Raw genomic sequence first — 65,676 nt, forward strand, 5'->3', positions numbered from 1 at the left:
TCACAAAACCAAATTTCAAGTTGTATTTCAAAGCTGTAATAATCCTCAAGACAGTATGGCAACTGGCACAAAAACAGACACATAGATCACTGGAACGTAATAGAGAACCCAGAAATGGACCCGCAACTCTATGGTCAACTTAATCTTTGACAAAGCAGGAAAGAATATCCAATGGAAAAAAGACAGTCTCTTCAATAAATGGTGCTGGGTAAACTAGACAGCCACATGCAGAACAATGAAACTGGATCACTTTCTTACACCATACACAAAAATAAAGTCAAAATGGATGAAAGATCTAAATATGAGACAAGAATCCATCAAAGTCCTAGTGGAAAACACAGGCAGCAACCTCTTTGACCTCAGCCATAGCAACTTCTTGCTAGACACATCTCCAGAGGCAAAGGAAACAAAAGCAAAAATGAACAATTAGGACTTCATCAAGATAAAAAGCTTCTGCACAGCAAAGGAAAGAATAAACAAAACTAAAAGGCAACCTACAGAATGGGAAAAGATATTTGCAAATGACATACCAGATAAAAGGGTAGTATCCAAGATCTATAAAGAACTTAGCAAATTCAACACCCAAACAACAAAAAAATTCCTTCAAGAAATGGGCAGAAGACATGAACAGACATTTCTCCAAAGAAGACATACAAATGGCTAACAGACACATGAAAAAATGCTCCACATCACTTGGCATCATGGAAATACAAATCAAAAGCACAATGAGATACCACTTCACAGCAGTCAGAATGGCTAAAATTAGCAAGTCAGTAAACAGCAGATGTTGGTGAAGATATGGAAAAGGGAAACCCCCTTGCGTTGCTGGAGGGAATGCAAGCTGGTACAGCCACTCTGGAAAACAGTATGGAGATTCCTCAAAAAGTTGAAAATAGAGCTACCCTATGACCCAGCAATTACACCACTAGGTATTTATCCAAATATAGTGACTCAAAGGGGCACATGCACCCCAATGCTTATAGCAGCAATGTCTACAATTGCTAAAATATGTTAAGAGCCTAGAAGTCCATTGACAAACAAATGGATAAAGAAGAGGTGGTATATATATATAAATACACACACACACACACACACACACACACACACACACACACACTGGAATATTATTCAGCCATCAAAAAGAATGAAATCTTGCCATTTGCAACTACAGGGTATTATGCTAAGCAAAATAAGTCAGTTAGAGAAAGCCAAATACTATACGATTTCACTCATTTTGAAATTTAAGAAACAAAACATTTGAACATAGGAGAAGGGAAGGAAAAATAAAATAAGATAAAAATGGAAAGGGAGGCAAGCCATAAGAGACTTAACTATAGGGAACAAACTGAGGGTTGCTGTTGGGGAGGTGAGCTGGGGAGTGGGGTTGTTGGGTGAGGAGCCTTAGGGAGGGCACTTGATGTGGTGAGCTCTGGGTGTTATAAGCAACTGATGAATTACTGAATCCTACTTGAAGCTAGTAATGTGATATATATTAACTAACTGGAATTTAAATTAAAAAATTATCAGGGGCTAACACTTGAACCAAATAAATCTGACATCTTACCACAGTCTTCCTATTAAAATGAATCGATTCTTAATGATTCCTAAGGAGTCAACGATTTAAAGGTAAAAAGAAATCAAAGAATTGGAGAGTTAATTTATTTAGAATCTTAAAATACAGCTCTTGCAAAGCAGAGCACAAAACTCAGAAGCCATAAAGGAAAATATTGACAAATTTAAATATGTATTTATTTATATATATTAACCTCAGGATAGATATGTCACAAAGCAAAAGACAAATGACAAACTGCGGAAACAATACTGAAATATATGTGAAAGATGTTTGCTTTCTTAGAAGTAAATGGTTTCTATTAAAACAAGGTATGTTTGTCCTCAGAGACTGATAAATATCACAAAGTTGGAGAACACCAAGTGCCTGAAGAGGTATGAGGAAACAGTCACATGCTCATCCTGTAGTGGGAGTGTACTCCTTTTTTTGGAGGAAATTTGGCCGTATCTATCAAAATTTTAAATGTACATTTCCCTGCCCTACAATTTGCAGTGCAGACCTGATCATGAAACTCTTCAAAACACATATCAAAAAAAAATCCTCTACAGCCTATGGGAATGCTCAAATAAACTATGGGTGCATCTTTCTAATGGAATCAAGAATATTTGTGCAAAAGAGTGGATGAGAAGGAACACCTGTAAGCACTCATATCAAAAGATATATGAACTATAGTAAGTTTTTAAAAAGCAACATACAGGGACGCCTGGGGGGCTCAGTCACTTAAGTGTCTGACTCTTGATTTCAGCTCAGGTCATGATCTCAGGGTTGTGAGATTGAGCCCCAAGTCGGGCTCTGTGCTAGGAGGGAAGTCTGCCGGAGATTCTTTCTCCCCCTCCCTCTGCCCCGCCCCCTCCCAATAAATAAATTTTTTTTTTTTAAAAAAAAGCAAGGTACAGAGCAGTGTTTTTAAGATGATCTCTTTTGGATAAACAAAATAAAATAGAGGGGAGAGAGAGACAGATAGAAGTGATTGATAGATGATAGATAGTAGATAGTAGACCTACAGACATACATGCATAACCTCTTAATGGAAAGATACACTAGAAAACATTGACAATTGTTTACCTTTGGAGAGAAGAGCTGAGAGTAGAAACAGAAGGGAGAAAGATTATTTTCCATCCTATATTGCCTTTGTGTTTTTAAATTTTTTCTTACTCTCAGTTTTCAATTAATGTTAAGTTTATAGACCGTGGAATTATGTCAACTTTCATTTTCTTTCTGCCCTTTGGAGATTTTTTTAACTGAATAAATATTATTACTGTTTTAAGACTATCAAGCCATCAAGTTTGTACATAAATGTATTCATTCATTCAATAAACTTGTATTGAGTGGCTACAATGTGCCTGTCACTATTCCAGTTACTTGGGACAGAGTCAGCAAGGCACAACCCAGCTCTTGAGAAGCTTATTGGTGGGGGAGAGATGTTCAGTAAGAGATTTACTAACAACATGCTAAGTGACATCACAGATGACATCACAAAGTGTCATGGAGGCACAGAGGAGGAAGGGATGACCCTACATCCACCGTTTGCCCAGGAAATAGCAAGTTTAAATCCACTGTCTTGTGAAAATTGCTGAAAGTAGCCCCTTTCACTCCACTAAGTGATAAATTATACGGTCATCTGAGGGGAGGGGCACAAAACAGCCTAGATCAGGGTAAACAGGTCAAGGAAGACTACCAAAGAAAGGGAAGCTTCAGCTGAGTCTTGAAGAATGTCTATAGTGGTTTGCTAGGGCTAATACACAAAATACTGTACACTGAGTGATTCAAACAACATAATTCATTTTCTCACAGTTCTAGAGGTTAGAAATCCACGATCAAGGTGTTACCAGATTTCTTTTCGCCCCTGGCCTCTCTCCTTGGCTTGCAGATGGCCGCCATCTTGTTATGTCCTCACATGTTCTTCCCTCTGTGTGCTCTCTGCCCTAATCAACTCCCTTATAAGGACACCAGTCAGATTGGATTACAGTCCACCCTAATGACTTCATTTTAACTAATTAAAGGCCTCATCTCCAAATATACATTTTGAAGTAATGAGGGTTAGCATTTCAACATGTGAATTTGGGAAGACACAATTCAACCCATAATAAGATCCTGGCCAGAAACTAAGTTGGTGGTGGTCCAAGTAGAGGCAAGAGTATCTTGCTAAAGATTGCAATGGAAGTACCATTTTCTCTTGACCTTAGCAAATGTGTCTGAATTTATTTCTAGACTCTCTTTCAAGCTGACTAGTGCCCAGGTACACATGCCAAGAGCAGTTACAAGCTGAGGGCCAGGCACTTCCAAGCCATCCAGGAGAGACTCGTTGTGCTTTTCCTGCTTTGTTAGGAGAGAGAGTCCTACCTATAGCATTGCTGGAGAAAGTCTCCATGTCATCATCAGGAGCATCCAACCAGCCAAGGCTGATTTGGTTCCAGTTCAACTCTGGAGCCAGATCCAGGTTCTTTTGCCCTACCCAGCCTCCCAACTTGGCAATCATGAGTCTCCCCTTGAAGGCACATGAACCCTTCTAAAATCCCAAGGTACCTTAGAACATCTCCAGGACCCAGCACCACTGACTCCCTCTCTTATCCACTGTCCTAAACCTCCCCTCCAAGCTAGGACAAATAACGGGCATTAGAGACATGCAGATAGGACAGGGCCCCTATCTCAGGAAGTTCAGTAATTACAGAAGAATCTATTAAGGAAACATACATTGGGGTAATGAGTTTCCTGGGAATGGGACTCCATCTCTAAGAAAAGTTTACTTTTCTCCCCTAAAAAGTCTTTTGTTTTGTTTCATTTTGGTTTCAAATACAAACTTACCTAAAATTATAGTCCTGTCCCTTTCTGAGAGACGAGTTTCTCTCAACTGCCTTTTTCCTCTTCACCTGTAAAGAAGGGGGAAGTCAGTGGGCAGCCCCAGCAGCCCACTCCCCACAGCCCATATATGTGTTCACAAGCTCCCACATGCTTTCTATTTCCTCAGGATTCTTTAATCCTTCTGTTGTTGCATAGGATTGAGCTTACTTCCACCAATGACGAAATCATGTGAAGTCCCTCAAGTAATGAGTAGTGAGTCTGAATTTCTATGAAAACACTTCTATTGTGGAGAGAAATTAATGATCCCTGCTGGTGTCCAAATGGTAAGTCAATACACCCCAACAGGTGTATTCACTGAAAAGGAGCCAACAGGTAAGGCAGCTGGGATCAGTTACTGGTTCTTTCCCCATGAACACCACAGGTCTGTAATACCATTAGCCAGAGTACATGTTCCCATAACTGTTGCCAAAACTTGTCCTCCAGAATGAGTCTATATAGTGAATGCCTTTATAGCATTACTCCAAGGCTGAACAAATTCCAATGAATAAAATTATTTGACTGCAGAAGAGGTTCTGAGATGCTCTTGCTGTTGGCATTCTTGTCTTCTACCAACCATTTTCCAACAGCTGCCAGCATGTTCCCTGTCTGGCATAAATCACAGTCCTGATTTTAAGCAAGGGACTCAAACTCTTCAAAGGGGTCCTCTCAATTTAGAATAAAACCCACACTTGCTTTCAGTCCCAAAGTCTACTTTACCTGATCCCCATCTACATCTACCTTTCTGATCTTGCTCCTGGTCAGTGCCCTGGAGACTCAGGCCTTCTATTGGCTCAGGATCAGTTAAGCCCTAAGTCTTAGGACTTGCAGTTCTATCGACCTGGTATTGTCTTATCAAGGCTGTTTGCCAGCCTGGCCTCCTTCAGGCCTGAATTCCACCACCTCCGAGAGCACTTCCATGACTCTTATCTTCTTGGCCGTGACCCCATTGCTCTCCAACACTAGCTTTCCTTATTTCTTCATAGCATAGCACCTGCTACAATCTTGTTTATCATTTTGTTATCTGTCTCCCTGTACCAGATATGAAGCTTCATCCCATCACACCAACAGTCAGGAAGTGCCTGGCACATGGGAAGTACCCAGTACCCATCTGTTGGACAATGGATGGACAAATAGGATCACTTATCTGCCTATAGGGTTCAAACAAAAAAATTCCATAGTTATCTAGCTCTGAACTGTCTAAGTGCCTATATTCTCTATTTTCTCCATGGTACCCACAAACCCACTTACCATTTTTTAAAAGATTTTATTTATTTGATAGAGAGAGACAGAGTGAGAGAGGGAACACAAGCAGTGGGAGTGGGAGAGGGAGAAGCAGGCTTCCCACCGAGCAGGGAGCCCGATGCGGGGCTTGATCCCAGGACCCTGGGATCATGACCTGAGCCAAAGGCAGATGCTTAACAACTGAGCCACCCAGGCACCCCAAACCCACTTATCATTTAAATTATCATGGTCCAGATGGGAACAGCAGTCCAGCCTTCTTTGGTCACTTCCCCCTTAGGATTCGGCCATCCTCCCCATTGGTTAGTTCAGTTAGAAGTCCTGAGGCATTTCTACATGGGTAACAGAAGCAATTATTAAAAATTTTATTTGTGATTCACAATTAAACACATCATTCAAATAACTGTGATGTAAATTCTGGGTGTGGGCCTAAAGAGTTGATGAATATTAACAATGTCATTTAAAGTCCAGAACATAAAATTATCAGAAATTGCCAATCCTTGTAAAGAGAAATATACTGTTTTTCCCATCTCACTCTTTTCCTCCCAGAACAAACAGAAACAAACAGATCTCATAAACTGAAATCAAACACTTAGTATTATAGAATTTTGTTTTGTAGTTCAGGGCAAGTGTCTTCAGTAAACACTTGGCTTAATGTTTTTTAAAGGTAGTAATGCGCATTTTTATATTTTGTATATATAACTTGGTAGGTAAGATGATTAGTTTAACATATAGAATGTTAAAGTATGGTTTATTTAGACTTAAACAAATGTTTATGCTCTAATTTCATAATCTAATCTAATTTACTACTACTTTAATTTCATAATCTAATTTAATTTCATAATCTAAAGTCATTGCTTCAAAATATGGAGAATCCAATAGATCTAATAGTTCTGATTCTGTCTGTTCAAAGTGAGCATCCTGGCATTGAACTGCACTAATCACCTTTGCACTTGCAACCTCTCTTTCCACTGTGGGAAAAACAGTATGGTGGTTAAGAGGCTTCAAACCTCAGCTGACAGGGGCCAATCCCTGACCAAAGGTGGGACTCTGGGGGTGGGGGGTTATTTAAGCTTTCTTGGACTTAGATTCCTTATCTGTAAAATAGGAAAAAAATGATAGTATCTCTCTGACATGACTATGGTCAGAACTTTAAAATTATAGTAATACAAGTAAAGCACTTAGATATTGAGCCCAATATATATCAGCCTTTAATAAATGTTAGCTGCTTGTTGTTTGATTTAATTCATTTGGGGGCTCACAGTTTCCTTGCATGGTAATTTCCATAAGTGGGCAAATATTAACATGTAAGTTTTGAAAATATCAGAAAAAATCAGGAAAAAATGCAATTAAACTGTGAGTGGAATAAAATCATAAGCAAATGTAGCTATCACTTTGTGAAATAAATAAAAGCAAACAGATTTTAGAAAATGTGCAAGATAACCACACAGTGTGTCCACAAGGACATTTTACAATGGTAGAATTATGTGAGGTACCCAGGTAGTTCAATTAAATAAGCAAAACAAAATAAAAATGCTTAGTTTGCAATTATCAATAAATGGAATTCTAAACAAAGAAAATCCATTGCATTTTTAATCTTTGACTTATATTCTTTCAGAGCATTATGTACTCTATAAACCAGGATGGCAAACAGGCTTCCTCTTTTAGCCAACTATTATCAACTGGAAGTGACTCTCTGGAAAATTGTTAAAGGAGGAGTCTGAGGACACATCTGGGTTCATTGGAAAGAATTCCCCGATCAATTATCAAAGTACATTACAGGTACAGGAGGGAAAGTGACACTGTGCATGCCACATAATTACTCCTTGTAATTCCAAATTTGCAATTCCAAAATAGTTTGCCAGCACCAGAAAATAAGCAAAACCAGTTTGGAACCAAAAGTCTGTCTGTGTTCTGTTGAATCACAGATTTGTACCTCTGAAACAAATAATACAATATATGTTAAGAAAAAGAAAAAGAAAAAGAAGAAGATAGCAGTAGGGGAAGAATGAAGAGGAGTAAGTCGGAGGGGGGACGAACCATGAGAGATGATGGACTCTGAAAAACAAACTGAGGGTTCTAGAGGGGAGGAGGGTAGGGGGATGGGTTAGCCTGGTGATGGGTATTAAAGAGGGCACCTTCTGCAAGGAGCACTGGGTGTTCTGCACAAACAATGAATCATGGAACACTACATCCAAAACTAATGATGTAATCTATGGTGATTAACATAACAGTAAAAAAATTTTAAAAAAATCTGTCTGTGTTGTCCGTGAGATCTGCTGGAGATAATCACCTGGGATTTCATCAGTTATTTCCTTCCCCTCCTCTTTTCCATTGTCAGCACTTAAATGTAGGCTGATCCTTGACCTGCTAAGCAGTTCCTATATCGAGGGAACGAAGGGACAGTGTCGTTGATAAGTCCTGCTCCACCAGCTCTCCTAATCTGTGGCACTCGTCTGAGGCTTTAGAATCACAAAACATCGTGGAGGAAAAGCCTAAAAAAGACAGTCACAGAGTGTCAACAAATAGAAAGCAAAGATCAAGATCTCATAAAACCACTCACCTGGAATCTTGTAAGTACTGCCTGACAGTCCTTACATGGAATCATCAGATTAGTTTTCCTTCTAAGAGAATAGAGAGCAAGGTCAGAAAGATGGGAGAAAAGTCGATCATTTTCTCCAGCTCATAAAGGAAAAATGTGCTTTTCAAATATCTGAAGGGGGAAGAAAAAGGCTTTTCTGCCCCCAGTCCCAAATTTCTCAAGGCCTCTGTCCATTGGTCCTATGGTGGCCTTATGGGATTAAACTATAACTCTTTCCAGATGTGGTATATATACACAATGGGATATCATGCAGCCATCAAAAGGAATGAGATCTCGCCATTTGCAACGATGTGGGTGGAACTGGAGGGTGTTATGCTGAGTGAAATAAGTCAATCAGAGAAAGACATATATCATATGACCTCACTGATATGAGGAATTCTTAATCTCAGGAAACAAACTGAGAGTTGCTGGAGTGGTGGGGGTGGGAGGGATGGGGTGGCTGGGTGATAGACGTTGGGGAGGGTATGTGCTATGGTGAGCGCTGTGAATTGTGCAAGACTTGTTGAATCACAGATCTGTACCTCTGAAACAAATAATACATTATATGTTAAAAAAAGAAGAAGAAGAAGATAGCAGGAGGGGAAGAATGAAGGGGGGGAAACTGGAGGGGGAGACGAACCATGAGAGACACTGGACTCTGAAAAACAAACTGAGGGTTCTAGAGGGGAGGGGGGTGGGGGGAATGGGTTAGCCTGGTGATGGGTATTAAAGAGGGCACGTTCTGCGTGGAGCACTGGGTGTTCTGCACAAACAATGAATCATGGAACACTACATCCAAAACTAATGATGTAATCTATGGTGATTAACATAACAATAAAAAATTTAAAGGGAAAAAGAAAACAAAACTATAACTCTTTCCTCAGAGTTAAGTTAAATTCCCCCTGAGCACACTATTGCCAAGTCCTTCCCCTCCCTGCAGGTGGGAGACACTGCTGGTCCACCTCCATGGAGTAAGGCTCCCAACCTGTGTCTGTAGATAACTGCAGCCATCCTAAAACAGGGGTCAGACCAACCAAGGACAGTTGGATCCTGGGTTCTCTGCCAAGGGTATCACCACTGAGCCAGATTTCCCTGCCTATTCACTGAAAGTTGTTTTGAAAAAATCAAAGGGCAAAGTGACAGCAGATTCAGGAACCCAAGTAAGCAGCCTGCAGGGCTGACCACAGGCCTTCTTTGCTTTTCTATGGCTGCAGAAAGGATTCCCTCCTCCTAACTTACCATCTTCAGAAAAGATTCAGGACAGGCAACCACAGACACTTAGCTCTGACCTTCTGGAATCACAGAAGTTCTGGCAAAGTTCTTTATCAGGGGAGTGGAAGGGCAATAGGCAGGAAGAGGGTCCCAGGCATCTTGAAGCCTCAGCCCAGGTAGTCGTGACATTCCAAAGCTACAGGAGAAACAGGAGTCTGAGGCTGAGGAGTCTGAGGTAGTGCATAACATATATCTTGCATAAACCAGGCTCCGATGTTCTTGAAATATTCACCCTTTGTCACAGTTGACCTGTTACTAAAGCCTCCCACACCCACCCCAAGATGCCAGAATGTGGGTGGTAGAGATAATCCCTGTGTGGCCAGCATGATCAAGTCAGCAAACTGCCCTGTCACCTTCCAGAGCTGAATCCTTCCCCTCAAGTGTGCACTGGTAGTGTCCTGGAGGGACCTTTCCCCCAGTAACCTCCTAAAGGCTGCTCTACAGGGCAGTGTGGGCTCCTGAGCCCTTCACCTTACCTTGGAGCCCAACAAAGTTGCATGGAAATGCAGTAAATAGATGGATGGGGAAGCAAGATACATCTCTGGCCCAAAGGGACACATTCACATTCCACCAGGATGGGGAACCAGAACTAGGGGTCTGTGGGCAGCATCCATGGGCTAGTGTCCTGGGCCAGTCCTGTCTTACACATGCCTCCATTGGCTTACCTGTGATCGAGGTTGTACCCAGAAGACCTGAAATTCCCCTGGGAACCAGGATGCAACTCCCACCTTCACAGGGTACAGGAGAGCTGGCCACATGCCTATTCCATTTTCCCACAAGGAAATCCACAGGCTGGAGCTTTGTCTGTAAGTAGCAGCAATGATGATGTACAGTTGGCGTTAGGATTGGGCAGAAGGCAAGCAGTGATTCAAGAAGAAAAAGATGCATCTTCCAATTTGGTGGGTGGCTAAACTTGTTCAAAGTCATTTAATGACAGTAACAAAAATCAGGCTCCCACCCTGTGCCAGTTATCAGACCAACACTGGACGCACCTAGATGAATAGAATGTTTCCTGAGACTGGAAAGCTGAAATGAGTTTGTTAATAGATTTCCAGGGCAAAGTTTGCTTAAGTGTCACTGTTTTCCTATGTCATGGAAATTTTCACCAAACTTACTATGTTTAGGTGATCTTTTAATTTATGAAAAACCAAAAAATTTGGTTTTTAAATAAATGTTATTTATTTTTTGACTCAATGTAAGAAGCTTAAAAAGTTTCACATGTGCTGGTTTACAGAATAATAGTTTTTTTTTACTTAAGCCAAAAATAATAAATTAAGGAACTTCATGTTCCAATAACAAAATAGACAAGATTACTTGGAAATCCTGCCAATGCAAACACCAGGAAATTCTGTTACATACAACAAACATTCTTTTAAATGTGGAACTGAGCTTGGAGGAAGAAAAGAACATTTGAACATACCCAGAAAAAAAGTTTGGCATAGCAGGGCACGGGCTCTGGGTGTGGTGGGTAAAATGCCCATCTCCATGTTAATGCCTATGGAGGTCAGGAGTGGAGACCTCAGGGAGCCTGAAATACAGCTCTATTGTGAACTTGGATTCTTCAAAGTGCTCTGGAGAAAACTGGTCTCTGTACCAGGAGATAGTGAGGAAACTTAACTATGTCATTCTGCATTGTGGATGAAAAAGAAGTATCCCCTTAGAATTTGTAAGCATGGGTCTGTGCTACAGATCAAATTCTACAACCCACTTGGCCCAGGAACCCCCAACACAATAACTTAATATAAAAATAAATCACAAATTAGTAATACCCCTGGGCCACCTGGCCGGGGCACATCCAAAACCTGGACCAGACCACAGAAGACTTTGACATGTGTCCCCACAGAAAATGAACTCACAACCCAAAACTAAAAACTCATTTAGAAAGAACCAGCAGAAAGGGCAAACAGCATATGAAGACTTCTTAGAACTTCAGGTAAAATAGAAACATAGAAATAGAAAGCCATCAATACTTTAAAGTATACATTAGGCATAGCCTAAGATAGAATTGTATGTTTAGAGAAGTAAATACCTGGAACAAGGCTATAATGGCAGAATATCTTTTTAAAAAGAGAGACAAAATACTTTTTTAAATATATATTTTAAAATGTATTATTGAACCAGCAAAACTGTAAGGAAAATCCATAACTGTGAAAGCTCCCCGGGAAGATAGGGGTGGGTTGGGGGGAAGGCATCTGATGTTGAGCTCTGATTCTGACAGGCAAGGGGGTGGTGGGGAGCTAGGAAAGAAAGCCCAGCCCCACACAAGGTGGGGAGTCTGACAAGAGGCAGAACTCCAGGAAAAGCCTACCCTGAGAAGAGGTACAGCAAGAGAACTCCATGGTCTTGGCTTAGGGATTGGGAAGGAGGAGGAGAAATCTCCCTGCTCATGAAAAACCACAAGTCACCTGTGTTAGAAGCCCACACTCATACTATCTAGGTGTCAGAAAAACAAATGAGACTTGTTTTTCTCTCATATTTCTTTTAATTTTAAAACTACATAGAAATTTTTAAAATAATGCAAAGAATATCTGTAAATATTCACCTAGATTCACCAACTAATGAGATTTTGCTGCACCTGTTCCCCGCCCCTTGCCCTCTACATATATGTATACGTATAGAGGTACACATACCCATATATACAAATAAATGTATACTATTTTAAAGAAACATCAGAATGTAAGTTGAGGTCACGGTGACACTTCACCCCCTACATAGTGCAGCTGATATTTCCTAAAAGTAAGGACATTCTCCTCTCTTATCATAACACTACTAAACATGCAGTCTGTGCAAATTTCCCCAACTGTCCCAATAATGTCCTCTCACGCTGCTATTTTCTATTCAGAATTCAGTTAAGTTCCTTGCATTGCATTTTGTTATGTCTCCTTCGTCTCTTGTAGTCTGGAACAGTACCCCTGGCCCAAACCCTTTTGGTTTCTTTTGTTGTCTATTTCCCTAATGTTGATTCTTTTGAAAAATTCAGGACAGTTGTCTCACAGAACCTCTCACATTGTGGTTGTATCCAATATTTCTTCATGATTAAAAGCAGGTTAAACACTATTACCAGAAAATGCCCCAAGCCATGCTCCTGATACCCCGCTGCATCATAGTTGGCATATAACACAGGTCATTCTGCTAGCGGGGATGCTAATTTACACTTGGGGGAGGTGATCCCCTCCAGAGCTCATCATTAGAAGGCACATTTTCCCCTCTGTAATTTGCTGAGTGGATATTATGAAACTGTGTGAATATCCCATTTCTCTCAACATTGTATCCAAGGGTGTTTAGCATCTACTAATGCTAAACCTATATACCTACCATTCCTTTTACATTTATTAGCTGCATTATTCCATAAAGAAGATCAGCTGAAATCCTTAAAAAGCAGCCACACAGCCCAGCAGAGCAAACAAAACTGTTTTCTGAAAGAGCCTACCTTCAAAACAGAGCTAAAGAAGTCCCACATATAAAGTGTTACTGATCCTGAATTGTGCTAAAAAGCCAGAGCAAGTGTATTGAAATATGACCTGCTGAATGAGGAGGCGCAAGCCACCCACATAGAGGCAACAGGTATCTTTCTCAGCATCTAAGCTCCCACTTTGGAGAAGTGAAAACCCTGGAGTCATTTTGAGTAAAGATGCAGTTTCAGTTACACCCACACAAAGGAAGTAAAGCCACAAGATTTATTATTTAGAGATCCCAGAAGGGAGGTGATGCAATGAGCTGGGGGAAGGGCAGTCTTCTGGTCCCAGGTCACCAGCAAGCAGTAGATCAAGAGCAGGGTAGCAAGCGCGTCTTACTTACAAGGCGTTCGGGATGGAGGTAATTGACTTTTTGTGGGCTTAACTCTAAGCAGTTATTTTAGAAGATGTCCTGGGGGAAAACGAAGCAGGAACTTATGGTAGGCATCCTAAACTCAGGTCCTTATCTGAATTACAGACCCTGGGAGTGAGCAGGGTTGTTACACTATAAAATGCCTGCAGAGCAACTCAAAATACCTGTTTTCTCATCACAGCTGACCCTGCGATGCCTAGTCTTTAGGGAAAACCATGGGCACTGTCCGGGCAGCAGAGATATTAAAAACTGCTAACAGGGATTGGTCACCCAGCATATGAAACATGTGAGCAAAGCATAAATGTCAATCAATAATCTCATTAAACAAACGACAGTTTGAAATCCTGACAAACCCATTCCTTTCATTTATTGGAGTCCAGCCAAGAAAATAAATCAAAGCCCTTGGATAAGGTTAAGATAGGTATTTGATAATTAGGATGAGATTGCAGAATACTTGTACCAGTTGGGTTGTCTGAATTTGTCCAGAATCACTAATATATATGTAGCAGGTGGTGACCTTTATAGCACATACACCTCCTTGCATGGCCAATTAAGTAATCTAAAGCTAAATGGTTATCTAAAACCATCTGTACTAAGAAATCACTAAGGAATGCCCTGACAAGTCTATTAGAGGGATTAACAGGGAGATTATGGAGCCCAGAATGGTGACTGTGGGGAAGGGTCCCCTTGGGGTTGTGTAGGAGGGTGACCCTGCAGCTTTGTTCCCGAAAGAGGTGCTGTGGTGGTGGTAGCATCTGCAACCAGGGAAGGGTCCTCTCAACAGTAATTAAATTCATTAACTCCTAGTAGGATGCATGATGTGGACCAAACTAACAGATGTGGTGAGGGCAAGCAATTGAGTGAAGTGTTTAAAGGGCCCCCAGAAGTTTGTAAGACTGGACACATACCTTGGCTATCCAAAGCTTAAAGTCACAGCAGAGAGCGGCCTGCCTCACAGTCAAGCAGTAAGCAAGGGGGGCCTGGGGTAAACATAGCTACGTGCAACATGCCACTCAAGGGGGTTATCAGCAGGGAATTCCGATAGGTAAGCGTTCAGTCCACAACCATGTCTGGGGAGTGTTCACCATCATCAGCCGCCACGTATTCCTGGGTGTCATCTGTGCTCCAGGGGAAGGTTGCAGAGGCAACATTCAGGATGAGGGTGGCGAGGGCACTGCTATGTCTTGCATCCTCATGTCCACGCTGCCAATGTGGCATGTCTCAGATTGTCATGCCGTTGTGGGCCTGAGCATTGTCATGTCCAGTATTGCCACAGGTGGGTAAGGTGACCTTCCCAGGGAGCCACTCAGGAAGGGAACCAAGGGGCCAAGAGGTCTTAACAGGGTCTCATGGATTTAAGATGCCCTGATCAGTTTTGCTTGCACTACCAGGAGCATTTATTGGTATCACAAATTCTCAGTAAATCTTGGGGGTCCCCGCAGATGCACCTCACAAACGATTGGACAGTGCTTCCCTCCAAGGCATGAGCTCCCATCATTGAACAGAACCATTGGAAGCACATGTAGAGCCTTGGTTTAAAGAAAATTTAGTGATATGCTCCCAGCAGTTTAATTGTGTGGCTCAGTAGTACCAGAGATGGGCCTCAACTGCATAAACCCATCAGCCAGTTAGGATTAAAATTAGGGCAGTGTAATAGCCTGTTCCTGGAGGTCAGGATGCTGGTGACTGTTTGGGCAGGGCTGGTGGTCTTTAAGCATTTGTGCCATTCATCCCATTTAAGAGAGAGAGCTTGAATCACCAGCTAGTATCCACATCTGGTGTCATCTCAGGCTTAGCCCCTGGAGGGCTGACTTCCAACACTAGCTGCCCCCCACCCTCAGCGCAATTGTGGGCGAGTGGCTATGCAGTTTCAGCAACTTTCTAGTGTTGCCTCTCTGGGGTCCAGGAGAATCCCCACAACCTAAATGACGTGGCACATGAGGCAGAGAATAAGGCCAGCAGCAGCGAATATCTGCATTTTATAGCTTTGCGCCTGCACACTGACTGCCCCATGTGGAGATTTACTATGGGGCCATTGTGTGTCAGCAGCCGGCTGGTGGTCTCCTCCAAAGTGGGGTAGGGCCAACTGCTGTGACTGTTGCACCATGCCATCATCTTCTAATGTTGCTGGTGTCGACCAACCTGAGGGCCTCTTTCCCCGTTTTAGGGATCCACACTATTTCCTTAGTGGGTCCAGGTGCAGTTGCCTCCACTTCCTGTGGGGAGGTGTGGCTAGGAGAAACGAGCCATCCACTAAGTCTACTAAACTTTGGAATTTCAGCTGGAATTTGCATATCAAGTGGGTAGGTGTGGTCCAACAGCAGAGTGGTCTTACTTTTTCTAATGGGCTAGGACTTTCTACACCCAGGGGGTCATCACTAACCATGCATCCCCCACTGGGTCACCAATGAGTATTGGAAGGAGAGATAATGGATATTTTATTTTATTTTATTATTATTTATTTATTTTGAGAGGGAGTATGCACAAGAAGGGGGAGGGGGAGAGGGAGAAAGAATTTCAAGTAGACTCCATGCTGAGCTTGGAGCCTGATACAGGGCTCAATCTCACAACCCTGAGATCATGACCTGAGCCTAAACCAAGAGTCAAATGCTTAACCAACTGAGCCATGCAGGCGCCCCATGATTGACATTTTAAGTTGGTAAGGGGAATCAAAATTGTTGGGAAGCTTGTAAATAATGTCCTCCCATAAGATGAAGACAAGATTCCCTTCTGATAATAATCAGGCAGCACAGCCAGGCAAGCCCAGTTCGTGTAAAGAGAGTGGTGGCCATATGGCCAAGAGTTTAAAGTGTCACTGCAGGAAGGAAGTCCATTTAGGAGTCCATGTACTGCCCTGTAACTTAAGGAGCAAAGATTTTAAAAGACCACTGAGGCATTCAGTAATGCCAGAGCTCTGTGGTGGTATGGGAGGTAAAAGTTCCATTGGTTGTCCTATAGGAGAGCCCAGGGCTGTGTTATTTGGGCAATAAGATGAGATCCTTGATCTGAGTGGTGTCAGGAGGGCTGAATGGGGGCACGACATACTTAGAAAAGCAAGATTATCTGCTCTGCAGTGATGTGCCTGGTGGGTATAGCAAGCAGTAGACTGGTAAAAGCATCCATATACATAATATTGAAGCAGGTAGTGCTTCAATATTATGACAGAGGCAATGGTCCTATGAAATCAGATTACCAGTGGCTGAAAGGGTGGTCCCCTCCCTGAATGGAAGCATGACCAGACCATTTCCAGTGTTTGGTTTAGGAGTGTAATTTGCAATTCAAAACAATGCATTTTGTAAGGGCTGCCATAAGTATAGTGCCCTGCAGTGGGCCCAAACCACTGTGGCTGCAGCTGCCCATGACCTGCAGAGACATGGGAGCAATAAGGAATGTGGGAATGGAAACTATGACAGGCTGGCATGGTGGAGCTAAGGAGCCCCCCCGGATTGATGGGGGGACGCTGGTAAGCTATAGTTTTGTGGTGGAGGGTGGAGCCTGCAGAGTTGTTGGTAGAGTCAGAAGTTGAGAGCCCCAAAAGGCTGGTGACCTGGATTAGGCATCTGCCTTGTGGTTAAGTACAGCCTCTGGTGTGGTCATTTGTATGTGCTGAAACATGGGTAATCTTCACTGTGACTGGTCCCTGAGCAATGTCCCTCCAAATTAAGGCACCCTAAATAGGACAGCCTTGAATGTGAAAAACGTGCAGCTGCCACTGGCCTGACCAAACCAGAGACCGTTAGCAACTGCCCATGAGTCACAAAAACACTAGAGAAGAGGCCTGTCATGGGCAACCCACTCTGCATGGCCATTTGTACCACCAGAGCTCAGCAAGCCATCCTTGGTAACCAGTGCTACCAGCCAGATGGCACACTGCTGCTCTCCAACTGAAAAGGAAATTCATAAAATAAAAGGTAGGGCTGGGGAAATCACATAGACTGGAGCCAGAGAAGCAAAGCAAAGGAAAAGGTGAAGGAGAGGCTAAGAGATGTGAAGACAGAATCAGAAGGTCAGACATAAAGGCATGTTAGTTCCACACGGTAAGAACAAAAACAGTGGGAGAAAGACAATATGTGAAGAGCTGAAAATGTTCCAAAATCTATGAAACTTACAAATCCTTGATATCAAATGTACAAGTTCCAGGAAAGATAAATAAGAATAAATATAAGTTTATATATTGTCCCAGAAATTTGAGAACACCAGATAAAACAATATTCTACAAAGTAGGGAAGAAAGACATATTAGGAGGGGGAAAAAAGAATTATTTAAAATACCAAGATTTCTTGGTAGCAGAAAGAAACCAGAAAACAATAAAATGAGTAAAGTTGAAAATAAAAGGTTAGGAAAATGTATATCAGGAAAATACTATCTAAAAAGTGGCTACTATTGTGATCATTGGTATCAGACACACAAAACTTTAAGAAAAAAGCAATATCAGAGATAAAGGTGGCATTTCATAATAATAAGAGGAAAAATTTACTCAGAAGGTTAAACTTTTGAACTAGAATGCACTCATTAGCAGATTCAAAGTATAAAGAGTAAAAATTGAGAGAAATACAAGAAGAAATTGGCAAATTTTATAATCTTAGTGGCTATCTATTCCATAAATGTTGAATCAGACAAAGTAGAGTAAAGCTATTGAAGATTATTAATAATACAGATATCACACATGAGCAGATAAATGAATAAATGAGCAGACCTCATTGAATATTGACCCACAATACAGTGATGAGAATAAGTCAGCAAGAGCTACTCAAATGCTCTTCTGCATAAGCATAACATCATTAAATAGTCCATAGTCAAAGTTCCCCAACTGTCCCAAGAATACCTTCTTTTACAGTTTTTTTTAATTGAGATAAAATAAACAAGACCCATTGATATGCTGTCTGCAAGAGACTCATTTTAGACCCAAAGACACCCCTAGATTGAAAGTGAGGGGGTGGAAAACAATTTACCATGCTAATGGGCACCAAAAGAAAGCTGGGGTGGCTATCCTTATATCAGACAAATTAAACACCCTCCAGTTCCATCCACGTCGTTGCAAATGGCAAGATCTCATTCCTTTTGATGGCTGCATAATATTCTTTTGTGTATATATACCACTTCTTCTTTATCCATTCATCAGTCGATGGACATCTGGGCTCTTTCCACAGTTTGGCTATTGTGGACATTGCTGCTATAAATATTGGGGTGCACGTACCCCTTCGGATCCCTACATTTGTATCTTTGGGGTAAATACCCAGTAGTGCAATTGCCGGGTCATAGGGTAGCTCTAGTTTCAACTTTTTGAGGAACCTCCATACTGTTTTCCAGAGTGCCTACACCAGCTTGCATTCCCACCAACAGTGTAGGAGGGTTCCCCTTTCTCTGCATCCCTGCCAAAATCTGTTGTTTCCTGATTTGTTAATTTTAGCCATTCTGACTGGTGTGAGGTGGTATCTCATTGAGGTTTTGATTTGGATTTTCCTGATGCCAAGCAATGTTGAGCACTTTTTCATGTGTCTGTTGGCCATTTGGATGTCTTCTTTGGAAAAATATCTATTCATGTCTTCTGCCCATTTCTTGATTGGATTATTTGTTCTTTGGGTGTTGAGTTTGATAATTTCTTTATAGATTTTGGATACTAGCTATGAGCCTAGTTTTTAAAATACATATTTTTTTCTAGATTCAACATATAAGAGAGATCATATAGTATTTGTCTTTCTCTGTCCAATTTATTTCAGTTAGCATAATGCCCTTGAAGTCCATCCATGTTGTTGTAAATGGCAAGATTTCATTCTTTTATTCCCCCCCCCTTTTTTTAAGTAATCCCTACACCCAATGTGGGGCTAGAACTCACAAGCCTGAGATCAAAAGTCACATGCTTTACAGACTGAGCTAACCAGGTGACCCTCATTCTTATTTTATGGCTGCCTAATATTCCATTGTGTGTGTATCTGTGTGGGGGTGTGTGGGGGGGTATATAACATCTCCTTTATCCATTCATCTGTTGATGGACATCTTGGCTTTTTCCACAGTTTGGCTATTATGGACATTGCATCTATAAACACCTGGGTGCACGTACACCTTCGGATTCCTACATTTGTATCTTTGGGTAAATACCCAGTAGTGCAATTGCTGGGTCATAGGGTAGCTCTATTTTCAATTTTTTGAGGAACCTCCATACTGTTTTCCAGAGTGGCTGCACCAGCTTGTATTCCCACCAACAGTGTAGGAGGGTTCCCCTTTCTCTGCATCCCTGCCAACATCTGTCATTTTCTGACTTGTTAAATTTAGCCATTCTGACTGGTGTGAGGTGGTATCTCATTGAGGTTTTGATTTGGATTTCCCTGATGCCAAGCGATGTTGAGCACTTTTTCATGTGTCTATTGGCCATTTGGATGTCTTCCTTGGAAAGATGTCTGTTCATGTCTTCTGCCCATTTCTTGGTTGGGTCATTTGTTCTTTGGGTGTTGAGTTTAAGAAGTACTTTATAGATTTTGGATACTAGCCCTTTATCTGATATGTCATTTGCAAATATCTTCTCCCATTCTGTCATTTGCCTTTTGGTTTTGTGGACTGTTTCTTTTGCTGTGCAAAAGGTTTTTGTCTTGATGAAATCCCAATAGTTCATTTTTGCCCTGGCTTCCCTTGCCTTTGGCCATGTTTCTAGGAAGAAGTTGCTGTGGCTGAGGTCGTAGAGGTTGCTGCCTGTGTTCTCCTTTAGGATTTTAATGGACTCCTGTCTCACATCTAGGTCTTTCAACCATTTTGAGTCGATTTTTGTGTGTGGTGTAAGGAAATGGTCCAGTTTCATTCTTCTGCATGTGGCCGTCCAATTTTCCCAACACCATTTGTTGAAGAGACTGACTTTTTTCCATTGGATATTCTTTCCTGCTTTGTCGAGATCAGTTGACCATAGAGTTGAGGGTCCAATTCTGGGCTCTCTATTCTATTCCATTGTCTGTTTTTGTGCCAGTACCATACTGTCTTGATGATGACAGCTTTGTAATAGAGCTTGAAGTCAGAATTGTGATGCCGCCAGCTTTGCTTTTTTTTTTTTCAACATTCCTCTGGCTATTCGGGGTCTCTTCTGGTTCCATACAAATTTTAGGATGATTTGTTCCATTTCTTTGAAAAAAGTTTGTTGTATTTTGATAGGGATTGCATGGAATGTGTAGATTGCTCTAGGTAGCATTGACATCTTCACAATATTTGTTCTTCCAATGCATGAGCATGGAACGTTTTTCCATTTCTTTGTGTCTTCCTCAATAACTTTCATGAGTACTTTATAGTTTTCTGAGTACAGATTCTTTGCCTCGTTGGTTATATTTATTGCAAGGTACCTTATGGTTTTGGGTGCAATTGTAAATGGGATTGATTCCTATATTTCTCTTTCTTCTGTCTTGCTGGTGGATAGGAATGCCACTGATTTCTGTGCATTGATTTTATATCCTGCCACTTGACTGAATTCCTGTTATGAGTTCTAGCAGTTCTGGGGTGGAGTCCTTTGGGTTTTCCACATACAGTGTCATGTCATCTGCAAACAGTGAGAGTTTGACTTCTTCTTTGCCGATTCAGATGCCTTTGATTTCTTTTTGTTGTCTGATTGCTGTGGCTAGGACTTCTAATACTATGTTGAATAGCAGTGGTGATAGTGGACATTCCTGCCATGTTCCTGACCTTAGGGATAAAGCTCTCAGTATTTCCCCATTGAGAATGATATTTGCTGTAGGCTTTCATAGATGGCTTTTATGATATTGAGGTATGTACCCTCTATGCCTATACTCTGAAGAGTTTTGATCAAGGTAGGATGCTGTACTTTGTCAAATGCTTTTTCTGTATCTATTGAGAGGATCATATGGTTCATGTTCTTTCTTTTTTTAATGTATTGTATCACATTGATTGATTTGCAGATGTTGAACCAACCTTGTGGCCCAGGGAAAAATCCCACTTGATCATGGTGAATAATCCTTTTAATGTACTGTTGTATCCTACTGGCTAGTATTTTGGTGAGAATTTTTGCATCCATGTTCATCAAGGATATTGGTCTGTAATTCTCCTTTTTGATGGGATCTTTGTCTGGTTTGGGGATCGAGGTAATGGTGGCCTCATAAAACGAGTTTTTCTTCCATTTCCATTTTTTGGAAAGTTTCAGAAGAATAGGTATTAATTCTTCCTTCAGTGTTTGGTAGAATTCCCCTGGGAAGCCATCTGGCCCTGGGCTTTTGTTTGTTGGGAGATTTTTGATGACTGCTTCAATTTCCTTAGTGGTTATAGGTCTGTTCAGGTTTTCTATTTCTTCCTGGTTCAGTTTTGGTAGTTGAAACATGTCTAGAAATGTATCCATTTCTTCCAGATTATCTAATTTGCTGCCACAGAGTCGCTCCTAATATGTCTTATACTTGTTTGTATTTCTTTGGTGTTGGTTGTGATCTCTCCTCTTTCATTCATGATTTTATTTATTTGGGTCATTTCTCTTTTCTTTTTGATAAATCTGGCCAGGGGTTTATCAATCTGATTAATTCTTTCAAAGAACCAGTTCCGAGTTTCGTTGATCTGTTCTACTGTTCTTTTGCTTTCTATTTCATTGATTTCAGCTCTGATCTTTATTATTTCTCTTCTCCTCCTGGGTTTAGGCTTTATATGCTGTTCTTTCTCCAGCTCCTTTAGGTGTACAGTTAGGTTGTATATTTGAGACCTTTCTTGTTTCTTGAGAAAGGCTTGTATTGCTATATACTTTCCTCTTAGGACTGCCTTTGCTGCCTCCCAAAGATTTTGAACAGTTGTGTTTTCATTTTCATTGGTTTCCATGAATTTTTAAAATTCTTCTTTAGTTTCCTGGTTGACCCATTCACTCTTTAGTAGGATGCTCTTTAGCCTCCATGTATTTGAGTTCTTCCCGACTTTCCTCTTGTGATTGAGTTCTAGTTTCAAAGCATTGTGGTCTGAAAATGTGCAAGGAATGATCACAATCTTTTGGTACCGGTTGAGATCTGATTTGTGACCTAGGATGTGATCTATTCTGGAGAATGTTCCATGGGCACTAGAGAAGAATGTGTATTCCTTTGCTTTGGGATGGAATATTCTGAATATTTCTGTGAACTCCATTTTGTCCAGTGTGTCATTTAAAATCTTTATTTCCTTGTTGATCTTTTGCTTAGATGATCTGTCCATTTCAGTGAGGTGGGTGTTAAAGTCCCCCACTATTATTGTGTTGTTGTTGATGTGTTTCTTTGCTTTTGTTATTAATTGCCTTATATAAGTGGCTGCTCCCATAGTAGGGGCATAGGTATTTACAATTGTTAGATCTTCTTGTTGGATAGACCCTTTAGGTAGGATAGAGTGTCCTTCCTCATCCCTATTACAGTCTTTGTTTTAAAATCTAATTTGTCTGATATAAGGATTGCCACCCCAGCTTTCTCTTGATGTCCATTAGCATGGTAAATGGTTTTCCACCTCCTCACTTTCAATCTTGGGGTGTCTTTGGGTCTAAAATGAGTCTCTTGTCGGCATCATATCAATGGGTCTTGTTTTTCTATCCAATCTAATGCCTTGTGTCTTTTAGCCCATTTACATTCAGGGTAACTATTGAAAAATATGAATTTAGTGCCATTGTATTGCCTGTAAGGTGACTGTTACTGTATATTGTTTCTATTCCTTTCTGGTCTATATTACTTTTAGGCTCTCTCTTTGCTTAGAGGACCCCTTTCAACATTTCTTTTCGGGCTGGTTTGGTGTTTGCAAATTCTTTTAGTTTTTGTTTTTCCTGGAAGCTTTTATCTCTTCTATTTTCAATGACAGCTTAGCTGCATATAGTTTTCTTGGCTGCATATTTTTCTCATTTAGTGCTTTGAATATATCGTGCCAGTCCTTTCTGGCCTGCCAGGTCTCTGTGGATAGGTCTGCTCCCAGTCTAATGTTTCTACTTTTGTAGGTTACAGACTTCTTGTCGGAGCTGCTTTCAGGATTTTCTTTTTCTCTGAGACTTGTAGGTTTTACTATTAGATGTCGGAGTGTTGACCTATTTTTATTGATTTTGAGAGGGGTTCTCTGTGCCTCCTGGAATTTGATGTCCGTTTCTTTCCCCAAATTCAGGAAGTTCTCAGCTATAATTTGCTGCCATATACCTTCTGGCCCTCTCTCTCTCTTTCTTCTTCTTCTGGGATCCCAATTATTCTAATATTGTTTCATCTTATGGTATCACTTATCTCTCAAATTCTGCCCTTGTGATCCAGTAGTTGTTAATCTCTCTTTTTCTCAGCTTCTTTATTCTCCATCATTTGGCCTTCTATATCACTAATTCTTTCTTCTGTCTCATTTATCCTAGTAGTTAGAGTCTCCATTTTTTATTGCACCTCACTAATAGCCTTTTTAATTTCAACTTAGATTTTAGTTCTTTTATTTCTCCAGAAAGGGATACTCTAGTATCTTCCATGCTTTTTTCAAGTCCAGTTAGTATGTTTATAATCGTCATTCTGAACTCTAAGTCTGACATCCTACTAATGTCCGTACTGATTAGGTCCCTTACAGTTCGTATTGCTGTTTGTTCTTTTTTTTTTTTTTTTTGAGGTGAGTTTTTTCCATCTTGTCATTTTGTCCCGAGGAGAATAGATGAATGAGAGAAAAAAATGCTAACAGGGTAAAAATGACCCCAGAAAAGTATTCACTAAACAAATCAGAAGAGACCAAAAACCAGGGGAAAAAGAAAAGGAAAGAAAAAAAGAAAAGGAATATGATCAGGCTGGTAATAGATCAGAGCCACACACTAGAGTTTGGGTGTATTTTTGTCTGTTAGAAGAAACTGTCTCCCAAAATTTTAAAGAAAGAAGAACTTATATATGTACAAAAATAAAGGTAAATATAATGAAGGGATGGAGTATGATTTTAAAGATGAAAATTATAAAAGATTTTATAAAAGGAATTGATAAGAAGTTGGTTGAAAAAAGAAAGAAGAAAAAAGGGGGGGAGAATATGATCAGGCAGGAGACTATAATAAAGCCATACACTAGAGATTTAAGGTATATTTTGTTCTGCTAGAAGAAACTGTATCCCAAATTTTAAAGAAAGAAAAAATTATATATATACAAAAAATAAGGTTAACTACAAAGGAGGGATAGAATATGACTGGAAAAGTGAAAATTAAAAAAGATTTTAAAAATTGAATTGATAAAATACTATGTTGGTTGAAAAAGGAAAGAAGAACAATTTTAAAAAATAGTAAAAAAAATAAAGAAAATTTAAAAAATTAACTTTGAAAGACTATTGAGTCATGGGGGAAAAAGCCATGAATTCTATGTGTAATATTCCCCTAGTGCTGGAGTTCTGCTGTTCTCATTGATTGGTAAATTTGGTCTTGGCTGGTTGATCTTGCTGATCTTCTGGGGGAAGGGGCCTGTTGCCATGGTTCCCAAATGTCTTTGCCGGAGGCAGAATTGCCCTGCCCTTGCCGGGTTGGGCTAAGCAATCCGCTTGGGTTTGCTCTCGGCAGCTTTTGTTCCCTGCAAGCTTTCCGTACAGCTTTGGAGGAGGAGACTGAAAATGCCAGCCTCCCAATCTCTGCCCCGGAGGAGCCGAGAACTTGGGGCCCCGCTCCTCAGTGAGCCCCCAGAGAAAAGCAGTCAATCACTCCCATCTCCCTGGTCTCCTGCCACACTCCGTGCTCACCCGGCCTGTGACTGAGCGTTTCTATCTCTGGGCACCCGACCCCGTGTGGAGACTCCAAACCCAGCAGAGTCCTGTGGTGTGCTCCCATGTTGCAACTCCCGGGGGAGGAGGGGAGTCTCCCCGGATCTGCCACTTGTTGGGTCCCTGCCGGAAGAGCACTGGCCCGACTGCCTAGCAGATCTCGGTTTATGGCAACCCTGAGCTCAGAGCCCACTCCTCTGCTCTGTCTCTGCAGCTGGTTTCCCCGTTCTGATACCTGGGAGCTCTGCCGCACTCAGGCACCCCTGCTCTTTCTGTGACCCCGAGGGTCCTGAGACCACACTGTCCCAGCGAGGGTTCCACTCCCTGCTCAGCCACTGGAGCAGCACCCCTCAGTGGAGCCGACTTCTAAAAGTTCCGATTTTGTGCTCCGTGGCTCTATCATTTGCCAGTAGTGGCTGAGAGAGGCCCCCTCCCCTGTCATCTATCTTCCTGAATATCGCCTCAGATTCACTTTGCACATCCTACCTTCCAGAATGTGGTCGCTTTTCTGTTCATAGAGTTGCTGCTGTTCTTTTCTTTGATCTCCTGTTGAGTTTGTCAGTGTTCAGAGTGGTTTGATAACTATCTGGCTGAATTCCTGGGACCAGATGAAATTAAGGTCTCCTACTCCTCTGCCGTCTTGCTCCTCCCCCCCAGGATTACTCTTAAAACTAGTAATGCAGTGGTTGGATTTAGTGTGCTATGTTTCTATAATAAATGTAAGATTTCAAGAAACTGAAACACAATTATCTACAAAGGGAACAGCTATGGTATCCCAAGCCAGTGAGGGTTACTCCCCCAAGCAAATTGGTGTTACCTCCTCAGCTAGCATATGTTGCTCTCCAGCCAGGGATTTGGAGCAGGGAGTGAGACCTGGAGCTATGGATGCACAGAGAGACTTTCATGTAATCTAGATCTGCCACACTGAAACGTTTTGATGTCATTGTGTGGAAAGGGAACCCTAATATGTCTTGACTTCTGCCCCCATCAGTGACTTGTGTTAGCTCTAGAGTTGTCTAGGTCACATGTGATTTCGCCAACCCACCTGCAGCCTGCTTCAATGCTGCTTTGTAGATGGCCAGCCTAAGTGCTGATTCCATTCTTGTCCTCTCTCACTGCTCAGACTTGACAAGGACCTGTGAGCTTAGTCGTTTGACCTGGTCCCCTCCTGTCACTCAGTCCTCAGGCCATCTCTAAAAGTCCCATCAAAACCCATCTCGTCTAGCACATCTCCCAGTGTGCCTTCCTCTGAAATACGTTCCTGTCTTTACCATCCTGACACCCTGAAATGAAGCTATTGAAAATGCTTCTGGCTCTCCCTGTTTTGACTCTCTCACTTAAATTAACATTGAGCACAGTAATGAATGGCCACTACACCTCTCCTAACTTTCTCAGAGAATATTTTTCTTGACAGGAATGACTGTTTTGAGCATTGACACAAGCATACTTTTCTTTTAAGGATCTGTCTGGTGAGCCTATGGCAAAGATGCCCCGTGAAGAAATAAATGATCTCCAGCTGGTGGGAAAGTACATACAACCAGAAACCAAGGAAGTGAATGGAGTCCTTATGACCAAGATAATGAGTAATAATTGGGACAAAATCTGGAATTTTCAAGCAAAACCTGATGATCTCCTCATTGCAACCTATGCAAAGGCAGGTAGGTTTGGGAAACTGGCAGTGGAGAAGCCAGCTGTAGAGGAGTGGTGATGTCTGGAAGGGCACCCCTATTTTAAAAATGCAGATTTTCGGGGGGCGGAGCAAGATGGTGGAGGAGTAGGAGACCTGGATTTCATCTGGTCTCGGGAATTCAGCTGAATAGGGAATCAAACCATCCTGAACACCTACAAACTCAACAGGAGATCGAAGAAAAGAATAGCAACAACTCTCTGAACAGAAAAGCGACCACTTACTGGAAGGTAGGACGTGCGGAGAAGTGAATCTGAGGCGATATTCGGGAGGATAGGCGGTGGGGGAGGGGCCTCCCTTGGCCGCTTCTGGCAAGTGATAGAGCCGTGGAGCACAAAATCAGAACTTTTAGAAGTCGGCTCCGCTGAGAGACATCGCTCCAGTAGCTAAGCTGGGGGTGGAACCCTCGTGGGACAGTGTGGTCTCAGGACCCTTGGGGTCACAGAAAGACCGGGGGTGCCTGAGTGCAACAGAGCTCCCAGGTATCGGAGTGGGTAAGCCAGAGCCGAGGCGCGGGCTTTCAGCTCAGGGTTGCCATAACCTGTGATCCGCGGCCCAGTCAGGCCACTGCTCCCCCAGCAGGGACACAACAAGCGGCAGAGCCGAGGAGACTCCCCTTCTTGCCCTGGGAGGAGCGGCGCGGAAGCGCACCGCAGGGATCTCTGGGTTTGGAGACTCCACACGGGGTCAGGTGCCAGAGATAGAAACACTGGCTCACAGGCCAGGTGAGCATGGAATGCAGCCGAGACCAGGGAGATGGGAGTGACTGACTGCTTTTCTCTAGGGGCACACTGAGAATCAGGGCCCTGAGTTCTTGGCTCCTCTGGGCAGAGATTGGGAGGCCACCATTTTCACTCTCATTCTCCAAAGCTGTACCGAAAGCTTGCAGGGAACAAAAGCGCCTGAGAGCAAACCCGAGCAGATTTCTTAGCCCGGACTGACAAGGGCAGGGCAATTCCGCCTCCAGCAAAGACATTTGGGAACCATGGCAACAGGCCCCTTCCCCAGAAGATCCGCATGAACGGCCAGCCAAGACCAAATTTACCGATCAAGGAGAATGGGAGAACTCCAGTGCTAAGCGAATACTGCACACAGAATACATGGCTTTTTTACCATGATTCATTAGTCTTTCAAAGTTAATTTTTTAACTGTTTTTTTTTTAATTTTTCTCTTTCCCTTTTTCAACCAACATCTTATCAATCCCTTTTTGAAAAAAAAAATTTTATTTTTCATTTTTAGAGTCATATTCTATCCCTTCATAGTAGTTACCCTTATTTTTGGCATATATATATAAGTTGGTCTCTTTAAAATTTTGAGATACAGTTTCTTCTAACAGATCAAAATATACCCTAAATCAGGAGTGTATGGCTTGGTTCTAATCTCCTGCCTGATCACATTCTCTCCCTTTGTTTTTTTAAATCTTCTTTCTTTTTTCAAACAACTTCTTATCTTATCAATTCCTTTTATAAAATCTTTTATAATTTTCATCTTTACAGTCATCTTCCATCTCTTCATTGTATCAACCCTTATTTTGTACATATATAGTCTTTCTTTCCTTAAAATTTTAGGAGACACTTTCTTCTAACAGACCAAAATACACCCAAAATCTAGTATATGGCATGATCTATGCACTAGCCTGATCATAATTAATCATATTCTGGTTTTTTTTTTGTTCTGTTTTTGTTCTTTTTTATCTTTTTCTGATTCTTTTTTTTCTCTTTCTTTTTTCTTTCTTTCCAATTCTTTTCCCCTGGTTTCAGATCTTTTCTGATTTGTTGAGAGTATATTTTCTGGGGACGTTGTTAACCTGTTAGCATTTTGTTCTCTCATTGATCTATTCTCCTCTGGACAAAATGACAAAATGAAAAAAATCACCTCAGCAAAAAGGACAAGAGGTAGTATCATCTGCCAGGGACCATTCAATACGGACATTAGTACGATGTCGGACCTAGAGTTCAGAATCATGATTTTAAAGATACTAGCTGGGCTTGAAAAAAGCATGGAAGTTATTAGAGAAACACTTCCTGGAGAAATAAAAGAACTAAAATCTAACCAAATCAAAATCAAAAAGGCTATTAATGAGATGCAATCAAAAATGAGGTCACTAACTGCTAGGATAAATGAGGCAGAAGAGAGAATCAGCGATAAAGAAGACCAAATGATGGAAAATAAAGAAGCTGAGAAAAAGAGAGATAAACAACTACTGGATCACAAGAGCAGAATTCGAGAGATAAGTGATACCATAAGACGAAACAATATTGGAATAATTGGGATCCCAGAAGAAAAAGAAAGAGAGAGAGGGGCAGAAGGTATATTGGAGCAAATTATAACAGAGAACTTCCCTAATGTGGGGAAGGAAACAGGCATCAAAATCCAGGAGGCACAGAGAACCCCCATCAAAATCAATAAAAATAGGTCAACACCCCGACATCTAATAGTAAAACTTACGAGCCTCGGAGACAAAGAGAAAATCTTGAAAGCAGCTCAGGAGAAGAGATATGTAACCTATAATGGTAGAAATATTAGATTGGCAACAGACCTATCCACAGAGACCTGGCAGGGCAGAAAGGACTGGCATGATATTTTCAGAGCACTAAACGAGAAAAATATGCAGCCAAGAATACTATATCCAGCTACTCTGTCATTGAAATTAGGAGAGATAAAAAGCTTCCAGGACAAACAAAAACTAAAGGATTTGCAAACACGAAACCAGCCCTCCAAGAAATATTGAAAGGGGTCCTCTAAGCAAAGAGAAAGCCTAAAAGCAGCATAGACCAGAAAGGAACACAGACAATATACAGTAACAGTCACCTTACAGGCAATACAATGGCACTAAAATCATATCTTTCAATAGTTACCCTGAATGTAAATGGGCTAAATGCCCCAATCAAAAGACACAGGCTATCAGATTGGATTAAAAAACAAGACCCATCAATATGCTGTCTGCTAGAGACTCATTTTACACCCAAAGACACCCCCACATTGAAAGTGAGGGGGTGGAAAACCATTTACCATGCTAATGGACATCAAAAGAAAGCTGCGGTGGCAATCCTTATATCAGACAAATTAGATTTTATTTTTTTCAAGATTTTATTTATTTATTTGAGAAAGAAAGAATGAGAGAGAGAGAGCACATGAGAGGGGGGAGGGTCAGAGGGAGAAGGAGCCCAATGCGGGACTCGATCCGGGGACTCCAGGATCATGACCTGAGCCGAAGGCAATTGCTTAACCAACCGCGCCACCCAGGCGCCCCTGACAAATTAGATTTTAAAACAAAGACTGTAATAAGAGATGAGGAAGGACACTATATCCTACTTAAAGGTTCTATCCAACAACAGTATCTAACAATTGTAAATATGCCCCTAAATGGGAGCAGCCAATTATATAAGCCAATTAATAACAAAAGCAAAGAAACACATCAACAAAAATACAATAATAATGGACAGATCATCTAAGCAAAAGATCAACAAGGAAATAAAGACTTTACATTTAAAGTAAAGTCGACCAAAAAGACTTCACAGACATATTCAGAACATTCCATCCCAAAGCAACGGAATACACATTCTTCTCTAGTGCCCATGGAACATTCTCCAGAATAGAACACATCCTAGGTCACAAATCAGGTCTCAACCAGTACCAAAAGATTGAGATCATCCCCTGCATATTTTCAGACCACAATGCTTTGAAACTAAACTCACTCCCAAGAGGAAACTGGGAAAGAACACAAATACATAGAGGCTAAAGAGCATTCTACAAAGGAATGAATGGTTCAACCAGGAAATTAAACAAGAATTAAAAAAAATTCATGGAAACCAATGAAAATGAAAACACAACTGTTCAAAATCTTTGGGATGCAGCAAAGGCAGTCCTGAGAGGAAAGTATATAGCAATACAAGCCTTTCTCAAGAAACAAGAAAGGTCTCAAATACACAACCTAACCCTACACCTAAAGGAGCTAGAGAAAGAACAGCAAATAAAGCCTAAACCCAGCAGGAGAAGAGAAATAATAAAGACCAGAGCAGAAATCAATGAAATAGAAACCAAAAGAACAGTGGAACAGATCAACGAAACTAGGAGTTGGATCTTGGAAGAATTAACAAGATTGATAAACCCCTGGCCAGACTTATCAAAAAGAAAAGAGAAATGACTCAAATCAACAAAATCATGAATGAAAGAGGAGAGATCACAACCAACACCAAAGAAATACAAACAATTATAAGAACATATTATGAACAACTCTATGCCAGCAAATTAGATAACCTGGAAGAAATGGGTGCATTCCTAGAGATGTATCAACTACCAAAATTGAACCAGGAAGAAATAGAAAACCTGAAAATACCTATAACCACTAAGGAAATTGAAGCAGTCATCAAAAATCTCCAAACAAAAAAAGCCCAGGGCCAGATGTCTTCCCAGAGGAGTTCTACTAAACATTTAAAGACGAATTAATACCTATTCTCGTGAAGCTGTTCCAAAAAATAGAAATGGAAGGAAAACTTCCAAACTCATTTTATGAGGCCACCATTACCTTGATCCCAAAACCAGACAAAGACCCCATCAAAAAGGAGAATTACAGACCAATATCCTTGATGAACATGGATGCAAAAATTCTCACCAAAATACTAGCCAGTAGGATCCAAAAGTACATTAAAAGGATTATTCACCGGGGCACCTGGGTGGCTCAGTTGGTTAAGCGACTCCCTTCGGCTCAGGTCATGATCCTGGAGTCCAAGGATCGAGTCCCACATCGGGCTCCCTGCTCAGCGGGGAGTCTGCCTCTCCCTCTGACCCTCCCCCCCTCATGCTCTCTCTCTCTCTCTCATTCTCTCTCTCAAATAAATAAATAAATAAACTTTAAAAAAAGGGATTATTCACCAAGACCAAGTGGGATTTATCCCAAGGCTGCAAGGTTGTTACAACAACCACAAATCAATCAACGTGAGACAATACATTAACAAAAGAAAGAACAACAATCATACGATCCTCTCAATAGATGCAGAAAAAGCATTTGACAAAGTACAGCATTCTTTCTTGATCAAAACTCTTCAAAGTATAGGCATAGAGGGTACATACTTCATTATCATAAAAGCCATCTTTGAAAAACCTACAGAGAATATCATTCTCAATGGGGAAATACTGAGAGCTTTCCCCCTAAGGTCAGGAACACAGCAGGGATGTCCACTATCACCACTGCTATTCAACATAGTATTAGAAATTCTAGCCGCAGCAATCAGACAACAAAAAGAAAGCAAAGGCATCCAAATCGGCAAAGAGGAAGTCAAACTCTCACTCTTTGCAGATGATATGATACTATATGTGGAAAACCCAAAAGACTCCACCCCAAAACTGCTAGAACTCATACAGGAATTCAGTCAAGTGGCAGGATATAAAAATCAATGCACAGAAATCAGTGGCATTCCTATACACCAACAACAAGACAGAAGAGAGACAAATTAAGGAGTCAATCCCATTTACAATTGCACCCAAAACAATAAGATATCTAGGAATAAATCTTACCAAAGAGGCAAAGGATCTGTACACAGAAAACTCTAAAATACTCATGAAAGAAATTTAGGAAGACACAAAGAAATGGAAAAACGTTCCATGCTCATGGTTTGGAAGAACAAACATTGTGAAGATGTCAATGCTACCTAGAGCAATCTACACATTCACTGCAATCCCCATCAAAATACCATCCACTTTGTTCAAAGAAATGGAACAAATCATCCTAAAATTTGTATGGAACCAGAAGAGACCCTGAATAGCCAGAGGAATGTTGGAAAAGAAAAGCAAAGCTGGCGGCATCACAATTCCGGACTTCCAGCACTATTACAAAGCTGTCATCATCAGGACAGTATGGTATTGGCACAAAAACAGACACATAGATCAATGGAACAAAATAGAGATCCCAGAAATGGACCCTCAACTCTATGGTCAACTAATCTTTGACAAAGCAGGAAAGAATGTCCAATGGAAAAAAGACAGTCTCTTCAACAAATGGTGTTGGGAAAATTGGACAGCCACATGCAGAAGAATGAAACTGGACCATTTCCTTACACCACACACAAAAATAGACTCTAAATTGTTGAAAGACCTCAATGTGAGACAGGAGTCCATCAAAATCCTAAAGGAGAACAGCAGGTTCTCCTAAAGGAGGCAGCAACCTCTTCGACCTCAGCGCAGCAACTTCTTCCTAGAAACATCACCAAAGGCAAGGGAAGCAAGGGCAAAAATGAACTATTGGGATTTCATCAAGATAAAAACCTTTTGCACAGCAAAAGAAACAGTCCACACAACCAAAAGACAACCGACAGAATGGGAGAAAATATTTGCAAATGACATATCAGATAAAGGGCTAGTATCCAAAATCTATAAAGAACTTATCAAACTCAACACCCACAGAACAAATGATCCAATCAAGAAATGGGCAGAATATATGAACAGACATTTTTCCAAAGAAGACATCCAAATGGCCAACAGACACATGAAAATGTCCTCAACATTGCTCGGCATCAGGGAAATCCAAATCAAAACCTCAATGAGATACCACTTCACACCAGTCAGAGTGGCTAAAATTAACAATCAGGAAATGACAGATGTTGGCGGGGATGCGGAGAAAGGGGAACCCTCCTACACTGTTGGTGGGAATGCAAGCTGGTGCAACCACTCTAGAAAACAGTATGGAGTTTCCTCAAACAGTCGAAAATAGAGCTACCATACGATCCAGCAATTGCACTACTGGATATTTCCCCCAAATATACAAATGTAGGGATCTGAAGGGGTACGTGCACCCCAATGTTTATAGCAGCAATGTCCACAATAGCCAAACTGTGGAAAGAACCAAGATGTCCATCAACAGATGAATGGATAAAGAAGATGTGGTATATACACACAAAGGAATATTATGCAGCCATCAAAGGAATGAGATCTTGTCATTTGCAATGACGTGGGTGGAACTGGAGGGTGTTATGCTGAGTGAAATAAGTCAATCAGAGAAAGACATGTATCATATGACCTCCCTGATATGAGGAATTCTTAATCTCAGGAAACAAACTGAGGGTTGCTGGAGTGGTGGGGGGTGGGATGGAGGGGGTGGCTGGGTGATAGACATTGGGGAGGCTATGTGCTATGGTGATAGCTGTGAATTGTGCAAGACTGTTGAATCACAGATCTGTACCTCTGAATCAAATAATGCAATATATGTTAAGTAAAAAAAAAAAAAAGAAGAAGATAGCAGGAGGGGAAGAATGAAGGGGAGTAAATCGGAGGGGGAGAAGAACCATGAGAGACGATGTACTCTGAAAAACAAACTGAGGGTTCTAGAGGGGAGGGGGGTGGGGGGATGGGTTAGCCTGGTGATGGGTATTAAGGAGGGCACGTTCTGCGTGGAGCACTGGGTGTTATGCACAAACAATGAATCATGGAACACTACATCCAAAACTAATGATGTCATGTGTGTTGATTAACATAACAATAAAAAATTAAAAAAATAAAAATATAAAAATGCAGATTTTCACCAGGCCTGACCCTGGGAGAAATGAAACCAGACTTGCTTCTGAGCTCCAATCCCTCAGGATCCAAGGTCCTCCTGTTTACTTAGGTAGAATCCCAGATCCTCAAAGGACTTAATGAATTACAAGATTATTTAAATGCAGAGTCTAAAAAATTATACAGAGGTTCTCACAGTAATCTTGCCAACCCAGCCACTCCTGGTTCCCATCAGCCAAGCAATCTAGGAAGTGAGCACAACCCTTGCCCATAAGAAGCATCTCTTAGTGGGGGGACACCAATGTGGAAAAAAGGCTTTCACCCCAATATGAAATGTTCTAATAGCTTTGGGTCCAACACCCACACAAGTACAGTCGGAAGGATCTGGGAAAGGGGAGGTGACACTTACCAGGATCTTATAAAATGAAGAGGAGGCTGTGACAAAAGTGAGGGTCTGCAAGTGCAAGGGGTTTCGAGGCTTGTGCAGGGGTGGAGGAACAAAGAATATCCTAACCGGGGAGGCCAATAGAATGACAATCTCCCTGCAATACCTGCATTTGTAACATCAAGCCATGTGACCAAGTGAGGTGATAAACTTGAAGCTGTAACCAGCTTGGGAAGGTCTCTCACCGGCCATTTAACTCCGTAAGAGGAACTCTCGGTATTCATAACCAGAAAGATTTCAGAAAAGAATCAGTTCACCACATTCTCCCAACCTTCCTTGGACTGTTTCTGTCCTCTGTGTCTGGGAAGTCGCTCCTTAGCCTCACTCTCTTCTCAGGACTTAGCATTACTTAAAACTAGGGCAGGCACTTCCTGTCAGCAGGGTTCAATTCTTCAAGTATCTCCTTTTCTGTCTGGTTTGTACTGGACACTTCTGGTTAGAACTGAACTTGAATTTGCATTGCACCTCAGAGAAGGAATTTTTCAGCTCACCTTTGAAATTATGCAGTCAATCTCAAGGCCGCTCAGGATGGTCCCCAAGTTTCCAGCCTTATTCCCTCACCTCTCCCACCACCTCTTACCTGCTGTGAGCCCACTTACACTTACCAATTCAGAAATGTGACTTGTCTTTATCCTGGTTCCTGAGGCACCCCCCCCCACCTGGGAGCCTGGGATGCCCTGGCTTCTTAATGCAGATGAATATTCCGGTACTGTTTCAACTCTTCACTCCAAAACCACCATCTGAACTCAGCCTTACTGACCCCTTCTGCACCAAGATGGCCCTCCTCCTCTGAACTCCTGTAGCCCTTTGCACATCCTTTTTGTCTCTAACTGTACACTGTTCATCTTCTAGTTATCTGTGTATATGTCATATTTATCAGTGAGCAGCAGGTTTGACTATGAGCCAGAGAAACACCAAATACTTTTGGTGGAAAAAGGAAAATGGATATCTGGTGGACAGTGAGCAGAATCTAGCTCTTTACTGACCTATATGCCTATTTGCACTTCTCTTCTGTATCCATTAGGATTTAATTTGGCTACAAGTGTCAGAAAACCCAAAAGAAAAAGCAGTCTGGAGATTAGCAGTCAGGGCTGAAGTGGTGGCTACGTTGATCATCAAAGACCCTGGCTCTTTCTAACTTTCTGCACACATTCCAAAAAGCAGAAAGAAGGTAGGAAGGGAGGAATAGGTTGTGTTCCTTCTCTTGAAAGACAACTTCCCAAAATGGCATGGCCCCATCATGTAAGAAAGACTGGTAAACATTACCTTTGAGGCAAGTAGCTGTATGTTCAGCTAAAAATTTATTAATTTGAGAAAGAAGGGAAGAATGGATATAAGCTAGGCAAGAGGTAGTCTCTGTCCTAACTTATCTCCTCCAAAAAGATTGTAAACTGGTTAGGACAGGGACAGTGGTTAATTCATCTTTGTATCTCCCTACATTCATTTCACTCAATACGCATTTGCTGAAACTACATTTACTAGGTGCAAAGCCCTTATGTGAGGCACTGGGGATTAAAGAGGAGGTGATAAGTGAGCTGATTCCGCTTAACACTCAGCATATGTGAATTTTACTGAATACATAAATAATCAAGGAAATGAATTAAATTGTGCAGTGAGTGGATGAAATTGATAATAACTAATGCTCTAGGCACAACCTGGACACAAGAGATTGTGGACATGATCCAAAATGACGGAGATGTGCAGAAGTGCCAGAGGGCCAACACCTTTGACCGGCATCCTTTCATCGAGTGGGCTCTACCCCCACCCCTCAACTCAGGTAAGTTGGCCCAAAAAAAACCCATGAGGCTGTAACTAAGACCCATGACCACTGTGCTCAGTCAGTTTGCACCTGAAAAGAGAATTGTTTCTATAGTTAGCCTTCTGGAAAATATTTCCAAAGGACACTGGGAAAGAGGTAAAAGTCAATGTACTCACTTCAACTGGGAAACAAGGCTTTTAAATCTATCTTCTAAAATATATATTTGGTGAGCATGAGAGAGCACATTCCCACTAGTGATTGGGAATTCAAAAGTGATGATGACTGTGTAACACAGAGAAGGCAAGGAGAGGACTCCTAGCACCCAGTGGTTAAGAACCATATTCCTCTGTCATTGTGCTCCTTCTCACAGAGGATTGTCTTTGTATATATTTTATCTATAACCTGTCTACCACAAAATCAAACTAACATATATAATAGCATTACCATCAACAATTACACTTCACAACAAAGATACTAAGAAATACAAGATACAGAACGCTTGAAGAGCTTGAAATCAATTAGGAATAAAGGGCATGTTTTTATAAAGTAAATAGTGGCAAACAGTAGCTTTTGTAATAAGAGACAACCCAGTGGTGAAAAGCCGCAGATTTTGGAATCAAACAATTCAGCTTCAAATATTTTATCCGGGTGACATTGAGCAAATGATTAACTCTCAAAACCTAATGTTATATTCATTTATAAAGTAATACCTATTGAAAACCCATTATTGATTGAGTCATCTATTCTAGCACCTTTAGTTGAAAAAAAAATCTTTTTTTTTCCCCATTGAATAACCTTGGCTCCTTTTCCAAAATTGACTAACTACATATACATGGGTATATTCTGTACTTTCTATTCTGTTCCTTTCCATTGTGTGTCTATCTTTATGCCAACACCACACCTTTGGATTACTGTAGATTTATAAGTTTTGAAGTTAGGAAATTAGGTAGCATAAATTCTCCAATTTTTTTCTTCTTTTTAAAACTTGCTTTATCTATTTTAGGATCTTTGTAAATTCTAGAATCAGGCTGTAACTTTCTACAGAAAAAAAAATCTGGTATTTGCTGGGATTGCATTGAATCTATTGATCTATTTGGGGAGGACTATTACCCTAACAAAATCAGGTTTTCTGATCTGTGAGTGTGGTTTATTTCTTCAATTATTTAGGCCTTGTTTAATTTCCCTCAACAGTGTTTTATACCTTCCAACACTTAAGTCTGGCACATCTTCAATCAAATTTAACCATAAATAGTTTTATTTTATGCTATTATAAATGGTATTTTTGTATTTTAATTTTTAATTATTTGTGGCTGGTATACTGAAATATGATTGATATTTGATTTTGACTTTGTACCCTGCAGCCTAGCTTATTGGTTCTAGTAACTTTTTTGTACTTTCTATTGGGTTTTCTACATGAACCATCATGTGTTCTGTGAATAAAGTTTTAATTCTTCCTCTCTAGTCTGGTTATCTGTTATTTGTTTTTCTTACTTTGTTGCACTCCCTGGAACTTCCAGTGCAATGTCAAACAGAAATCATGAGTGCAGACATCCTTGTCTTGTTCCTGAACCTAAGGGAAAAGCATTCAGGTCTTACCATCAAGTATGATGCTAGCTGCAGTTTTTTTGTAGATGTTCTTATCAGGGCAAAGAAGTTCCCTTCGGTTCCTTATTTTCTCAGAGTTTTTAATCGTAAATCATTGTTGAATTTTGTCAATGTTATTTGAGCTGGGGATTCATTTTCATTCATTTCATTCATTTTCAGCCATTTTCTCTTTATGGCTATACATTTTTCTCTGAAAGCTATTTTAAGTGTTCTTGGTTTTGATATGTAGTGTTTTCTTTACATTTCATTTTACCACATTTTTCAGAATTTCTGTAATTTTACACCAGAGATATTTAGTAGATATTTTTAATTTCCAGATGGGAGGATTTATTTTATTTTATTTTTTTATTTGTCAGAGAGACAGAGAGAGAGAGAGAGAGGACAAGCAGGAGGAGCGGCAAGCAGAGGGAGAAGTAGGCTCCCCGCTGAGCAAGGAGCCCAATGTGGGGCTCGATCCCAGGACCCTGGATCATGACCTGAGCCAAAGGCAGACATGTAAACAACTGAGCCACCCAAGCATCCCTTTTTCTTTTTTACTTTGTGTTGAACTTGTGATCAAAGAGTATTGTTTGTAGTGTTCCACATTTTTTAAAACTACTCGTTTATTTTTGCCCTATTATCAACTTTTATGAATTTTCCATGTGCACTTGAGAAGATATATTTTCTATTATCTGAAAGATCTAATATATTCTTTATTTTGTTTAAATCTTTTATATCTTTTTTTTCTTTTTGTCCTCTTAGCTTATACAGAAAATTAAGTGTACAGTTTTTAGTGTGTTTCTAGTTCTCCTTACATCTACTGTTGTTTCTGTCTTATATAAGCAGTTATTCTGTTATTTGGTACATACATATTTATGATTTTTATATTTCATTGATAGAATGGAGTCTTTAGCAATATAAAGTTCCTTCTTTGTCGTCCATAATGCTTTTGGGGTTGAATCCTACTTTGCCTGATAGCATCACAATCCATACTTTTTTATAGTTACCAAATGCATTTTATATCTCTATCCACCCTTTTACTTTTACTCTTTCTGTGTTTTAGGTGTATCTTCCATGCTGCATATGGTTGCCTTTTCCCTTATGAGCCAATTTGAACAATTTTTTTTATTCATTTAAGTCATCTCTATACCCAAATTAGGGCTCAAACTCACAACCCTGAGATCAAGAGTCACATGCTTTTCTGACTGAGCCAGCCAGTTGCCCCTTAAACATTTTTAATAGGTGATTCAATCCCACTCACGTTTGTTGATATGACTGATACATTTGGTCACAATTATATCATATTGAAACCAAACTAACATGAGTTTACTCCTTAGTGAGTTGCAGATAGAAATTACACCAGGTAGAGTTGTCACACAAAAGAAACTTTATTTGCAGCAAATAAGGAAGTCATGGGGAATAATTTTCAAAGCCATGACTCTCAGAACAAGGATAAATGGGTTTATTTTACTTAGGGTTAGGATAAATATTCAGAAAGAGAGTTTTGTCATGTATGTAAAGGAGGAGACGTAAGGTCACACATGCGCCTTAAGGAAGCATGCCTATACATACATTGCATATTATGTTAATGAGGCCTGTGCTTCTCCTTGGGTCGAGGTTTTAATATTATAATGAGGTAAAGGTAACTGTTGGTCACTCCATGGGTCACTGCATCGTCCATCTGCACAGATGTCAGTTGGGGGTTTAGCTCACGCTGGTCCGGGTGGTTTGGGCCAGTTGGAGCTCATCAACCGGGCAGTCATTATTGCTTGAGGGGTAGTTTTGTTTTCCATCACCAGGATGCTATGTTCATTAGATCTTTTGCCTGAGTTAAGATATAAGCTGAAAAGAAGAGTTTAAAGAGAAATGTGGGACAAAGGTTGGTGGGTACAAGCAAGTGGGCAGTAAAGGTCAGGTCCTTGAGTCTAGCTGGTGAAAATAATATCATGTGCAATAAGTAATATTTACTGTTTCCCTATTTGGTATTTCCTTTTCGTTTCTCATTTTTAAAAAAATGTGTGGGAGTTTTGTTCTTTTTTTAAGTTTTTAAATGCTAATATAGTTAACATACAGAGTCATATTAGTTTCAGGTATACAATATAGTAATTCAACAATTCTGTATGTTACTCCGTACTCACCATGATAAGTGTGCTCTTAATCCCCTTCACCTATTTAACCCAGCCCCTCATCCACCTCCCCTCCGGTAACCATCAGTTTCTTCTCTATAGCTGAGTCTATTTCCCAATTTGTCTCTCTCTTTTTTATTTTTCCTTTGTTCATTTTGTTTCTTAAGTTCCACATATTAGTGAGATCATATAGTATTTGTCTTTCTCTAACTGACTTATTTCACTTAGCATAATACTCTCTAGTTCCATCCATGTCATTACAAATGGCAAGATTTCATTCTTTTCTATGGCTGAGTAATATTCCATCGTGTATATATACCACAAGTTCTTTATCCATTCATCTCTTGATGGACACTTGGGCTGCTCCCATAATTTGGCTTTGTAAATACTGCTTCAATAAATATAGGAGTGCATATATCCTTTTGAATTAGTGTTTTTGTATTCTTTGGGTAAATACTCAGTAGTGTAATTACAGGATTGTAGAGTAGTTCTGTTCTTAATTTTTTGAGGAACTTCCATACTGTTTTTCACATTGGCTACACCAGTTTGCATTCCCACCAGCAGTGCAAGAGGGTTCCTTTCTCTCCACATCCCTGCCAACTCCTGTTGTTTCTTGGGCTGTTGATTTTAGCCGTTCTGACAGGTATGAGGTGATATCTCATGTCTTATTGTAGTTTTTGCATTTCCCTGATGATCAGTGATATTGAGCATCTTTTTATGTGTCTGTTGGCCATCTGGATGTCTTCTCTGGAGAAATGTCTGTTCATGTCTTCTGCCCATTTTAGTCAGTTTGTTGGTTGGGGTGTTCAGTTTCATATCTTCTTTACATATTTTGGATACTAACCTTTTATTGGATATGTCATTTGCAAATATCTTCTCCTATTTGGTAGGATGTCTTTTAGTTTTGCTGATTGTTTCCTAGGCTGTGCAGAAGCTTTTTGTTTTGATGTAGTCCCAATAGTTTATTTTTGCTTTTGTTTCCCTTGCCTCACAAGACATATCTAGAAAAATGTTGATATAGCTGATATCAGAGAGAATACTGCCTGTGCTCTATTCTAGGATTTTTATTGTTTCAGGTCTCACATTTGGGTTCCTAATCCATTTTGAATTTATTTTTGTGTGTGGTGTAAGAAAGTGGCCCAATTTCATTCTTTTGCATATAACTGTCTAGTTTTCCCAACACCATTTGTTGAAAAGACAGTCCTTTTCCCACTGGATATTCTTTCCTGCTTTATTGAAGATTAATTGACCATATATTTGTGGGTTTGTTCCTGGGCTTTCCATCCTGTTTCATTAATCTATGTGTCTATTTTTGTGCCAGTACCATACTGTATTGATCACTACAGCTTTGTAGTGTAACTTGAAATCTAGAATTGTGATACCTCCAGGTTTGTTCTTCTTTTTCCCAAAATTGCTTTGGCTATTCACGGTCTTTTGTGGTTCCATACAAATTTTAGGATTATTTGTTTTGTTTCTGAGAAAAATGCAGTTGGTATTTTGATAAGGCTTGCATTAAATCTGTAGATTTGGGGGATAGTTTGGACATTTTAACAATATTTGTTCTTCTAACCCATGAGCATGGAATAGCTTTCTGGTTTCTCTTTGTTGTCTTCAATTTCTTTCATCAATGTTTTGTAGTTTTCAGAGTACAGATCTTTCACCTCCTTAGTTGTTTATTCCTAGATATTTTATTTTTTTGGTGCAGTTGCAAACCAGATTGCTTTCTTAATTTCTCTTTCTGTTGCTTCATTATTAGTATATAGAAATGCAACAGATTTCTGTATATGGATTTTGTATCCTGTGACCTTACTGAATTCATTTATCAGTTCAAGTATTTTCTTGATGGAGTCCTTAGGGTTTTCTATATACAGTATCATGTCATCTGCAAATAGTGAAAGTTTTATTTCTTCCTTACCAATCTGGATGCCTTTGTGTAGGACTTTTCTATTTTGTTTTATTTTGAGGGGTTTTTTTGTTGTTGTTTTTAAGAATTTTTTTATTTTTTTCCTAGTGTTTGGTTGCCTGTGTATTATTATCACTTTTTATAAGTACTTAATCCTCTTTTCTCTTACTTACACTTTTACTACCTGATCTGCCAGTTTCAAAGGAATTTTTTTACTCTCCCTGTTACATATAAAACTACCAATAATCTTACTCTAAATTTTAAGTTGCATTCTTTCTACTTTGTTGGAAAGAAAGACTGGAGTGATCTACCAACAACCCTATTATCCAGGCTGGCCACAATAAAGGAGAGCATTTGCATTTGGCTAGCTTGTGGGCTTTCTTCAAGGCAAGCAATCTGGATACCGACTAAAGGAGGCACGCAGTTGCTTTGAAGCAAGAGCTCATAAACCTCTTCATCTATGCTGGGGTAGGGATTTGGCCTGCGTCCACAGAGAGTGACCACTGGGTTCTGGGATTCCTTTGTGGATTTCATTTCCTAATGTCACTGGCATCCACTAGGCAGAACACCTCTTTTCCTCTCTCTCAGATCCACAGTTCCACTAGTTGACCCTGGAGGTATAATATCAATCTCCTACTAAACTTTTTATGAATTTAATTTAATGAAATAGCCTTTATAACCAGAATAGCGAGCAAAGCCAGTGGCCTTAGCTTTGTGGCTGATACTGGACAGTCCTCTGAGCCAATGAGATTTCTATAATCATGATCTCCTAAGTAATTTGGTAAGGTTTGTCCCACTGGACTATTAGGAGAGGTTTATATTGCACAACCGACCCTTGATCAGGTTGCCAACATGTGGAAGACAAGTGCTGTCACTCCCCTGTGGCCTGATGCAAGATGGGCCAGTGGCATGGCATCTCTGGGGGAATAGCTACCTGGGGGCTGTGTCTGGTATTCTGGGAGATGGTTCATGCAAGCCTTCATAACAAGAGTGTAATTTGGTTAAGGAGTCTACAATGTTATTGTAATGTGCTTCTGATGTTTGTTGGCATGTGTCTACAGACATGAGTGGCCATAATTGGCATATCCTCAACAAAGCCAAAAAAACCGGTTCCCACTGAGCCCATCTCCCACCACAGGGGACATGGGCAACTCTGCCCAAACAGGGTTCCTTGAGTAACAGTGCTACAAGCACCTCCCCCAGAAGTCAAGCTGGGGGAACAAGAAGCCAGAAACCCTAAGTTCCCTAGAAAATAGGTGCATCTTGCTTTGGTTGTGGTCAATAATTTGGACTCTATACATTCCCTCAACCACCCATCAACAGAATAACTAGGAGGAGGAACCCCCAAAATAGGAAAGACTCAGAGATTATGATTTATGCTGGAGATTTACAAATGGATGCAGATATAACCAAGATGTCGGAGATGGAATTCAGGCTAGCAATTGTGAAGACAATAGCTAGAATGGAGAAATCAATTAATGGCAACATAGAGTCTCTAAGGGCAGAAATGAAAACTGAATTAGCAGAACTTAAAAATGCTATCAGTGAGATCCAATCTAATCTAGATAATCTAACAGCTAGGGTAAGTGAGGCAGAAGAACGAATCAGTGACCTAGAAGACAATTTAAAAGATAAAAAAGCAAAAGAGGAGGCCAGGGAAAAACAACTCAGAATCCATGAAAATAGAATCAGAGAAATAAGTGACACCATGAAGCATTCCAATGTCAGAATGATTAGAATCGTGGAGGGGGTGGAGAGAGAGAGAGAAGACTAAAAGATATATTTGAGCAAATCGTAGCTGAGAACTTCCCTAATCTGGGGAATGAAACAAACATTCACATCCTAGAGGCAGAGAGGACCCCTCCCAAGATCAAGGAAAACAGTCCAACACCTTGGCATGTAATAATAAAACTGGCAAATCTTAGAACCAAGGAAACCATCTTAAGGGCAGTTAGGGGGAAGAGATTCCTTACGTACAGAGGGAGGAACATCAGAATAACGTCAGACCTATCCACAGAGACCTGGCAAGCCAGAAAGGCCTGGCAAGACATATTCAGGGTACTAAACGAGAAAACATGCAGCCAAGAATACTTTATCTGGCAAGGCTATCATTTAGAATGGATGGAGAGATGCAGAGTTTCCAAGACCAGCAGAAACTGAAGGAATATGTGACCACTAAGCCGGCCCTGCAAGAAATATTAAGGGGGGTTCTATAAAAGGAGAAAACCCCAAGAGTGATATACAACAGAAATTTACAGGGACAATGTATAAAACAACATCTTCACAGGCAACATGATGACAATTAATTCATATCTTTCAATAATCACTCTCAATGTGAATGGCCTAAATGCTCCCATAAAATGGCACAGGGTTGCAGATTGGATAAAGAGACAGGACCCATCCATATGCTGTCTACAAGAGACTCATTTTGAACCTAAAGATACATCCAGACTGAGGTGAAGGGATGGAGATCCATCTTCCATGCCAGCGGGCCTCAAAAGAAAGCTGGGGTAGCAATTCTGATATCAGACAAATTAGATTTTAAACTACAGTCTGTAGTTAGAGAAACAGAAGGACACTATATCATTCTTAAAGGGTCTATCCAACAAGAGGATCTAGCAGTTGTAAATATCTATGCCCCCAATATGGAAGCAGCCATCCAAATAAGCCGTTAACCAAAATAAAGGGTCATATTGATAACAATACGTTAATTGTAGGAGACCTCAATACTCCACTCTCAGCAATAGACAGATCATCTAAGCCGAAAATCAACAAGGAAACAAGAGCTTTGATGATACACTGGACCAGAAGGACCTCATAGAAATATACAGAATAGGAGGCGGAGCAAGATGGCGGAGGAGTAGGAGACCTAGATTTCGTCTGGTCTGACATTTCAAGAAGAAATAATACCTATTCTCCTGAAACTGTTTCAAAAAATAGAAATGGAAGGGAAACTTCCAAACTCATTTTATGAGGCCAGCATTACCTTGATCCCAAAACCAGACAAAGACCCCATCAAAAAAGAGAATTACAGACCAATATCCTTGATGAACATGGATGCAAAAATTCTCACCAAAATACTAGCCAATAGGATCCAACAGTACATTAAAAGGATTATTCACCACGACCAAGTGGGATTTATCCCTGGGCTGCAAGACTGGTTCAACATCCGCAAATCAATCAACGTGATACAATACATTAACAAAAGAAAGAACAAGAATCATATGATCCTCTCAATAGATGCAGAAAAAGCATTTGACAAAGTACAGCATCCTTTCTTGATCAAAACTCTTCAGAGTATAGGGGTAGAGGGTACATACCTCAAGATCATAAAAGCCATCTATGAAAAACCTACAGCGAATATCATTCTCAATGGGGAAAGGCTGAGAGCTTTTCCCCTAAGGTCAGGAACGCGGCAGGGATGTCCACTCTCACCACTGCTATTCAACATAGTATTAGAAGTCCTAGCCACAGCAATCAGACAACAAAAAGAAATCAAAGGCATCCAAATCGGCAAAGAGGAAGTCAAACTCTCACTCTTTGCAGATGATATGATACTTTATGTGGAAAACCCAAAAGACTCCACCCCAAAACTGCTAGAACTCATACAGGAATTCAGTCAAGTAGCAGGATATAAAATCAATGCACAGAAATCAGTGGCATTCCTATACACCAACAACAAGACAGAAGAGAGACAAATCAAGGAGTCGATCCCATTTACTATTGCACCCAAAACCATTAGATACCTAGGAATAAATCTAACCAAAGAGGCAAAGGATCTGTACTCAGAAAACTATAAAATACTCATGAAAGAAATTGAAGAAGACACAAAGAAATGGAAAAACGTTCCATGCTCATGGATTGGGAGAATCAACATTGTGAAGATGTCAATGCTACCTAGAGCAATCTACACATTCAATGCAATCCCCATCAAAATACCATCCACTTTTTTCAAAGAAATGGAACAAATAATCCTAAAATTTGTATGGAACCAGAAGAGACCCTTAATAGCCAGAGTGTTGAAAAAGAAAAGCAAAGCTGGCGGCATCACCATTCCGGACTTCCAGCTCTATTACAAAGCTGTCATCATCAAGACAGTATGGTACTGGCACAAAAACAGACACATCGATCAATGGAACAGAATCGAGAGCCCAGAAATGGACCCTCAACTCTATGGTCAACTCATCTTCGACAAAGCAGGAAAGAATGCCCAATGGAGAAAAGACAGTCTCTTCAACAAATGGTGTTGGGAAAATTGGACAGCCACATGCAGAAGAATGAAACTGGACCATTTCCTTACACCACACACAAAAATAGACTCCAAATGGTTGAAAGACCTAAACGTGAGACAGGAGTCCATCCAAATCCTAAAGGAGAACACAGGTAGCAACCTTTTCGACCTTAGCCGCAGCAACTTCTTCCTAGAAACATCGCCAAAGGCACGGGAAGCCAGGGCAAAAATGAACTATTGGGATTTCATCAAGATAAAAAGCTTTTGCACAGCAAAAGAAACAGTCCACAAAACCAAAAGACAACTGACAGAATGGGAGAAGATATTTGCAAATGACATATCAGATAAAGGGCTAGTATCCAAAATCGAGAAAGAACTTATCAAACTCAACACCCAAAGAACAAATAATCCAATCAAGAAATGGGCAGAAGACATGAACAGACATTTCTCCAAAGAAGACATCCAAATGGCCAAGAGACACATGAAAAAGTGCTCAACACCACTCAGCATCAGGGAAATCCAAATCAAAACCTCAATGAGATACCACCTCACACCCGTCAGAATGGCTAAAATTAACAAGTCAGGGAACGACAGATGTTGGTGGGGATGTGGAGAAAGGGGAACCCTCCTACACTGTTGGTGGGAATGCAAGCTGGTGCAACCCCTCTGGAAAACAGTATGGAGGTTCCTGAAACAGTTGAAATTAGAGCTACCGTTCGATCCAGCAATTGCACTACTGGGTATTTACCACAAAGATACAAATGTAGGGACCCGAAGGGGTACGTGTACCCCAATGTTTATAGCAGCAATGTCCACCATAGCCAAACCGTGGAAAGAGCCTAGATGCCCATCGACAGATGAATGGATAAAGAAGATGTGGTATATATACACAATGGAATATTATGCAGCCATCAAAAGGAATGAGATCTTGCCATTTGCAACGATGTGGATGGAACTGGAGGGTGTTATGCTGAGTGAAATAAGTCAATCAGAGAAAGACATGTATCACATGACCTCACTGATATGAGGAATTCTTAATCTCAGGAAAGAAACTGAGTGTTACTGGAGTGGTTGGGGGTGGGAGGGATGGGGTGGCTGGGTGATAGACATTGGGGAGGGTATGTGCTATGGTGAGCACTGTGAATTGTGCAAGACTGTTGAATCACAGTTCTGTACTTCTGAAACAAATAACGCAACATATTTTAAGAAAAAAGAAAAAGAAGAAGATAACAGGAGAGGAAGAAAAGGGGAGTATGTCAGAGGGGGAGACGAACCATGAGGGATGATGGACTCTGAAAAACAAACTGAGGGTTCTAGAGGGGAGGGGGTAGGGGGATGGGTTAGCCTGGTGATGGGTATTGAGGAGGGCACGTTCTGCATGGAGCACTGGGTGTTATGAACAAACAATGAATCATGGAACACTGCACCAAAAACTAATGATGTAATATATGGTGATTAACATAACAATAAAAAAATTAAAAAAAAAAAGAAATATACAGAATATTCCACCCTAAAACAACAGAATACTCGTTCTTCTCAAGCGCACATGGAACTTTCTCCAGAATAGACCACATACTGGGTGACAAATCAGGTCTCAACCGATACCAAAAGATTGAGATTATTCCCTGCATATTCTCAGACCATAATGCTTTAAAACTGGAACTCAATCACAAGAAAAAATTTGGCAGAAATTCAAACGCTTGGAAGCTAAAGACCACTCTGCTCAAGAATGTTTGGGTCAACCAGGAAATCAAAGAAGAACTTAAACAATTCATGGAAACCAATGAGAATGAAAACACATCGGTCCAAAACATATGGGATACTGCAAAGACGGTCTTAAGGGGGAAATACATAGCCATCCAAGCCTCATTCAAAAAAATAGAAAAATCCCGAATTCACCAACTAACCCTACACCTTAAAGAACTAGAGAAAAATCAACAAATGATGCCTAAGCCACGCATTAGAAGGGAAATAATTAAGATTAGAGTGGAGATCAATGAATTAGAAACCAGAAACACAGAGATCAGATCAATGAATCTAGAAGTTGGTTCTTTGAAAGAATTAATATGATGGATAAACCACTGGCCAGACTTATCAAAAAGAAAAGAGAAAGGACCCAAACTAATAAAATTATGAATGAAAGGGGAGAGATCATGACTAACACCAAGGAAATAGAAACAATTATTAGAAATTATTATCAACAACTATATGCCAATAAACTGAGCAATCTGGATGAATTGGATGCCTTCCTGGAAACCTATAAGCTGCCAAGACTGAAACAGGAAGAAATTGACAACCTAAATAGGCCAATAACCAGTAATGAGATTGAAGCAGTGATCAAAAACCTCCCAAAAAACAAGAGTCCAGTGCCTGATGGATTCCCTGAGGAATTCTACCAAACATTCAAATAAGAAATAATACCTATTCTCCTGAAGCTGTTTCAAAAAAATGGAAGCAGAAGGAAAACTTCCAGACTCCTTCTATGAGGCCAGCATTACCTTAATCCCCAAACCAGGCAAAGACCCCATCAAAAAGGAGAATTTCAGACCGATATCCCTGGTAAATATGGATTCCAAAATCTTCAACAAAATCCTAGGTAATAGGATCCAACAATACATTAAAAGGATCATCCACCACAACAAAGTGGGATTTATCCCCGGGATGCAAGGGTGGTTCAACATTCGCAAATCAATCAATGTGATAGAACACATTAATAAGAGGAAAGAGAAGAATCATGTGGTCCTCTCAATTGATGCAGAAAAAGCATTTGACAAAATACAGCATCCTTTCCTGATTAAAACTCTTCAGAGTATACGGATAGAGGGAACACTCCTCAAGTTCATAAAATCCATCTATGAAAACCCCACAGTGAATATCATCCTCAATGGGGAAAAGCTGAGAGGATCTCCCTTAAGATCAGGAATACGTCAAGGATGCCCACTCTCGCCACTATTGTTCAACATAGTACTAGAAGTCCTAGCCTCAGCAATCAGACAACAAAAAGAAATAAAAGGTATTCAAATTGACAAAGAAGTCAAACTCTCTTTTCACAGATGACATGATATTTTATGTGGAAAACCCAAAAGACTCCACCCCCAAATTACTAGAACTCATACAGCAATTCAGTAATGTGGCAGGATACAAAATCAATGCACAGAAATCAGTTGCTTTCTTATACACTAACAATGCAACTGTAGAAAGAGAAATTAGGGAATCAATTCCATTTACAATAGCACCAAAAACTATAAGATACCTCGGAGTAAACCTCACCCAAGAGGTAAACAATCTATACTCTAGGAACCTCAAAATACTCATGAAAGAAATTGAAGAAGACACAAAAAGATGGAAAAACATTCCATGCTCATGGATCAGAAGAATAAACATTGTTAAAATATCTATGCTACCCAGAGCAATCTATACCTTCAATGCCATCCCAATCAAAATTCCAATGACATTTTTCAAAGTGCTGGAACAAGCAATACTAAAATTTGTATGGAATAGAAATGATCCCAAATCGCCAAGGAAATGTTGAAAAAGAAAAACAAAGCTGGGGGCATCACGTTGCCCGATTTCAAGCTATATTACAAAGCAGTGATCACCAAGACAGCATGGTACTGGCACAAAAACAGACATATAGACCAATGGAACAGAATAGAGAGCCCAGATATGGACCTTCAACTTTATGGTCAAATAATCTTCGACAAAGCAGGAAAAAATATACAATGGGAAAAAGACAGTCTCTTCAATAAATGGTGATGGGAACATTGGACAGCCACATGCAGAAGAATGAAGCTCGACCATTCTCTGACACCATACACAAAGATAAACTCAAAATGGATGAAAGACCTCAATGTAAGACAGGAATCCATCAAAATCCTAGAGGAGCGCATAGGCTGTCACCTCTTTGACATCAGCCACAGCAACTTCTTTTAAGATACATCTCCAGAGCTAGTGAAACAAAAGCAAAAATGAACTTTTGGGACTTCATCAAGATAAAAAGCTTCTGCACAGCAAGGGAAACAGTCAACAAAACAAAGAGGCAACCCACAGAATGGGAGAAGATATTTGCAAATGACACTACAGATAAAGGGCTGGTATCCAAGATCTATAAAGAACTTGTCAAACTCAACACCCAAAAAACAAATAATCAAGTCAAAAAATGGGCCGAAGACATGAAAAGAGACTTCTCTGAAGAAGACATACCAATGGCTAACAGACACATGAAAAAGTGTTCATCATCATTATCCACCAGGGAAATTCAAATCAAAACCACATTGAGATACCACCTTACACCAGTTAGAATGGCAAAAATTGACAAGGCAAGAAACAACAAATGTTGGAGAGCTTGTGGAGAAAAGAGAACCCTCTTACACTGTTGGTGGGAATGCAAGTTGGTATAGCCACTTTGGAAAACAGTGTGGAGGTTCCTCAAAAAATTAAAAATAGAGCTACCCTATGACCCAGCAATTGCACTCCTGGGTATTTACCCCAAAGAGACAGATGTAGTGAAAAGAAGGGCCATATGCACCCCAATGTTCATAGCAGCAATGTCCGCAATAGCAAACTGTGGAAAGAGCCGAGATGCCCTTCAACAGATGAATGGATAAAGAAGATGTGGTCCATATATACAACGGAATATTACTCAGCCATCAGAAAGGATGAATACCTACCATTTGCATCGACATGGATGGGACTGGAGGAGATTACGCTAAGTGAAATAAGTCAAGCAGAGAAAGTCAATTACCATATGGTTTCACTTATTTGTGGATCGTAAGGAATAGCATGGAGGACATTAGGAGAAGGAAGGGAAAAATGAAGGGGGGGGAATCGGAGGGAGAGATGAACCATGAAAGACTATGGACTCTGAGAAACAAACAGGGTTTTAGAGGGGAGGGCGGGAGGGGGATGGGTTAGCCCGGTGATGGGTATTAAGGAGGGCACATACTGCATGGAGCACTGGGTGTTATATGAAAACAATGGATCACCACATCAAAAACTAATGATGTATTGTATGGTGACTAACATAACATAATAAAATTTAAAAAATTTAAAAAAAATAACTATGATAGAAGGGTAGGCTCCATGCCAAGCCATAAAAATCCAAGTAAGCAGAAGACAGGATTTTCCCTCTATATCTTTAGGGCTTGTGTCTTTGGGTTTGGATTCTCCCTTGTGATTAGAAATCCCAATTATGACACTGAGATCATCCGCAGCTGCAGCTTTTGCTTTAACTCTGGTTGAATTAGTCATGGGTTGGAGGTTGTGTGTGTCACCTGCGTCTCTCCAGAATTCCACTTTCAGGCTTTGCGGGTGGGTCTTTTATTTTTTGTTTGTTTGTGTGTTTGTTTTTGTATTTGCTAAATTTTTTTTAATTTTTTTTAATTTTTTATTATTATGTTCAATTAGCCAGCATATAGTACATCATTAGTTTTTGATGTAGTGTTCAACGACTCATTGGTTGTGTATAACACCCACGGCTTGTTGCGGGTCTTTTAAAATGTTAAGCATTTGGGGATTCTTGTAAATACCGGCTAGTTGACTCACATCCATAGGTTGCATAATAGCTCAGAGCCAGTATTAAACACTCTCAACAGCCAGCCAGCCCCTTTTCCTCCCTCCTGCCCTACAGTCTTTTAAAATATTTTTAATCTTAAGGCATGTAAAGTTTCAAATTTCTGTTTCTAATTCTCTATTACCCCCCACGGATTTGACCCTGTGAATTGTCACTCTGGCAGATGTCCCCAGTGGCCAGTACCAGCTGCTTCCCTCTCCAGGGTGTCCCAATCCACCTCACTGGGTTTGGGGTCATCCTCCACTAGCCCAGTGGTGGCAGGATCAGGGCTAGCCCCTAGGCCCAACAGTATAGAATCAGTGCCTTGGCATGTTGGTACACCTCGACACTGATCAGTGCCCACGCCACTTTTATGAGTGTTTCACATGTAGTGGGGAGCTTGCTAATTTCCTTGGACATTTTCATTGGTGCAGACAGCAGGTGTTCAGGTCATTTGTATTAGGCCATTAGATTTTGTGCCACTACACACCAGGAGTGGGACCCATGATACCCCATAGTGTCAGGGGACAAGATGCCACAGCAGCAAGGTATGCAGTGACAGAGGGACCACAGGCCCCAGTCACTCTTGCCTTTTTGAGGGGCCATGACTTCCTCAGTGTGGGCATCCCTATCATCCAGGTTAGAATTCAGAGTCCTAGTGCCTCCCACAAGCAAAGCCAATCAGGTCAGGAGAGTATCCCTCTCCTCTTAGGGGCAATGCACCTTTCTCTGGTCCCACACTTGGGCAACTTGTGCAACTCATATGTTCCCCTCTGTTAACTAAAGACAATAAGACCTTGCCAAAATCTTGGCCAGTTGTCCCTAACAGTCAGTAGCGGGGTCTGTGCTAAAAGCTGAGACTCACACTCAAAGTCTAACACCCACTGCAGGTACCCCCTGGACATTAATAAATGGAAAACGCATCTATAGCCCCTCAAACCAGCTGCAATTAGCAATACCCTTAAAGTTTCAGAGAATTCTGGTTGCTTTTTTTGGAGCTTTCACTTTTGGGATGAGAACTTGGGGCAGACTTCTAAATAGACAGCACACAGTTGGACTCCTCCCCAATGGATTACCCACCTGAGAAAGCCATTTGCAGCTAAAATACATTCCTCACTATCAAAGGCAAACTGACTCAATCCATCCTGATTGTGAAGCCATTTGTGACTTTGTTAAAATAACATTTGTTAGTAGAGCCCCAGGTAGGCTGGTGAGCCTCAGTTTAAGAAAAAACTATAAGGAATCGAAATAGAGAGGTTTACTACTCCTAGGTCTTGGTGGTTGGCAGTGAGGAATTAGTAGGCTATTTCTTTTGCTTGTGCAGGATTTTTAATTTTCTTCCTCTTACTTCCTTATTTCCCATCACTGCCAGGTCTCCAGGGGGTGCCTCCCCTTCTCTATATATCTGATTCTCCACCAGAAGCTGTGCTTCTCCAACCAAGGCTGCTACTCTGCAATTTCAAGCCCCTTCCCCTGAGTTTCATGCTGCATGTGGCCAAATCCCAGTCTGTATTTGGTTGGTTGTTTGTTTGTTTTTAAGATTTTATTTATTTGAGAGAGAGAGAGCACAAGCAAGGGGGGGCAGAGGGGCAAAGGGAGAGGGAGAACCAGATACCCCATTGAGCAGGGAGGTCAACATAGGGCTCAATCCCAGGACCCTGGAATCAGAGCTGAGCCGAAGGCAGATGCTTCACTGACTGAGCCACCCAGGTGCCCCCTGTACTTGGTATTTTAACACTCAGCATTGGACATTCTGTTTCCAAGGAGGATTTTTTCTGAGATTCATCTAGTTGTTCCTTGTCTGTCTGCTGCTTTCCACAATGTCTCTTAGGCCTCCCCCTCTATGGCTTTCCACACCCACAGACTAACTGATTTCCAGTCGTGGCGGTCACATTTACTAACTTGGAGAAATTACTTGACCACAGTAAGGCTCAAATTTTCATCTAAAAATACATCCCAGCACAGAGCACAGTGCTGGTGTTTGGTGGCTGTTGCAGTTCTTGGCCTGGAAAGTAAAGGTTAAAAGAAAGCATGAAGCTATTTACATGGAACTGCTAGCCTTGTAGAGTTGGCCAATAACCCACCTCCCTTAAGAGGGAAGCCAGCTCTTCTCCAGCTGCCTTAATCTACTCCCCATTGCAGTAATAGAACACCCCAAAGGACAAAATATTCAAGTGCTTGTTGGGGACATAGTTGCACCAACCTCACTTCCCAAAACGTCTTCATCTTCCCACACAAGTATAACCAATACCCAGCAAATAAGGAGAGTAATGTTGCCTCAGTGGTTTCCAGTATCTCATTAGTGCTTTCCTTTACCTGAATGGATGGTAAAAGTGTCATTAGGAGGGAATCATTTAGACATGTAAAAACCATAATTTTAGGCAGAGCCAGCTATTTGGTAAACCTCATTTCAGATATCTGACAAAACAATAATATTGAATTCATGGAGCTGATGAGAAGTGTCCCGCTAAATGGTGTAGCCTTCTTTCCCAGGTCTGGATCTGGCCAGCAAAATGCCTTCTCCTAGAACTATGAAGACTCACCTGCCTGTTCAGTTGCTGCCACCTTCCTTCTGGAAAGAAAATTCAAAGGTAGGAAAAGCCAACTTTTCAAACCCAGTTTTGGTCAGTATGGGTAGATAATGTATCCATCTAAATAGAAAAAATCAAAGATATTGAAAAATAAATAATCAATGGAGGTATAAGGCAGATGGCATTACTCCCACATTCCCACATACTCCATGCTGTATCCAGCTTTCCTTCAAAATATTATTTCTGGGTACATACTAGGAAGTTTTCAGACAAAATCATTCTGGTTGGTTGCCAATTAAGCCATATCCAAAGAGAGCAATTGGTGAAACAAAGCACATATTTCCTGAAGAAGGCTATTATCTTAGTTCAAATCATCTAAGAAACAAAAGCCATGGCCAAGGAAGACATAAAAGGAATTTATTTAGGGAAAACCTGTGGAGAGAAAGGTAGAGCAAGGCAAAGGAGGGTGATACTACATTGGCCACCCTTAGAGCATATTTCATGGAGCAAGCACCCAGGAACTATTACACCTCTATGTCCTCCATTTCCAAAATTTTTCATTTATTTTGACTCTTCCAAATGCAGGTTCAATGTGCAATGTACATCAAATATACTGGTGTTTCTTTTTGATGTATGCTTAATCAGTGAGCCTTAAAGTCAAATATTGACTTACAAATTTGCCATGAAAAGTGTAGCCATCCAGCAGAATCAAATGCTTATATCAGCTAGACCAACATGTCTTCTCTCTGTGAGCAAGCTGCTTTAGAAATCCAGACTGAACCCTTACCAAGGAAACCATAGGGGTCAAGTCTGTTAGCCAAAACACTCTCTCCTCCGTGCAGTGCTCAGATACACAGTGCAAGTAATTGTTTTTTACTTTCGTTTTTCTGGGCTTCTCTGAGTCACCAGCACTTCGTCTTGACCATCTCTGAATAAGGTACAGTACAATTGAATAGGATTCCATATATCAAAATGCTATCCCATTCCTGATCTGCTTCCCTGGGATTACATCTAGGTCACCTTCATTTTTGAAAACTTCCTGCTTTATACGCACAGATAAATAACTTCACTCATATGTGACTGTTGCTGCTCAAGAAGCAATATTATTTCCAAATGCTATTGTAGACTCAATGTCAGAAGACAAAATAACATCTTGTTAGTCATCATACTAGCACCTTCTTTTTGTAAAATCAGGCCTTGTAAAATGTAAAAATCTCAATGACAGCACCTCCCTTTATCTGCTCAAAATTGTGGATTATTTGAGTAGGAAAGGACCTTAAAGAGCTTAGCCCAAGATTTGCATTTTATGCTGCAGTGATAAGCTAAATAATCATCCCCTAAAGATATCCATGTCCTAATAACCAAAAACTGAATGCTACCTTACATAGTAAAATGGGCTTTGCAGATGTGATTAAATTGGGGATCTTGAGATGGAAGATTATCCTGGATTATCTAGGTGGACCCTAAATATCATCACAAGGATCCTTATAAGAGGGAGGCAAGAAGATCAGAGGAAGAAGTAGGAGATGTGATAAGTGAAGCCAGGGATTGGGTCAAGAGCCGAGGAATGCAGGTGGCCTTGAGATGCTAGCAACAGCAAGGGAAGGGATTCTCCCCTAACATCACCAAAAGGGACCAGCCCTGCCAACAGCTTGACCTGAGCCTAGTGAAATCTAGCCTCCAGAACCATATAAGAATAATTTTCTTATTGTTTTCAGGCACTACATCTGTGGGAATTTGTTACAGCCACCACAGGGGACTCACACAGCTGGATCAGCAGAAAATGTATTGGACATTAGGTCACTCCCAGTCATCTGACTCTCGCCGCAAGCACACTGAATATGTTCCCTGCCTAGCCCAGACTGCCCTTTCACAATTACTCAGGCTTACAGAAAGGCAATAACCAACACAAGCATTAAGAAATACATTTACAGGGGCACCTGGGTGGCTCAGTTGGTTAAGTGTCTACCTTCAGTTCAGGTCATGATCTCAGGTCCTGGGATCAAGCCCCACATCCGGCTCCCTGATCAGCAGGTAGTCTGCTTCTCACTCTGCCTCTTCCTCCCCCTGCTTCTGCTCTCTCTCTCTCTCTCAAATAAATAAAACCAAAAAAAAAAAAAGAGAGAGAGAGAGAGAGTGAGAGAGAGAAAGAAAAGAAAGAAAGACATTTACATTATGACAAGATGGTGCAGCTGTGTCACAGTTTTTGTTTCCCTACCTGCTCTCATAAATATCAGAGAAAAATTGAGTGGTACGAAAAGAGGCAGAGAAATAGGCCTGGTCCATGTTCCTGTAATGCAGCAGTCTATGGAAAGGCAGTAGAGAAAGCAAGAGCCTGGGCCAATTGTCTGAAAGGGAAATGTCACTGGGTGAGTGGTTCTGTTGGACACAGGAATTCTGTTCAGTAAATGAGACATGGGAAAATGCTTGAGAAACCATTAATGTGCTCCTCCTCCTCGGCTCTGCTGAGAATGCACACAGAGGCCAGGTGGGCATGGAACCACAGGACAAGAAGCCAAGAGGTCAGCTCTCCCAAGCCACACCACAACCCTGTTTTTCCAATGAGAAGAATCATCACAAGCAGTTCCAAAGGGAGACTTAGCACTGCCCTCAAAGATCCTGCAATCTTACCACAAATGAAAAGTTAAGAGTGATCATTCATCTGTAAGGCTGCAGCTCATCATGTACAGAGGAGACTAGACTAGACAACTGAGTGCTTTAGCTACCCCCTGTGCAAAAACCTAGTTAGAGTTCTTGCTTAGTGCAAGCCAAGGAGGACCTACCTTTCAAACACACTGGAAAATACCACAGTGGCCTCATTAGTCTTCAGAAATATCATAGTTAGGGTGACTGTAGTATTTATCCTGCAAACCAGGATACTCTTGAGAGAGAGGAGCATACGTGCATGCTCCTAATCATTATCTAAGACCACAGATATACACTGGAACTCTGTCTGGGCATACTGGAAGATGTGGTCATCCTGCTTACAGAAAATGCATGCACGTTCAGTTACTCAAATAGAATAGTCTAAGATTCTAATTTTAGTATATGTGCTGCCAAAGCGAGCACAGAATAGTCTAAGATTCTAATAACATGGTCCTCTGCACTGAGCAATAATATTTCTCTGTTTTGTTTGCTGTCTGTCTCAATTCCCTTGCTGGTTGATTTCAGATTATCTATGTGGCTAGAAATCCAAAGGACTCTCTGGTGTCCTACTACCATTTCTCAAGAATGAATAAAATGATGCCTGACCCTGGTACATGGGAGGAGTATATTGAGGCATTCAAAGCTGGAAAAGGTGAGTAAAAGGAAATTATGGGTTCATGTTTCCTCATTCATTCTTCACATTTCCTTGTTCACTATTGACATCAGAAAGGAAAGTTTTTCATTGAATGATTGTGGTCACCAAGGTCATGGGAGGATGTGGATGGCACATTGAAACTGGGTCATTTGGGGATAATTTAGCTAAGAGACTATTTAGAAAGCTACAGGCAGAGTTTAAAGAAACCAACAGGTGATAGTGCAGTGTTTTGGCGTGAACACCAGCAGGGAGCTATTGCCTACTGGAGAAAGGACAAGGCCCCTTAATAGGGGAAAGAGTCCACCACAGTGAGCCAACAGGAAGGGCATCAGGGAAATAAACCACACCCTTCTCACTCTCCTCCTGCCTCCAAAAGCCTTTCAGTGCCTTTTGCTGGCAAATCCCAGGTGGAAGCCTGAGGACAAAGGAGTCCATTGACACAGTCCATAGAGGTCAATCTTGCAGGGTAGAGGAAGGTACAGAATGGATTTGGCAGGGCCAACAAAAGACACCCAGTGCACCTCTCCTCCTCCCAGTCACCATGAGAGAGAGAGCAAAGGTGCCCAAATATTTGGTAATTATAGATTTTTCAGAATGAAAATCAGCCCACTAAGGGACAGGATCTGTTGCATAACACTAATCTAGGCACCATGCAGTGATGCTGGGGGAAAGAAAGATTATGATCTCTGGCCACTACACAGTAACTCATGTGGTAGTAAATTCAAGAGCAAAAATATAAACCAAGGAATTCAGAATACTTTTTATCATCTCCTTAAATATTAAAAAGTCCCTGTCTTCTGCAAATAAGAATTCTGGCCAGGGTCTTTTTCTTCTTTGTCTTTGTCCCTTTTAGTTGAGACAACCATTCTCATTTTGTAAGTTTCAAGTTGATATTGATGCCCCCCCTTCTCTCTTGTTCCCTCCAGTGCTGTGGGGTTCCTGGTATGACCACGTGAAGGGATGGTGGGATGCAAAAGACCAGCACCCTATTCTCTACCTCTTCTATGAGGACATGAAAGAGGTAAAAGGCAGTGCAATCTCCATTAGACCCACCATGTTCTCCAGTGCAGCAAACCACATTTGGGACCCTGGCATTTGAGCTTGCCCACAGAAGAGCCTTCAGTGCAAGTCCTTTCTCTCCATGACATTTTTCCCAACTCAGTTTTATCCTCAGAAGTTCTAACTACTTTTCTGCTCTTCTCAATTTTATTTGCTTCAGTTCACAATTTCCAGAAGATCCTTCCTCCTCAGGAAATATCACATGCCTTTATGGTTGAATTAATCCTGACACTCATGAACCATGTGTCTTCACCTACAGAATGGGTATCATCTCATTTTGTATCTCATGAAATTATTATAAGGATTTATTAGATCACATTTGTAAAGTGCCTAGTTGTGTTCAGTGAATGCTCAGGGAGAGTTTCCTTCTCCCTGTTCCACACCCCAGACCCACATCACAAATGAAGTTTAATCCATATAAACGTTGGCAGGATTGGTCCCACATATTGTGACAGAGAACGGATTTCTCCTTTTCAAGTCACTGTGTATGAGAAGCATGACAAATTCACTCTCATGACCCCAGGGATTAGTATCCTAGAATTACAAACTACTTATTATGCCAGCGCTGAGAAATCCAATCAAAAACTATAGCTCCCTGGGGCACCCGGGTGGCTCAGTCAACTGAGTGTCTAACTCTTGATTTCAGCTCAGGTCATGATCTCATGGGTCATGGGAATGAGCCCTGTGTCCAGCTCCGCGCTCAGCGGGTCATCTGCTTGAGGATTCTCCCCCTCTGCCTTTCCCCCTGCCCTCTCTCTCTCTCAAATGAAAAAACAAATCTTTTTTTTAAAAAAAGAAGCTATAGCTCCTTTTCTGCAACTCTTTGATCAGAAAGAACCAGTGCACAAGAATTTACATTTCTGGGTCAACTTGAGATCCCCTGTATTCATCCCCTTACTAACCTTCTATTAAACTCACAGGCTCTTTTGCCATCTTCTATTGCTCAAATACTAGAGTATGTCATACTGTGCTTCACCTGCAACATTTCCCCTCCTTTATACAACCTTCCTAATCTCTACCAGGAGACATAATTGTTCCTGTCAACAAATCTCATAATACTGTCTGTGTGCGAGCAGCATGTTTTCTGGGCAACGTTTTGCCCAGTTAGTTATGTCTACATTTATCCCCCTATTGCAAGGTGAGCCTCCTGGTGGCAAGAATGGCTCTCATCTTTGTGTCATGGCAGCACCTGAGATGGTACAGTGCCTTGCACATAGTCATCACCTAAGGGATAGTTGTTGAATATATTTGAACTGATCGCTTAACGCAATTCCTCCCAAATACTGTTTGTCCAAGCAGAATGTCATCCCTAAAAGAAAACCCAAATTTATTTGCTTTGTGTAACTCTTCCACATATAGGACCCAAAGCGGGAAATTCAGAAGATATTGAAGTTCCTAGAGAAAGAAATGCCCGAAGAAGTCCTGAATAAAATCATCTATCACACCTCCTTCGATGTAATGAAGCAAAACCCAATGGCCAACTACACCACTGTGCCTACTGTCCTCATGAACCAATCTGTCTCCCCTTTTATGAGGAAAGGTATGTAAATTTATATTCTTAAATACCAGATTGGACTCTGTAGTACCCATGATCTGCTTAGATTTTCCAGTAATGTTTCATGCCCCATTATTCATTCCTATCAATGACACTACTGCATAATTTTCAGAGGCAAACTTTTTTCTCCACCCCGTTCTTGTGCTGGCTCCAAGGATGCATGCTCCCTCCTCCCTGTACTCCTGTGGCAACCTCTGAGACTTTGACTTGTTTCAGGGATGCCTGGAGATTGGAAGAACTATTTCACTGTGGCTCAGAATGAAGAATTTGACAAGGACTACCAGAAGAAGATGGCAGGGAGCACCCTGACTTTCCGCACAGAGATCTGAGGACAACAGGGTAATACATCAGTCAGAACCTCCTTCCTAGATTTTAGACATTTGAGCCTCATAATCAAGAATACTTAAAACTACCATACCCATCCTCTAATCCTGACCTTTCCTACACTATCCATAGATTCTATGCCACTATGATATATTTCATCCAAATGTAATCAAATCCTGCATAGAAGTTTAAAATTAAATTACATGATCATTCACATAGACACCTATCTCTTGTGTAACACATTCTAGGCACTATGCAGTGATGCTGGGGAAAGAAAGATTATGATCTCTGGCCACTACAGAGTTATCTCATGTGGTAAGAGATGTGTAATAAGAATTCTGGCCAGGGTCTTTGTCTTCGTTGTCTTTGTCCCTTTTATTTGAGACATCCATGCTCATTTTGGAAGTTTCAAGTTGATAGTGATGCCCCCCCTTCTCTCTTGTTCCCTCCAGTGCTGTGGGGTTCCTGGTATGACCATGTGAAGGGATGGTGGGATGCAAAAGACACATGACATACCCCATCACTAGCTCACAATAGCCTGGCTGCCCAGATGCAGAATTCATGAAAAGAGAGAAATAAATAAGAGTAGAACTTCAACATAAGAGAAAGTGAACAAAACGCAAAGGAGAATTGAACACCAGGGAGAATATGTAAAGGAACCAGGGTTTATCCTTAACCATTAAGAATGAGACAGAGAGGATGGCCCAGCTCTTGGAAGTATTAAGTTGTAAGGCACAGATGGTGCTAGTGAGCTGTGCCTGATTCAGACAATCTCAAGCTGGATATGGTCTCAAGACCAAAGAGAAAGGCTGGAGTGGGAATGACTGATGAGCAGCACACGATAAACAAGAAACAGTTCACTTCTGACGCCAACACAAGGCTGGAAGACAGGAAACAACTTATATTTCAGATGAGCTTCTTAGAAAGGGGGGAAAAAGTCCTGAAATCAGTTTCCCCTCTCACAAATAAAATAAAATACCAGCACCACATGCACTTTAAGAAAATCTTGACTATCACATTTCTGGAAGGATCACATTTCATGCCTCATAAAAAGAGGCTCTTAGCAAAATTGTCAGGATTGCCAAATTATTCAGCTACACATGTAATCATGTTCTGCTCCTTTTTTTTTTTGTCATTAAAACCTCTCAAGAAAGTGTCTAGCATCATTTACACAAGTAGTGAGAAGATCAGTATTATTTTAAGTATTAAGTATTTAAGTATTAAGAAGTATTATTTTAAAAGAATGTTAGGAAGGTGCAGCTTGTGGGAGTGGTGCTTTCCTGTGCCACTAAATCATCAGATACAGAAAAATAGCAACCCCACCCAGGAACAAAAGAAGTCCTGTTTGCATTCTATCATGGTTCTACTTTCTAAGGTAAGCATGAAAATCATTAACCACAGTGACAAATAATCCATTACAGGATTTGTGCAGAGTGCTTAGCTGCTCTAAGGAAAGATGTAATGAGGTGAACCACATGGATACATTTAAAATAAGTTTTATTCTAATCACGTGTTACACATTTACACACACACATTCCTCTATACACCATAGTCATGCAAGATCACATTGTAAATGTTCATGGTTAAGGGACTTTGAAGCCATGCATTTAGAAGGAGAGAAATACACAACAGTGGGAAATGGGACGACCTTGGAATCCTGAAACTTCAGAATGAGAAATCGGAGAATCAGGTCACACCATCCAATGATCTCATTTGGGATGAGACTAAGACTCAACTCCACAGGCCAGTGCCAGCAGAGCTGGTGGACTTGGGTCCCCACCCTGGCAGCCCCCTTTCCCCAGCATACTCCTAGAACCCTGCTCATGGCCCACACCTCCTCCTGGGCTGCAGCTGGTGCTTGCAATGTTCCTCTGGACACTCAGATTGGTGTCATCACAACTTGAGGTTCCAGGAATCCTGTCTGATTTTTTAACAAATCTCAAAACCTTCCTAACTGGCATGTTTAGAAAAAGAAAAACAACAAGCCTTGGTGGAAATATGCTTTAGAAAGGCAGTTCTTCCCTGGGAGGACCCTGGATCAGAGTGTCATTGTGATGGAAAAGTCTGTGAGTGGGAGGTAGCTCTGGGCAGAAGCTGACCCTTCCCAAAGTTGAGTGTAACCTGCCAGGCCCATCCGCCCCTCAGAGCCATCTGTTGTTGCAGGCTTCTGGGCCCTTCTTTTGCTCTTAGGTATTCTGTGGGTCCCCCAGCCCGACATGTACAAGCCCATTGCCTGCCCTCAGAGGAGAGGATCTCATTCCCTATCCTGCATCTGCGTATCTTCTGTCCCTTCCCCTTCTCATTCATAATAAACCTGTGCAGGGTTTGCTGATAATGGAACTTCAAAACGTCCATAGCAAATTTAGTCCATATAAGCTGGAATATCCTGAATTCAAATATGTGAAATGCTAATGACAAATGATGGAGAAAGGAAGTCAAGGCATGGGAATAAAAACTCTTAAACATTTCTAGGTATCTACTCTTTTTTTTTTTTTTTTTTGGTTTGGAGGAATTCAAGTTTTTACTGGTAAAATCCAATGACCAGCTTTCTTCTGAGAGGTTTACTTTTAAGTGGAAAAGCACCCATCCCTTCATTGTCAGTGCCTTCCCCTTATCTCTTCCTTCTGGTTTGTTGGTCTAGGGTCATGGGGGTGGGGGGGTTAGGAAACTATGGCCCCTGAGCCAAATTCATATTCATTTGGTATGCCCAGAAGCTAGGAAGGGTTTTCTTATTTTAAAAAGGTTGTTGCAAAAACAACATCAACAAAGAAGAATGACCCACAAAGCCTGAAATATCATCTACTATCCAGTCTCTGAGCTGAGTTTCTGGGTCTGCTTTAGCTGGGCCAGGACCTTATGTGAATGAGTCTGGAGGCATCCTGAAGATCCATATTTGTGAAGACTCACGCTCCCATATTTGGAACCTGAGAGCAGAGGTGCTGGATGGGATCACACTGAAGCCCAGAAATCTATATATTGCCAGAGCTTCTGCTTCTGCTGCCCAACAAACAGCGAAGGGCACCTCCACCGATAAGAGTGTGCGCACTTGGGGTGGGGGGCTACCTTCATTTGAGAGTTGTGAGGGTAGTACTTCCAGACATGTAGGCCCAGGGAGGGCCCAGGTCAGCAGGGATGTCCAGGTCCTGAGGTGGGGTCTGCTCCACCAACGCCATCTGAGCATACCCCTGAGAAGCAGTACACATGTTGTGGGTTCTAGGAGTAAGCAGGTGGGCATAGCCGAGATCCATGGTGGATGTGGACCAGGCTGGCAGGGATTCTAAAGTAAGTACAAGGAACAGATTTCAGGCAGTAGCAGGAACAGGGTCCCAGCCAGAAGAAGACAAAGACCAGGAAGGTCTGCGAGTGGCTAATGGATAGCTCTCCATGTATTAGGTCACCCCAGTGAACCCCTGCATTGCCAGGGTCTTATGGGTAACCAGTCCCCCAGGAACTGTAATTGGTGGGGTCAGGCTCAGGTCCAAAGTTTGGCAGGAAAAGCTGGACTGACTGGCTAGGGCTTGGTTCACACCGTGCTTAAAACTTCACAATCCATCATGGCCTTAACCAGAAGGCCACTGGCTCCTCCCTGAGCTTCAGGAAGGTGAAGAACATCCCTGACCGCTACCAGGATCAGCAATGCAGAGCAGGGAAGAGAGGGGGTATGCAGAAAGTTGGGCCAGGCAAGTTTCCCACATGAAGCTCTGTGCACAGGGTTGGCTGTGACACCCAAATGTAAGCTCAAGTGTCCTTCCCAGCAACCTGTGCTCTGAGCCCAAGACAGTAGCATGAAACATGTCCCAGCACTGCACCCCTCAGGTCCCAGGGAGATGGGATTTGATGGAACGTCAGGTCACCACACTGCTTCAAGAAGCAGCAGGAAGCTGCAATTTCCTGCTGCAATTGACCACAGGCTGCCTCGCAAGGCAGAATCTTCTCAGGGCTCTCCAGAAGCCTGTGGCATCCCCTGTTTATGGTTGGTTTCCGGAAGCAGACTCTGGATGAGGATTCCTGTGCAAGTAACATTTCAAAAGTGTTTCCAGGAGAGAATCATCAGAGAGTGAGGAAGGAAGATGGGGAGGGATTCTGCACAGTCCCAGCCTCAACCTCATTCTCAGGGGGCTCCTGTGAGAGTCCCTCCAAGAGGCAGGGCAGGGAGCTGGGCTTTCCTTTCCTGCCTTCAACCCTCCCTGTGGCTGCCCTGGGATATATCAGCTCCCAGACTCCTGTGCTCTCAGAGCTTCTGGGCGAAGCCACCCCAGTGCCCAAGGGCAGATTTCCTTCTCTGAAGGAAGCAGGCCAAGGCCTGTAGGAAAGAAGCATACAGCTGTAACATGAGGCAGAGGTTGGTGGTGCCAATCCAAAGGCATCTGGGCAGGGCACCAGAAGCACTGCTCCATTTCCAGAGAACTTTAGTGGGGAGGAACCCACCTCTGAGTCCCATGTGAAAAGCACACCACTGGAGCAGTACCACCAAGAACCTTGAGTTCTACATAATTGGAACGCTTCATTGTGAAGCTGGGAACCAGGTAGTCAAGTGAACACAGGGTGAGGAGGGGCTGTTCAGCATGAGGAATAGCAGTGGGTGCATGCGTGGGATTGGTCTGCCAGTTCAGCATTTTTGCCACCCAAGCAGGCAGGGCCTTCAGCTGCAGGTGCAAGTCCCCCTTCTTTCCCACCACACCCTGCTCCCTCACACATAGTGTGTGGCCACTCAGGTGGAAACCACCTGGAACCTGAGACACACACTCTAATCCCCTTCCATGGGGCAGAGGGTAGGGGGTCCCAGCCAATGGGGGTCCTTGGAAAGCATGTCCCCTACTATACAAGTCCTACTATGATCAAGAGAACAGAGTCAAGAGTTAAGTCTGAAGCGGGGGACTAAGACAAGATGGCCAGAGAAGATGTCCTAGAGAGGGCGCAAGTGTGGGTCACAACTGAAATACAAAGCTGAAGAAGCACAGGGATAGGGAGAGGGGACAGGAGGGGTGGGGAAAGTGAGCACCAGAAAGGATCTGGGGGCAAATACCAGAATCTTGAAGTATGCTGATGGCAAAATTCACCAAGAGATGAGCACCCCTTAAACTAAAGGGGCAAAATGCTGCTTTATTTTCTGGATATATTACATACTTATTAAATA

At 41.3% G+C, this 65,676-nt stretch overlaps 1 protein-coding gene across 1 annotated transcript; it reads left to right on the forward strand.

Annotated features, from left to right (window-relative positions):
• Nucleotides 1-26,481: 26,481 nt before the first annotated feature.
• On the forward strand, nucleotides 26,482-60,544 carry LOC114199385 (sulfotransferase 1C1). The gene is made up of 7 exons (XM_028091278.2): nucleotides 26,482-26,653; nucleotides 36,264-36,392; nucleotides 54,263-54,360; nucleotides 57,472-57,598; nucleotides 58,528-58,622; nucleotides 60,020-60,200; nucleotides 60,432-60,544. Exons 1-7 carry the CDS (start codon nucleotides 26,482-26,484, stop codon nucleotides 60,542-60,544), a joined length of 915 nt encoding a protein of 304 aa, XP_027947079.2.
• The last annotated feature ends 5,132 nt before the right edge of the window (nucleotides 60,545-65,676 follow it).

The sequence above is a fragment of the Eumetopias jubatus genome, unplaced genomic scaffold (assembly GCF_037043125.1).
Source record: "Eumetopias jubatus isolate StellerSeaLion01/CBP00866 unplaced genomic scaffold, mEumJub1_p1.0 scaffold_9, whole genome shotgun sequence".
Taxonomy (NCBI): domain Eukaryota; kingdom Metazoa; phylum Chordata; class Mammalia; order Carnivora; family Otariidae; genus Eumetopias; species Eumetopias jubatus.

Excerpts from the sequence above, each read along its gene's own strand:
- LOC114199385 (XM_028091278.2), top strand. The coding sequence starts at position 26,482 with ATGCCCCGTGAAGAAATAAATGATCTCCAGCTGGTGGGAAAGTACATA. Across the intron at positions 36,393-54,262 it reads ACCCCCACCCCTCAACTCAG|GTCTGGATCTGGCCAGCAAA; the intron begins GTAAGTTGGCCC and ends CTTCTTTCCCAG. Across the intron at positions 57,599-58,527 it reads GGCATTCAAAGCTGGAAAAG|TGCTGTGGGGTTCCTGGTAT; the intron begins GTGAGTAAAAGG and ends TGTTCCCTCCAG.